Source organism: Oncorhynchus kisutch, linkage group LG20 (genome assembly GCF_002021735.2).
Source record: "Oncorhynchus kisutch isolate 150728-3 linkage group LG20, Okis_V2, whole genome shotgun sequence".
Taxonomy (NCBI): Eukaryota; Metazoa; Chordata; class Actinopteri; order Salmoniformes; family Salmonidae; genus Oncorhynchus; species Oncorhynchus kisutch.
The window spans coordinates 16,078,748-16,144,457 of NC_034193.2; the positions used below are offsets into that span (position 1 = coordinate 16,078,748).

At 43.7% G+C, this 65,710-nt stretch overlaps 2 protein-coding genes, 1 long non-coding RNA gene and 1 pseudogene across 15 annotated transcripts; 2 read left to right on the plus strand and 2 right to left on the minus strand.

Annotated features, from left to right (window-relative positions):
• Positions 1-446: 446 nt before the first annotated feature.
• On the minus strand, positions 447-14,978 carry LOC109865128 (HEAT repeat-containing protein 1-like; annotated as a pseudogene).
• A 602-nt stretch (positions 14,979-15,580) lies between these two features.
• Positions 15,581-16,486, minus strand: LOC116352855 (uncharacterized). The gene is made up of 3 exons (XR_004204541.1): positions 16,382-16,486; positions 15,820-16,008; positions 15,581-15,689 (listed from the first exon to the last, which is right to left on the minus strand). It is a non-coding gene; the product is annotated as an uncharacterized LOC116352855 (long non-coding RNA).
• Positions 16,487-18,061: 1,575 nt separating this feature from the next.
• LOC109865811 (SUN domain-containing protein 1) lies at positions 18,062-38,888 on the plus strand. Of its 12 annotated transcripts, none has more exons than XM_031799831.1 (21): positions 18,199-18,498; positions 29,868-30,076; positions 30,185-30,393; positions 30,531-30,788; positions 31,022-31,144; positions 31,917-31,997; positions 32,484-32,594; positions 32,711-32,809; positions 33,465-33,558; positions 33,731-33,789; positions 33,891-34,048; positions 34,189-34,458; positions 34,931-35,017; positions 35,232-35,290; positions 35,395-35,524; positions 35,739-36,038; positions 36,529-36,613; positions 36,817-36,932; positions 37,089-37,256; positions 37,452-37,544; positions 38,193-38,888. In XM_031799831.1, the coding sequence occupies exons 2-21, from the start codon at positions 29,943-29,945 to the stop codon at positions 38,307-38,309; spliced, it is 2,751 nt and encodes a 916-aa protein (XP_031655691.1). In that variant the 5' UTR covers positions 18,199-18,498; positions 29,868-29,942; the 3' UTR covers positions 38,310-38,888. The 12 variants fall into 12 exon arrangements, with proteins under 12 accessions (XP_031655698.1, XP_031655691.1, XP_031655694.1 ...); XM_031799834.1 differs by lacking the exon at positions 18,199-18,498 and adding an exon at positions 26,719-26,823; XM_031799830.1 differs by lacking the exon at positions 18,199-18,498 and adding an exon at positions 28,780-28,885.
• A 13,149-nt stretch (positions 38,889-52,037) lies between these two features.
• On the plus strand, positions 52,038-56,833 carry LOC109865382 (Golgi to ER traffic protein 4 homolog). Of its 2 annotated transcripts, none has more exons than XM_020453511.2 (9): positions 52,038-52,412; positions 53,362-53,440; positions 53,575-53,656; positions 53,765-53,914; positions 54,011-54,149; positions 54,258-54,398; positions 54,501-54,576; positions 54,696-54,768; positions 54,913-56,833. In XM_020453511.2, the coding sequence occupies exons 1-9, from the start codon at positions 52,270-52,272 to the stop codon at positions 55,005-55,007; spliced, it is 978 nt and encodes a 325-aa protein (XP_020309100.1). In that variant the 5' UTR covers positions 52,038-52,269; the 3' UTR covers positions 55,008-56,833. The 2 variants fall into 2 exon arrangements, with proteins under 2 accessions (XP_020309100.1, XP_031655482.1); XM_031799622.1 differs by lacking the exon at positions 52,038-52,412 and adding an exon at positions 52,604-52,709.
• The last annotated feature ends 8,877 nt before the right edge of the window (positions 56,834-65,710 follow it).

Below are 65,710 nucleotides of genomic sequence, written 5' to 3' on the forward strand. Positions count from 1 at the left end.
GGTGGTAAATAGACAGTTACGAAAAATATAGATAAACAGTGTGGTCTACAGCTTATAATGAGATACTCTACCTCAGGCGAGCAAAGCCTTGAGACTTCCTTAATATTTAATTTTGTGCACCAGCTGTTATTAGCAAATAGACACAGGAGGCAGCTGTTGTCTTGCCGATGCACAGAAAAACCAGCCAACTGTATATTATCCGTCAGCCAAGACTCGGTGAAACATAAGATATTACAGTTAATGTCCTGTTGGTAGGATCGTCTTGAATGGAGCTCATCCAGTTTATTATCCAATGATTGTACATTGGCCAATAGGACGGATGAGAGGCGGGTTACCTACTCGCCGACAAATTCTCACAAGGCACCTGGACCTACATCCCCTATATCGGCGTCTTTTCTTCATACTGTTAGGTTCTAATTCTCAGTGTAAAAAACTCAGACAGTATGAAAGCTTAACCAAGTTTATTCTTCCCGGAGGATCAATACAGCTGCATTAGACAAAAACATTTTTCACACAAGCAGTGATATTTAACCCTTCCTCATAGGCTGAATCTCCTCCTACCCATCTGTACAAACATCGTTCTTTACTGCTAGGCAGGACACTAGTGATACGGGCCATAAACTTTTATTTCTCCCTTAAGGTGACCTGACCTCAACCCCCCCTCCATCACTAATCCATGGCTCTCTCCCCTTATCAATGCCTGCCACATGTAATCACTTCCCTGCACTCAACACATTCCAAGCTTAATTGCACACTATATACCTTCCTCCTATAACCATTCACTTCTGGTGTAGGCTCTCTAAACCTCAGCACTCCATCAGTGACATGGATAAGTATATTTTCATATTCTCAGAACCCAACAATAGGAATGACGGGGATTTGGGCATGGTCGGGTATCTGGAGTAAATCCTTCACGTCCGACTTGTAAAAAAAAAAAAATCTTTGTCCAGTTTGAGGTGAGTTGTCGCTGTTCTGATATCCAGAAGCTCTTTTCGGGCATAAGAGATGGTGGCAGAAACATTATGTACAAAATAAGTTACAAACGTTAAAAATCAACAAATAGCACAATCGGTTAGGAGCCCTTAAAACAGAAGCCATCTCCTCCAGTGCCATTCTTTCACAAAATGGTGGCCATCGACTAACAAAGCTTTCACTAACTACCCTAAACACATCAATACGTAGCTTCCATTACCCAACCCTGCTATTACCCCCTTTCTTCACCCACCTTGGAGGCACATTAGAGGGAGGTTTGCATTCTGCCAAACCATACATTATGAGCAACGCTCCTTTTTAGCTATGCTACAAGCAAAATAAAAAAATGTGCCAGCAACCGTTTGCTATCACATTATAGCTACAGATCATAATACAATATGCCCATTTGAAGAGGTTTTCCACATCTGTTGAAGTGGAATGAAACAATGTTGCACAGAAAAAAAGATGGATAAACAGGCAGACAGGTATTAATATGCTAACATTACAAAACAGTACAACAGCAGAGATAGAAAACAGGTTGTGTACAAGTTATGACAGTCAACCTACCTATGAGTTCAGGAAGGGGGCAGTCCCTGGCAGGAGGACCATGTAGTCCTCCCTCGGATTAGTAAGGCAGCCCCAGCAGCATCAGCAGGGTGGAGAAACGCACCTGACGGGGGACGACGACGACAATACAGTCACTGGATGATCACTCCTGGTCCTGGAGAGCTGCAGGTGGGTTTTTATGCCGACCCAGCTCTAACACACCAGCTAATCATGGTCTTAAAGGTCCAATGCAGATGTTTGTATCTCAATATCAAATAATTTCTGGGTAACATAAGTACCTTACTGCAATTATTTTAAATTCAAATAATTATTATTAATTTTTTTAAAGCTTCTTAGCAAAGAGCAATTCTCAAAGCATTCTCATCTCCCAGATATCTCACCTTGGCCGAGCTGTGTTGTGACTTCAGCAGGATCTTGTAGTTGAGGGTCTACCACCGAGTGTCGTCTACTACGGCAAAGCAGAAGTGGCCCACGCACAGCGCCAGGTGCTTGGTGACTGGTATGGTAAACCTCTTCTCCACCTAGGGTGTTCAACTATACGGGGGGTAATAGGGGATCACAAGAACAGATTAGAGCATTGGGACATGTGTAAGGCATCCATATTAGGAAGTCTCTGTTGTTGTAATGGTGGCCATTTTTGTGGATGAGTTCTTTATTAAAAGTAATATGAGGGAGAAGTGAGGCTGACCTGATCGACCAGAAGGGTCATGAGGCAGATCTTATGGAGGCAGTCCAGTATGTACTCCAGCAGCGGGCAGCTCTTCTCAATGTTGTCCTCTGTGTCAAAGAAGGCTTCGTCTGAATGAGGGAAGGAATGCATGATGGAGGTAAACTCAGGCCCAGCGTGTCCCCAGACACCCTCATTTGTTGACTTCTGTGATCGAAAAAGCCTTGGTTTCATGCATGTTAACATCAGAAGCCTTCTCCCTAAGTTTGTTTTACTCACTGCTTTAGCACACTCCGCCAACCCTGATGTCCTTGCCGTGTCTGAATCCTGGCTTAGGAAGGCCACCAAAAATTCTGAGATTTCCATACCCAACATTTTCTGTCAAGGTAGAACTGCCAAAGGGGGAGGAGTTCAAATCTACTGCAGAGATTGCCTGCAGAGTTCTGTCATACTTTCCAGGTCTATACCCAAACTGTTCGAACTTCTAATTTTAAAAATGAATCTCTCCAGATCAGATCAACGCCCCTCCACTCGCAGCTGTGCCCTGGACACCATATGTGAATTGATCGCCCCCCATCTAGCTTCAGAGTTCGTTCTGTTAGGTGACCTAAACTGGGATATGTTTAACACCCCGACAGTCCTACAATCTAAGCTAGATGCCCACAATCTCACACAAATCATCAAGGAACCCACCAGGTACAACCCTAAATATGGGCACCCTCATTGATATTATCCTGACCAACTTGCCCTCCAAATACACCTCTGCTGTTTTCAATCAGGATCTCAGTGATCACTGCCTCATTGCCTGTATCCACGGTCAAATGACCACCCCTCACCACTGTCAAACGCACCCTAAAGCACTTCTGCGCGCAGGCTTTTTTTCAGGCCCGGGTATCCTGGAAGGATATTGACCTCATCCTGTCAGTAGAGGATGCTTGGTCGTTCTTTAAAAGTAATTTCCTCACCATCTTAAAAAAAATACAGAACTAATAACAGATATAGCCCTTGGTTCACTCCAGACCTGACTGCCCTTGACCAGCACAAAAACATCCTGTGGCGGACCGCAATAGCATCGAATAGTCCCCATGATATGCAACTGTTTAGGGAAGTCAGGAACCAATACACGCAGTCAGTCAGGAAAGCTAAGACTAGCTTTTTCAAGCAGAAATTTGCATCCTGTAGCTCTAACTCCAAAATGTTTTGGGACACTGTAAAGTCCATGGAGAACAAGAGCACCTCCTCCCAGCTGCCCACTGCACTGAGGCTAGGTAACACGGTCACCACCTATTATTCCATGATAATCGAACATTTCAATAAGCATTTCTCTACGGCTGGCCATGCTTTCCTCCTGGCTACTCCAACCCCGGCCAACAGCTCCGCCCCCCCGCAGCTACTCGCCCGAGCCGCCCCAGCTTCTCCTTCACCCAAATCCAGATAGCAGATGCTCTGAAAGAGCTGCAAAACCTGGACCCGTACAAATCAGCTGGGCTAGACAATCTGGACCCTCTCTTTCTAAAACTATCTGCCGCCATTGTTGCAACCCCTATTACCAGCCTGTTCAACCTCTCTTTCGAATTGTCCAAAATCCCTAAAGATTAGAAAGCTACCACGGTCATCCCCCTCTTCAAAGGGGGTGACACTCTAGACCCAAACTGCTATAGACCTATATCTATCCTGCCCTGCCTCTCTAAAGTCTTCAAATGCCAAGTTAATATACAGGTCACTGACCATTTCGAATCCCACCGTACCATCTCCGCTGTGCAATCCGGTTTCCGAGCCGGTCACGGGTGCACCTCAGCCACGCTCAAGGTACTGAACGATATCATAACCGCCATCGATAAAAGACAGTACTGTGCAGCAGTCTTCATCGACCTGGCCAAGGCTTTCGACTCTGTCAATCACTGTATTCTTATCGGCAGACTCAATAGCCTTGGTTTCTCTAATGACTGCCTCGCCTGGTTCACCAACTACTTTGCAGACAGAGTTCAGTGTGTCAAATCGGAGGGCCTGTTGTCCGGACCTCTGGCAGTCTTTGGGGGTATCACAGGGTTCAATTCTCGGGCTGACTCTTTTCTCTGTATATGTCAATGATGTTGCTCTTGCTGCGGGTGATTCCCTGATCCCCCTCTACGCAGACGACACCATTCTCTATACTTCTGGCCCTTCCTTGGACACTGTGCTAACTAACCTCCAAACGAGCTTCAATGCCATACAACACTCCTTCCGTGGCCTCCAACTGCTCTTAAGCGCTAGAAAAACCAAATGCATGCTTTTCAACCGTTCGCTGCCCGCACCTGCCCGCCCAACTAGCATCACCACCCTGGACGGTTCTGACCTAGAATATGTGGACAACTATAAATACCTGGCTTGACTGTAAACTCTCCTTCCAGACTCATATTAAACATCTCCAATCCAAAATCAAATCTAGAATCGGCTTTCTATTTCACAACAAAACCTCCTTCACTCACGCCGCCAAGCTTACCCTAGTAAAACTGACTATCCTACCGATCCTCAACTTCGGCGATGTCATCTACAAAATAGCTTCCAATACTCTGCTCAGCAAACTGGATGCAGTCTATCACAGTGCCATCCGTTTTGTTACCAAATCACCTTATACCACCCACCACTACAACCTGTATGCTCCAGTCGGCTGGCCCTCGCTACATATTCGTCGCCAGACCCACTGGCTCTAAGTCATCTATAAGTCTATGCTAGGTAAAGCTCCGCCTTATCTCAGTTCACTGGTCACGATAACCACACCCACCAGTAGCACACGTTCCAGCAGGTATATCTCACTGATCATCCCCAAAACCAACACCTCCTTTGGCCGCCTTTCCTTCCAGTTCTCTGCTGCCAGTGACTGGAACAAATTGCAAAAATCGCTGAAGTTGGAGACTTATATTTCCCTCACCAACTTTAAACATCAGCTAACCGATCGCTGCAGCTGTACATAGTCCATCTGTAAATAGCCCACCCAATCTACCTACCTCATTCCCATACTGTTTTTATTTACTTTTCTGCTCTTTGGCACACCAGTATCTCAACTTGCACATCATCATCTGCTCATTTATCATTCCAGTGTTATTCTGCTAAATTGTAATTATTCACTACTATGGCCTATTTATTTTCTACCTTCTCATGCCTTTTGCACACACTGTATATAGACTTTCTTTTTTTCTACTGTGTCATTGACCCGTTTATTGTGTTATTGGCTTGTTTATTGTTTACTCCATGCGTAACTCTGTGTTGTTGTCTGTGTCACACTGCTTTGCTTTATCTTGGCCAGGTCGCAGTTGTAAATGAGAACTTGTTCAACTAGCCTACCTGGTTAAATAAAAGGTGAAATTAAAAAAAGAAAATGATAAGACAAAATGAGCTAAAAACATTGCCTTGCGTTTATCCTTCACATTTGTTATTAAGAACCAGCAGTGAACCTGGAAAATCCCCATCAAGCATGACTTGTTTTACAGCGAAGCCAAACTAATCCAGACCCTTTTTAGAGCTCTTAGATTAACAGAGAGTGTGTAACCACACAGGAGAGAGAGCAGAGACCCACCTGTCTTAGTGATGTTGGTCTGGCGGAGCAAGTCGGAGAAGGGCTTGACCAGGTGACCAGCGAACAGGATGGAGAGCCCCTTGGCACTAGAGCCAGTCTGTGATGCTGTACGACAGGCAGTAGAGGGTCAGCAGGTGGTCCTTGGCTGCGCTCTCAGTCATGACCCAATCAAAGACCTGCATTAAAAGTTTAAAAAAAATGTCTCTAGCAAATGAAAGTTGCAGTTACACTGTGAGCTACGGCTGTTGGGAATCAGCTTACCGTCAAGGAAAACAAGACAGCATACATAACGTCTAAGGTAGTTGGGATCATAAGGACTCTTACTTTGAAGAACAGTGGCCTGAAGGAGACTTCAGACAGCTTTATGACAAAGGCCAGGAGACAGTCAATCAGATTGCGCTCCATCTCCCTAGTCTTCTCCAGATCACCCTGCAAAACAAACAGCAGTCAAAACAAAGCGATGTCTTTCGTACCAACGGTCATCAATTCATGGGACAGAACCAGACCTGGCAGTGTTGGGCCCGGAAGTCCAAAGAAATCAAGAAGTACGTGAGCTCTGATTGGTGGGAGGTCAGCTGATCCTTCGCCATGTGACCAATGTGCTCTTTCAAGATGCCCATCAGGGGATCAAGCTGGCTGTGTGAAAATGAAACACTCATAATTGTACCAAATCAATACCGTACATGACCACACAGTGTGAACATGTTATCCATTATGTACAGTGCCTTGCTAATGTATTCGGACCCCTTGAACTTTGCGACCTTTTGCCACATTTCAGGATTCAAACATAAAGATATAAGACTGTATTTTTTTGTGAGGAATCAACAACAAGTGGGACACAATCATGAAGTGGAACGACATTTAGTGAATATTTCAAACCTTTTTAACAAATCAAAAACTGAAAAATTGGGCGTGCAAAATTATTCAGCCCCTTTACTTTCAGTGCAGCAAACTCTCTCCAGAAGTTCAGTGAGGATCTCTGAATGATCCAATGTTGACCTAAATGACTAATGATGATAAATACAATCCACCTGTGTGTAATCAAGTCTCCGTATAAATGCACCTGCACTGTGATAGTCTCAGAGGTCCGTTAAAAGCGCAGAGAGCATCATGAAGAACAAGGAACACACCAGGCAGGTCCGAGATACTGTTGTGAAGAAGTTTAAAGCTGGATTTGGATACAAAAAGATTTCCCAAGCTTTAAACATCCCAAGGAGCACTGTGCAAGCGATAATATTGAAATGGAAGGAGCATCAGACCACTGCAAATCTACCAAGACCTGGCCGTCCCTCTAAGCTCTCAGCTCATACAAGGAGAAGACTGATCAGAGATGCAGCCAAGAGGCCCATGATCACTCTGGATGAACTGCAGAGATCTACAGCTGAGGTGGAAGACTCTGTCCATAGGACAACAATCAGTCGTATATTGCACAAATCTGGCCTTTATGGAGGAGTGGCAAGAAGAAAGCCATTTCTTAAAGATATCCATAAAAAGTGTCGTTTAAAGTTTGCCACAAGCCACCTGGTAGACACACCAAACATGTGGAAGAAGGTGCTCTGGTCAGATGAAACCAAAACTGAACTTTTTGGCAACAATGCAAAACGTTATGTTTGGCGTAAAAGCAACACAGCTCATCACCCTGAACACACCATCCCCACTGTCAAACATGGTGGTGGCAGCATCATGGTTTGGGCCTGCTTTTCTTCAGCAGGGACAGGGAAGATGGTTAAAATTGATGGGAAGATGGATGGAGCCAAATACAGGACCATTCTGGAAGAAAACCTGATGGAGTCTGCAAAAGACCTGAGACTGGGACAGAGATTTGTCTTCCAACAAGACAATGATCCAAAACATAAAGCAAAATCTACAATGGAATGGTTCAAAAATAAACATATCCAGGTGTTAGAATGGCCAAGTCAATGTCCAGACCTGAATCCAATCGAGAATCTGTGGAAAGATCTGAAAACTGCTGTTCACAAATGCTCTCCATCCAACCTCACTGAGCTCGAGCTGTTTTGCAAGGAGGAATGGGAAAAAATGTCAGTCTCCCGATGTGCAAAACTGATAGAGACATACCCCAAGCGACTTACAGCTGTAATCGCAGCAAAAGGTGGCGCTACAAAGTATTAACTTAAGGGGGCTGAATAATTTTGCACGCCCAATTTTTCAGTTTTTGATTTGTTAAAAAAGTTTGAAATATCCAATAAATGTCGTTCCACTTCATGATTGTGTCCCACTTGTTGTTGATTCTTCACAAAAAAATTTAGTTTTATATCTTTATGTTTGAAGCCTGAAATGTGGCAAAAGGTCGCAAAGTTCAAGGGGGCCGAATACTTTCGCAAGGCACTGTATTTACTCCATCCTTATATATATATCACACAGGCTACTGTAGGTTAGGCACCACATACCTGTTTGGAGTTCATCTTATTCTAGTACTTCTTCAAGGGTTGACAGCAGGATCCTAGGAGGAAACCTTGGTGGCCACGGTGGTCCTGAGGGAGGCCAGTCACACGGCCAGCTGTGGGGTGGTGGTGGCGGCCTTCTCTGCCAGCCGCCTCAGTCAAGTCACATTACTCTGTTACACCCGCACATAATTTCAGTATAACACGTTCCATTAGATGTATTATGTAAAAAAAAAAAAAACAGAAGGATGTTTGTGTTCTGGGATAGTAGACGTTACCTGTAGCGGTGTCCTATTGTCCTGGGTGATGAAGTGAGGCAGGGTCTCAGTGACGTGTTGCAGGGCTGTGACGGCACTCAGCATGTAGATCTCATTAGCAGAGAGGAAAGAGGTGATGTCTAGAGTCTGCAGCACTGCCAGCATCAGCCTGACAAAACAGGAGGAGTGGAAGGAGACTACGGTCACCAACAGTGACTAGTATACCTACTACGGTGTATTATGTGTCAATATTTTGGGGGCAACCTGACAAGTTCTATTCAAGTGTTTGTAGGAAAATAGGAAATATGAGTAATTGAGCTGCCAAATGCACTGGTCTGAACTGTGCTGCCTGTATCTACTGTAAACACAGAAATGTTGTCTGTGTACCTGGGTAGTTGTGGGATAGCGAGGGCCTTCAGAGTGCTTGGCCACCGCCTTCATATATACACACATACACGTTCAAAAGTTTGGGGTCACTTAGAAATGGCCTTGTTTTTTTTTAAAGCAATTTTTTTGGCCATTAAAATAACATCAAATTGATCAGAAATACAGTGTAGACATTGTTAATGTTGTAAATGACTACTGTAGCTGGAAAAGGCTGATTTTTAATTGAATATCTACATAGGCGTACAGAAGCCCATTATCAGCCACCATCACTCCTGTGTTCCAATGACACGTTGTGTTAGTTAATACAAGTTCATCATTTTAAAAAGGCTAATTGATCATTAGAAAACCCTTCTGCAATTATGTTAGCACAGCTGAAAACTTTTGTCCTGATTAAAGAAGCAATAAAACTGGCCTTCTTTAGACGAGTTGAGTATCTGGAGCATCCACATTTGTGGGTTCGATTACAGGCTCAAAATGGCCAGAAACAAACAACTTTCTTCTGAAACTCGTCAGTCTATTCTTATTCTGAGAAATTAAGGCTATTCCATGCGAGAAATTGCCAAGAAACTGAAGATCTCGTACAACGCGGTGTACTTCTCCCTTCACAGAACAGCGCAAACTGGCTCAAACCAGAATAGAAAGAGGATTGGAGGCCCCAGTGCACAACTGAGCAAGAGGACAAGTACACTAGAGTGTCTAGTTTGAGAAACAGACACCTCACAAGTCCTCAACTGGCAGCGTCATTAAAATAGTACCCGCAGAACACTAGTCTCAACGTCAACAGTGAAGAGGAGACTCCGGGATGCTGGCCTTCTAGGCAGAGTTCCTCTGTCCAGTGTCTGTTATTTTGCCCATCTTAATATTTAATTTTTATTGGCCAGTCTGAGATATATGATCTACGGAAAATTCCTTCGACCTCATGTCTTGGTTTTTGCTCTGACATGCACTGTCAACTGTGGGACCTTATATAGACAGGTGTGTGCCTTTCCAAATCAGAAGGACTCCAATCAAGTTGTAGAAACATTTTAAGGATGATCAATGGAAACAGGATGTACCTGAGCTCAAGTTCGATTCTCATAGCAAAGGGTCTGAATACTTTATTTTTTATAAATGAGAAAAAAAATCTAAAAACCTGTTTTCGCTTTGTCATTATGGGGTATTGTGTGTCGATTGATGAGAACATTTTATTTAAATACATCTTAGAATAAGGCTGTAATGTTAAAAAAATGCCGGAAAAAGTCAAGGGGTCGGAATATTTTCCGAATGCACTGTATCATGCTAACCAAAACTCCATATAATTAACATCCATAGCTTATTATATGATGAGTGGAAGTGAGACAATGGGACAGGTCGTAGCTATCCAACGTCACCAACCGCTAGTTGGTTGACCTAGTGGTGTTGTTGATGACCTGAAAGCTTTAGGCGTCGTCCAGACACGTGATGTTGGTGCCCATGAACGTGAAGATGGCCTTAAGTGCAGGACTTTCTCCTGGAAAAGGATGGGGCGAAGTCAAGAGGTCATTGGGAGCACACTTTCGACAGCTGAGAAATGGTTCCGTGACGGCTGAGAAATGCTCCACGTTGAACTCATCCAGCACGTGTGTGTGGAGGACAAACATAGTCAGTTACCCCCCCCCCCCCCCCCCCTAAAAGCCTCAGGGGTGCTCCTGGGCTAAAGCAGGGTCTCTCCGTCTCCTCATCTTTGCTGACGGGTCCTCCGTCGGGGGAGAGCTTCTGGTAGACGTTGAACAGACATGGCCTACATGCTTGGGCGTACTCTAGGTTGTCTTGCTCCACGGTTGACGTCTCCAGGCACCTGTGTGGCCAGAGAGGAACATCACTTGGTCTATGTCCCAAAATCCATTGTAGTATTCTAAATAGTATGCCAGTGTAGGTAACTGGACACATGGCTGGCCTAGCTAAGGCCAAGGCACTGAGAGACAGCGTTGCTGGTTGTACCTACGAGAGGAGGCTGGAGAGCGGGAACTAGCATCTGAGGCCTCTGCAACTTATTTTTGTGCTGCAGCAGCTCTAGGATGAGAGTCACCCTCTCCCAGGACACAGCGCCCTCTTCTGGCACTGCCTGAGAAGTGTCCTGGCCTTCCTATGTAAAAAGGCCCAGAAACACAGTGACTCAAGTCAAATTGCATTGCAACCATTGAGGTGATTGCATCTAGCTAAGTCTTATTGTAGGCCCAGTTAGAGTAGATGTTCCTCCCCTCTGCAGCATCTTGCGCCTGCGGGTCTAGCTCGTTAGCCACTAGCATGCCGTCCACAGCACTCTACAGTGAGAGGATAGCATTAGCATCTAGTGTGGTGCTAGTAGATGCAGTATGCAAAGGTTCCTCCTCACCCGCTTGAAGACACGGACAACGGTCTGGGCACAGACAGCACTCCTGCTGGGTCAAACCCCCAGGAGTCTCAGCTGGACCTTCTCCTCTCACAGGGCTGAGTAGAATGCCTTGGTGATGTGACAACAACAGGGTCATGTTCAGTATGAGCAAATGGGAGAAAACATTTTGAAACAGATTATTATTATTATTATTTTTAAAGAGGGTTGTCATTGGAGAATTTTCTGAATGTTTTATTACATTTTTCTGTTTTGTGCCTACAATATTGGAAATAAGTAGCATACAGCCATTGCATCACAGAGTATGCTGCTACAGTTGCGTACCTGTAATAAGGCGATGATCTGGAAGCAGGGGATATCAGGGTAGGGTTTAGACACCGTGCCCCGGGCCTCAATGAAGAGCTCCATGCAGGCCTGGTCTTAAATCAGGTGGGGGGGCTGCCTGTTCATTGTACTTCCCCAGGACCAGCTGCATGAGCAGGGCCTTTGTCCTTTAGAATGGTGGGTTTCCCCCGGCCCGCTCTGCACCAGCAGGCTCCGGCTGCGGCACAGAATGAGGAGAAAAGGAGACAGGAATATAAAATATATGGCTTTACAAAAACCTCCAACACCCAGATGAGAGCTCCCATATAAAGAGCCCTCAGAGTTATTTCAATCTTTCACATTCCAGCAAGGACTTCTTAAATGTCTGTTGTCACTCCCTGTCCACTCACCTCTCCCAGAGCCCTCAGTATGGTTTTGGAGGTGTAGGCAGGGCAGCTGGCCACCTGACCACTGAGCGGCAGCTCCTCCAACCCCACTAGCAGGTCTTGTCCCGGGTCTTGCCTGTCCCTGTTACAGCCTCCTCACAGAACTTCCTCATGGCCTACACATCGATTTGGAAAAGAGTGTTTATAATAACATTTAATGTGAATAGAAGACGAAATAGGTGTGTGTTTAGGATTTATTTTGATACTTTGTACCAACAATGCTTAATTGAGAATACAAATGAAGTCTTCACGTGTGTGTGTGTGTGTGTGTGTCTGAAAGGGAGAGCTGTCCACCTGGGCCAGGGTCTGTAGGGTGGCTGTGGCTGCCCTCCTCACCTCACAGACAGAGGAGCTCAGACAGGCCAGCAGGGAGAGCACCACTATGGAGGGAAGAAACATTTACAACTTTGTTACTGATACACCAGTAATACTACGGCCACATGTCTTCTACTGCAGTGATTGTGAGTTTTATTACACCGTCACAAACAGAGCAGGTAATAAGCTTAACGTACCACAATACTGTAGACAGTTCTCTCACCCCAGACCACTGATAAACCCCAGGTCATTTTCAGACTGTGCCAAACTCTATACATGAAATACAATAAAATGATCCATGTCTGGTTAAAATATAGATTACACCAATAAGGCTACCTGGTGATGAGCCCGATGCCACCAGTGTGAGGGTCTTCCCTGGCTGGGCGCTGAGGAGGGCTCTGCCCACAGAGGGCCTGGGTCTGCAGGATGGCATTGATCTTACAGTCCAGCTGGTCTCCTAGGTTACTGCCGTAGACTCACACCAGGCACAGGAACTTGAAGAGCTCAAGGGGATCACTCAGGTGGACCTGGGACTAATGGAGGGGGTTGAGGAATGGAATAATGTGGACAAAGTGAGACAGTTGATCGTAAAAGAAACGGGAGATTGCTTTGTTTCGCCTACTTCCTAACACACTTTACCTTACATGGATTATCATCATCGTTATATTGTAGCATACCTAGAGGAACGATGGACTATCCTTCGAGTGATGCTATGCGCCAATGAGTTGAGTGAAGCATCCGTCTTTGCACTGAAATCCATTGTGTAACATATCAAGTTTCAGTACCTAGAAAAGTAGCGTCATCAGGGCCCTGAAGCTGGCTGCAATGGGCCCCTGGCGTGCCCCAGCGACGATGACATCAAACACACGACACAGCAGTCGGCGGTAGCAGCACGTGTTGGTGTCCAGCTTCTCTGGGTTCCACCATGTCTCACTTGACAGGAAATCCAGACAGGAAGCAAGCCGTCTGTCAGCCTCCTTCCTTCTTACTCAGTGTGTGACCAAGTGGCTAAAGTAACTGGTGATATCCAGGCCTTTACTTGAACATGATGAAAAACAATATGCAGCCAATTGCTTTCGAAAAAGGAACATTTTTGAAGGAAGCGTCGTGGCACTTGAGACTGGATAAGAGTCCTCTAAGCAGTGACACCAGCAGCACCTCATACGCTGTCTCTCTGCCCTGCCCTCTACAGGTACTCTTCCATGAATATCCTCCTGCTGCAGGCAACACAAGAGGAAAAGACGGTAAAACATTTCAGACCAATTTCAACAGTACAGAAAAGCATACAATGGGTTAAGGAATTGGAGGATGAAAATCGTAGAAAGACATAACGTAAATATCCCAAAAGGAAACCTCGGATTTATCTAGTTGTACAAACTGCCACCCCCACTCACCTGAGGCATGTCTTTCTGGGTAAGTTCCAGCATTGAAGGCTCCGGCAGGGAGTAGACACAATGGGCGGTGTGGAGGTCCTGGGTCTCACTCACGTCCCCCAGGCCCTGCATTAGGGTCTGGCTCGGCACCATGAACACTGCCCTCTCCCACAGGCTGCCCCGCTGGACCGCTACCACACCAGCCAGCTTCAACCAGCTAGAAGACATGCAAATGAGGTCAAGGGTGAGTTGTGTTCCTTATGACAATTTCCTCTTGAAACCAGCATGTTAATCCAAATTTCGAGCTGCAAAAAGGGATATTACCTGAGCTAGGCCGCAGAGAGATCCAAAAATCATCATATCAGTTTCAGGAAAGCAAGGCAGGTTTGTTTCAAATGGTACTTTGGATACACCAACAAATGTTTACTAATCACTCATAGCAGTGCGTTTGGAGAAGGGGTCCATGTTAGACAGGTTCTTGGTCTGTGTTGAGATGCTGGTTGGCTGAGAAATCCTCTCCATCACGTCCTTGAGTGCTGAGAGCAGATATAGGATAAGTTAGTACACAGACAACCTTACTGTCTGGAAGTCAATAATCCTAACAAGCAGAACTTTATATTAGTGGCAGCGAGTTTCGAGTATACCTGATCCCTCTGTTTACAAAAGTATCCTACATAGCATTCTCAGTAAGCCATTTCCAAGTGTCATCAAAGACAAAAAAATGACCTTTATTGTAAAACTACATGGTCTTATGTGTTTAACGTGGGCCCAGCCCTGAGTGCGGTGGTGCTGGTATAAGAGGGTGGAGACTGGGCCACACAAGTAGCCATCTGGAGGTCTGGGGAGTCCGGCAGGGCCGAGATGACCACAAGGAAGGGCAATAGATCCTGACGACACGGGCCCTCAGGTCAGAGATCCCCTCAACCAGTCTGGGTTCCTCCAGAACCCTCACTGCCTCCGACTGTGGACACCTATGAGGAAGCACATAGAACCCATTCACTATCATACTATGGATACGGAGATACCTGGGGATTGATGTACATTTCAAAAGGTGAGAACAGTACTAACCAGTTCCCAGCCTTTGAGAGGTCTACGCATGGCAGCAGTGAGTAGACATGAAACAGTGTCCTCTCGATCAAGAAAGAGCTGAGGAGGATATATAGGATGAGTTAGGTTTAATCCTAGTAGATTCCAATATGAACGTACCTGAAAGTCTAATGTTCCAGCCACTCACCTCCAGAGCCTTCAAAGTTGCAGCCACCACCTCGGGGCCGTCCTCCTTCATGCGCTCCAACAGGGCCTCCTATAGGAAGGCCCGGTCAAAGCCCTCCTGTCCCGAGGTGACAATTCCCAATAGCTGTTCCACAGTCATGTGCCTCAGGGAGGGGAGTGGGTGCTTCAGGCTCAGCCGGAGGGGGGTGTCGAGTCCCTGAGGATCTGCAGAGGGTAAGAAAAAGGAAGAAACACATAATGGCTTTGAGGAGGGTGAACTGATCCTATAGTTAGTCAGATGCAGGTATAGCACTGCTCTTCACTAGGATTAGGCAATATAGAGTTTATACCGGGGTAGTTAGAAATACCAACGGAATTATTTTTTCATACCGTAAAAATAATTAAGTATTTTAAAATGTTTTGGGTTGGGGGCACCTCCGCCTAGCGAGGGCTACATGCTACGCCCCTGTTTATAACTATAAGTTAAGTATAACTATAAGAAATCTAAAACGTGTCAAATAAATTATATCCAGTGCAGGCTTCGGTTATGCATTTAGTTTGCTAACTTGCTAGCTAAGTGGTTAGATTTCAAGATCAATCTTCTTGGTTAGAGCAGAGACATTCAATCCCCTCTTGGATCAAGATCCCTGTCGCCTCAGTTTTTTTTATAGCTCCCCTTGTGTGCACATTTGGTAATACTGTATACCCCGGTATGGTACAAAAAAACAGTATGAAGGTATGAACGTCTGGATACCGGACAACCCTCTACTCACCAGTGCTGGAGGAGACAACAGGGTGAACCAGGCAGCAGAGTAAGGGCCTGATGCCGTGGCCTGGAGGGTGGAGACCAAAGAAGTCACAGCACACATCTGGCCAGAGGTTCTAAAGAGCACAAAGACAACAAACAACGCCAATGAAGCAACACAAAAATTCTGACAATATAGGGCCTAAGAAGACAAAGTGATGAAATAGTCTCAGAGTAAAATTCTTTCAATGCCTCTTCTTCACTCACTTTGGGCCAACAATGCCCTCATTTTGGTTCTGCAGGAGGACGATGAGGCAGCCCAGGCCCACTTTGGGCAGCAGGGGCTCCTTGCCGTGACTTGCTGATCTGCAGGGCCAGGGTGTCCACCAGCTGGGACTTCATCAACCACCTTCACAACCAGCTGGCACACTTTCTTGTAGGTGGAATCCTTGTAGTCTGTCAAGGACACAAAGGAAAGGGTCAGTACGAGTTGAACAGTTTTAACCTGTTAACAACCTCTTATGGTTACATTTTTTTACTTCAATAAGAAGTGTTAACGTTTCAAAACAGAATGGCTTCTTATGAGGCTAAAAGTCTGCATCTAACTTTCTGAACATAAGGCAGTAGCTTGGATATGATTGTCAGACTTTCTCCACAGCATCCAAAACTGGTACAAATGGTGGACGCATGGAAAGAGAAAATCACTCGAAGTTGGGCAGTTTCCAGAATTTTCTGAAGATGTCTGCAGAAATGACTAACAGGTCAAGAGGAGGCTCTGTGCTTGATACTTGAGGAAACATGGAGACGTAAGGCAGTGTATTGGGTTTACCTTGATTGACTTAGTGACCAGGGTGTAGATGAACCCCATGAAGCCCAAGTAACAGTCAGTGATTAGGGTTCCTCTGGCCAAAGGGAACTCCTGGTTTCTGTCAGGAAATCTAAATATATTGATCATTGATAATATATTATATGCCATTTAGCAGACGCCTTTATCCACAGGGACATAGTCATAAGTGTATACATTTTACGTTTGGGTGGTCCCGGGTATCGAGCCCATAATCCTGACGTTGCAAGCGTCATGCTCTATCAATGGAGCCATTGATGACATGCTGATCATGTAATGAAAAATAATACATCTGTCAACTTCCAATAGTTATGTTCATAAATCATATAACAATTACCTGAAGCCGCTCCAGCCAATTCCATAGATTAGTGGGGTCCTTTAACTGAATGACTTACATACACCTTAGTCTCGTAATAAGGGAAACACACAGGAAAGCAGGCTCTCCCCATTATACAGGTGGAAGTGGAATATGTGAGGGCTACAGGAAAGAAATACCAATAGACAAAATGTCAAGCAATTTTCAGGTTACATTAAGCTTTCATAGCAGTGAGACAACTTCGGTTCTCTGAAGTAGTAAAAACAACCCCTCTGACAAGTTATCTATGGAGGGGGCTGTGTATAAGCCACTCTATGCACTTCTGTGCAGGCTTGAGCAGGAAGTGTGGAGACGGCCTTGCGAGAAACAGTAAGATGCCTGTGTCCGGTTTCTCGTTGACCTCATTGGACTGGACACCGCGCTCCAGGCCCACCGAGGCTTGGCTGAAGAGGGTATCCTGGAACTCACTGAATGCAGGCTCGATGCTCAGGAGATCCTCAAGCCCACTCAAACTCTCAACCCTTATAACAGCTGCTGCAAATGAAAAACTCTGGACAGCCCTGACTTTGGCCACCTCATTCTTTCACCCTTGTGGGGAATTCCAAAGACGTGGCTTTATGGTTCCCACCGCAATTACAACATGTCACATTTTCAAAACACATGATATTATCTTTTCCACAACTTGGACATCTCGGCTTCTCCCTTCTGCAAACATGTCCAAAAGTTTTACAGTGGTCACACTGCATTAGTCTTGGAACCAATGCTCTGATTTTGTAGTTTATATATCCCAACTGCACTGGAGTAGGGAGAGACCATATCAAAAAACAAAAGAACAGATCACTTTTTCTTCATTCACCCCACGATTCATCCGACAAGCATCAATCACTCCAGGAATATTTTAAATCTCTGCAGCATCGACTTCCCACGAAACGCCAGAAATTACCACCTTGAGATCCTTCTGATCCAAAAGAACGAAATGTCAAAGCATGCCCGCCTCTCGTAAAACTCCTACAAACTCCTACTCCTACAAGATAAGAAGGGGCATTTCCATCACTGTATGCTACTTTTCTACGTTTCCTATATTCCAATTCTCCTTGATTCCCCGCCATTATATTTACGCACCACATCAACTTCCAGTTCCGCCATCTTTTCAGCCGGGTGCTAGCCTAGCCTATGCTAGCTAATAAACTTCCAGCTTTGACAACAGTAGTTATTCGCTACTACATTACTCGGGCCAATTCGAACGGTATTTTATTTCCGATTCATGAAATGTACTTCAAAATCAAAGTGGCCAAATCACAACCATTCTCTATTTCTTATTCAATGTAGTGAAAAATGCACAGCAGTCATTTTAGATTCTCTTCAAAGAACATAAAAAGCTGTTGTCCGTGTAGATAAGAAAACAAAAGTACCCTGTTTTACTCCAGTCCAGGGTGGCGATAAAGCACCAGTGAAGTTTATTTACCGCCTTCATAAAACATCAGAATATAATTTATGTGGTTCAGTCACCAACACCGTGATCCGCGAAATAGTAGAGATTAGAGAAATGTCGATAACCTTACTCTTGTGAGATATTTTTAATGGTTATATTGAGACTCACGTGTAAATGAAACGTTACTTTGGTTTGTAAGGATTCAGAGATTCGTTTTATTTTGAGAGCTTGTCAAGCATCTTTGTCAAACTAACGTTAGTTAGCTAATGTACACCTTCACGCTAGGTATAGGACGGAGAAATGCTACTGTTCTGATAAATCACTGCGCATCACCTGTCCCATCAGCCCAGCCAGGTAAGTGGAAACATCCAGACAGTCTTAAATATATATATATATATATGTGTATGTATATATGTGTTCTCAACTAGCCTACCTGGTTAATGAAGGTGAACACACATACATACATACACACATATATATATATATATGTATGTGTGTTCACCTTCATTAACCAGGTAGGCTAGTTGAGAACAAGTTCTCATTTACAACTGCGACCTGGCCAAGATAGAGCAAAGCAGTGCGACACAAACAACAACAGAGTTACACATGAGGTAGGATAAAGGAGGTAAGGCAATAAATAGGACATAGTGGCGAAATAATTACAATATAGCAATTAAACATTGGAGTGATAGATGTGCAGAAGATGAGTGTGCAAGTAGAGATACTGTTGTTTGACAGTTCATTTTTCGCGTAATCCCGCCCACCGCAAATGAGTATTGTGCGTGGGGCTCTCAGCCTCCCTTGAACATTGCGCTGATTGAGGGGATTCGATTATCTGTCCCGGGGTGTTACTGTGTAGGAGATTGTATCGGGTGAAAAGGGATTGCATTCGTTTTTTAACCGGGCTGCCTTCCGGGTGTAGGCCAGGGCGGCGTTGAGTAAGTTTTTCGTTCTGGATAGTTCAATTGAACGGAAACTGCTGTCCTAAATGACCGGTTGAAACACTGGGAGGGTTTGGTTAACCCTGGCAGTATGGCCACTTCCCTTTTATGGTCACGCATTGCTTCAAGCCACACCCACAAAACGAGAGCAAACGTAGTCACATCAAAAACGTACAATGACGTTTTGGTGAAACGTGTCGTTCAGTACTAACCATTCTGCAACATAGCAAACGTTTACGCGAACTGAACGCAACTGTGGTGTCCTACTCTGGTCGATGTTGAATTCGGCTCAAAACAAAAGTGATGTAGGCTAAGAATGTGGAATAATGAGTTTGTTTTCATATCAACGATTTGACTGTCTCCCTAAATGAAGACTAGTCTGAAATTCAAAAATATGTTATATTGTTATAAAGAGGTGTATGTTCCCGAATGATGCACCATTCAGCCTTGACAACATGGCCGACCTCGCAGATTACTGTTCATCAGTCACTGTTTTTAGTTATTCACTGTGTATTTATTCCTTGTCACTGTTTTCTTTCACTCTACATTTTTGGAAAATAACATGTTAGTGTTTGCCTACACCTGTTGTTTACGAAGCATGTGACAAGTCACATTTGTTTTCGATTTGAGAAGGGAGATTATACGCTTTTGCCCATAGACTGGTTCACCGCGGTTCAGCTTAATCGAACTCCCTCACTGATTGGTTCAAGTTTGAAAAGGCTACTGAAGTGACATTTGACATTCTTCCTTCACAATTTACCAAATATGTTGGTTGTGTGTTGTAAATTCTGGAGGAAAGAACAAGCAACACTAGTAGCTATTTCTCCCACTTTGTTGGGGGTTAGACATTTTGGAATTAAGATTTTGAATGACTGGAATTTTAACAGTTTATAACTGTTGTGGCCACTTCCAATCCTGAGGGATAGATACTATTTAGATTGGGTAGTTTTAGGCCAGTGGTCTCCAACCTTTTCTAGCATGAGAGCTACTTGGGGGAAAAATGAAACATGTCGGGAGCTACAAATTTTTTTTTTATATATATATATCTTTCAAATAGGCATTCTTCTCTTTTATCCCCTGCAACTATTCCCCCAGTCCTTGGTGTACAAGTGAAAATAGTGCACTGTTTTCTGTCAATATATCTGGTAAAATAATGGTTAAAAAACACCTCTAAGGGGGCCCAAAAAAAATGGTTTGTTTTTTTCTCTCGTAAATTGTTTTCTTTGTTTAATTTGAACTGGTTTTAGTTTTTTAAATCACTCTCAAATGTACAATTGTTCATAGAGAAACAATGCAATTGGATGTTTTGAGTCCAAGTCAATGGTTAATTCCCTTCTAATTGTGCATCTGGCCCTTTTAATTGTAAGTCTAGTGACTGCTGAATGTGCTGTCTTTGCCGGTCTAGCAATGGTTCTCTGTACAGCTGCTGCTCATTTTATGGCAAAGTTCGCAAATTACAAGTAATAGATACAAATGATATACTTACTCATGATATACTTCTGCCAGGTAAGCCTACTTTGCAGCAGTGGTGTAAAGTACTAAAGTAAAAATGATTTAAAAGTAGTTTTTTGGGGTATCTGTACTTTACATTACTATTTATATTTCTGACAATTTTTACTTTTACTTCACTACATTCCTAAAGAAAATAATGTACTTTTTACTCTACATTTTCCCTGACACCCAAAAGTACTCGTTTTATGCTTAGAAGGACAAGAAAATGTTCCAATTCACACACTTATCAAGAGAACATCCCTACCTCCTCTGATCTGGCAGACTCACTAAACGCATGCTTTGTCTGTAAATTATGTCTGAGTGTTGGAGTGTGACTCTGTAAATAAAACAAGAAAATTGTGCACATTTGCTTAATATAAGGAATTTGAAATGATTTACAGTGCATTCGGAAAGTATAGAGACACCTTCCCCTTTTCACATTTTGTTACGTTAAAGCCTTATTCTAAAATTGATGAAAATATTTGTTTTACTCAATCTACACACAATACCCAATAATAACAAAGTGAAAACAGGTTATACATTTTTGCAATGTTTTTATTTTATTTTTTATAAGTATTCAGACCCTTTGCTATGAGACTCGAAATTGAGCTCAGGTGTGTCATGTTTCCATTGATCATCCTTGAGATGTTTCTACAACTTAATTGGAGTCCACCTGTGGTAAATTCTATTGATTGAACATGATTTGGAAAGGCACACACCAGTCTATATAAGGTTCCACAGTTGACAGTGCATGGAACAGCAAAAACCAAGTCATGAGTTTGATGGAATTGTCCTTGGTATAGAGCTCGGAGACAGGATTGTGTTGAGGCACAGGCTTGGGGAAGGGTACCAAAACATTTCTGCAGCATGGAAGGTCCCCAAGAGCACAGTAGCCTCCATAATTCTTAAATGGAAGAAGTTTGGAACCACCAAGACTCTTCCTAGAGCTGGCTGCCTGGTCAAACTGAGCAATCGGGGGAGAAAGGCCTTGGTTAGGGAAGGTGACCAAGAACCCAATGGTCACTCTGACAGAGCTCCAGAGTTCTCTGTGGAGATGGGAGAACCTTCCAGAAGGAAAACCATCTCTGTGGAACTCCAACATTCAGGCCTTTATGGTAGAGTGGCCAGACGGAAGCCACTCCTCAGTAAAAGGTGCATGACAGCCCGCTTGGAGTTTTAACCTTTAATTAACTAGGCAAGTCAGTTAAGAACAAATTCATATTTTACAATGAAGGCCAAACCCTCCCCTAAACTGGACGACGCTGGGCCAATTGTGCGTTGCCCTATGGGACTCCCGATCACGGCCGGTTGTGATACAACCCAGGATCGAACCAGGGTCTGTAATGATGCCTCTAGCACTGAGAGGCAGTGCCTTAGACTGCTGCGTCACTCGGAAGCTCCACTTAAAGGACTCTCAGACCATGAGAAACAAGATTCTCTGGTCTGATGAAACCATTCCAAATAAAATTGGAGAGTAGGCCATTTATTTTCTTACAGAAGTTGGATGGAACTGGAACTGGTAAGGCTTGGAATAAATGCATCAACCATTGTAATATATTAATTTGGATTATGTTCACCCTACCTAACATAGAAATGGGAAGCGTTCTCCATCTCTGAACATCAGATTGAATCTTATCTAATAAAGGAGAGTAGTTGATTTTAAAGGCCTCCTCCAAATGGTTTGGTATCAAAACACCCATGTCATGTGCCTTTGTCCATTTCACTGAAATCTACTTTCCAAGTTTGAAAAGTCAACTGAAATAATTCCCACTTTCTAATTTTCTCCCAATATACTTTGAATCCTGACACAGTACCATACGTGTCCAACAGTTGCAAAATAAATTCTGACTTAATGTTCTGGTTCAGATAAATACAGTAAAATGTAATCTGCATACAATGATATCACATGTTGTTATCCACCAATCTCCATTCCCAGGATTGAGCAATGGGTTTGATTATTGATGCTAGGAGTTCCGTGGCTAAAGAAAATAAATAACTGGACAGAGGGCATCCTTGTGTTGTTCCTCTTATCTTAAATGGAGCTGAGATTAGTCCATTTGTACTTCTACCTGCTGTCGTGCCTTTACTATCATTAAATTGAAGACATAGTTTTATCAAAGATTCCCTGTAATTAGTATAACGCGATCAAAGTAATTAATCGTATAACTGTAATTAACTAGGAAATAGGGGGCACCAAAGAAAGTATTCAGATTACAAAGTTATAATTTCCGAATATAACCTTTCAGATATTTTCATATCTGATCAATAGTCTTCTGATTAATGATTTATTTATTTTACCTCACATTAGTCTCATTCCAAACGCCGTAAATTGTTGTCTATCTGCACGAACCCAGTCTTGACTATGAGTCATCCATACATAAATTGTCTTAAATCATTTATTTATTACTAACTAAGTAATTCACAGAAATGCATAAACAAACAGTAAATATGGTTACATGAAATGATAGAATGTGCCCTAGGTGGGCTGAACCGACATGGCAGCTTGTTAGACAGAGGGGCAATGGTGGGTCGACTAAGAAGTCCCTACAGAGTTAATTATAACAATTAAAATGCTAATCCCTTACACATGAACACTCACTCATTCGGGAACAATTGCAATCAATATATATTTACGCTCAGTGTGTTGTCTTGATCGCTAGTGAAAAGTTAATTTCTTTTGCAGAATTGTCCGTTTCTCTCCCTCTCTCGGTTGTGGTTAGAGGGGATTGTTCAGAGTCACATTCGTTATAGAATGGATGTTTCGGCGGTTGTCGTTCAATGATGCCGAATTCCTAGCTGCAGACTAGTAATTACTATCAAAGACTTATTCTTATTCTGTCGGTATCGATAGTCTAAGAGTTTTAACCACATGGTATGGTTAAAAGATTCAGCAATGGTCTACAACCTTCAGTCACTCTCCTACTGGAGAAAAACATGGTCTGCTGATAATTTCTCAAAGTGGGGTTTTATCCAGAATGGCAGAAGAGGGCTGTCCTAGGATGTCTGACCCTAACTGGCTCAGGGGCAGTCCTCTGATTTAGTTCAAATCAAAAGGGAATTGTATTTTTATTCATTAAACAGTCCACAATAATCTTACACCATTATTCAAACAGTATCATCCTCACTCATTCATCTTATACAACAATTAGATGTAAACCTCATATCTGAGGCTATCATATAAACAGCGTTATGGTAATGTGGCCGCACCGTCTCTCTTGAGCTTCCCAAGTTGTTCCAAATGCACCATTTCGTAGCTGGATTCTTCACCGATCTTTTACACTTTCTCTGGAACATGAAATTTGTTCATACCTCACGTTCTGTGAGGTGGTGGGATTTCCTTTGTCTCCATGAAAACTACTCTCAAAACTGTGTGTCCATGAGGCAGGGTCTTCCTTAGGAATTTACGACCTCACTCTGCCCACAGCAGTCTGGATGTAGAAGCAGAGAGCGGGGGATGGTGCTTGATGTACTCAAAGAGGACAACATCATGACACTGCTTTGGGGGATTTATACAATAGCTCAATCCAGGAAATAAATACCAGACCAAATGTGTGTTTTTTCAAATATGCCCATTTCACTCTATCGAATACTTTTTCAGCATCCAATGATACTGCCACTTTTGGAAAGTTCAAGTTCCTGGTATGACGAAAGTCCTATTCCTTATGAACCCTGTTTGATCTAAGTGAATCAAGTTTTTTTTGTTTTTTATTACACTGAACAAAAATAAATGCAACATGCTACAATTTCAATGATTTTACTGAGTTCATTTAAGGAAATCAGTCAAATGAAAAAAATTCATTGGGCCCTAATCTATGGATTTCATATGACTGGGAATACAGATATGCATCTGCTGGTCACATAAACCTTAAAGGTAGGGGTGTGGATCAGGAAACCAGTCAGAATCTGGTGTGACCACCATTTGCCTCATGCATCTCCTTCGCATAGAGTTGATCAGGCTGTTGATTGTGGCCTGTGGAATGTTGTCCCACTCCTCTTCAATGGCTGTACGAAGTTGCTGGATATTGACGGGAACTGGAACATGCTTTCGTACACGTCGATCCAGAGCATCCCAAATATGCTCAATGGGTGAGTATGCAGGCCATGAAAAAACGGGGACATTTTCAGCTTCCAGGAATTCTGTACAGATCCTTGCGACATGGGGCTGTGCATTATCATGCTAAAACATGAGGTGATGGCAGCGGATAAATGATACGACAATGGGCCTCAGGATCTCGTCACGGTATCTTTGTGCATTAAAATTGCCATCGATTAAATGCAATTGTGTTCGTGGTCAGTAGCTTATGCCTGCCCATACCATAACCCCACCATGGGGCACTCTGTTCACAACATTGAAATCAGCAAACCGCTCACCCACATGACTCCTTACATGCTTTCTGCCAGGTACAGTTGAAACTGGAATTAATCTGTGAAGAACCTACTTCTCCAGTGTGCCAATGGCCATTTGATGGTGACTATTTGCCCACTGAAGTCAGTTACGATGTCGAACTGCAGTCGGTTCAAGACGCTGGTGAGGATGACGAGCACGCAGGTGAGCTTCCCTGAGATTTTCTGACAGTTTGTGCAGAAATGATTTGGTTGCGCGAACCCAGTTTCATCAGCTGCCTGTGTGGCTGTTCTCAGATGAGACCCGCAGGTAAAGAAGCTGGTTGTGGAGGTCCTGGGCTGGCGTGGCTACACATGGTCTGTGGTTGTGAGGTGGCTTATGGTAGAGAAATGAACATTCAATTCTCTGGCAACAGCTCTGGTGGACATTCCTGCAGTCAGCATGCCAATTGCACGCTCCCTCAACTTGAGGCATCTGTGGCATTGTGTTGGGACAAAATTATACCTTTTAATGGCCTTTTATTGTCCCTAGCACAAGGTGCACCTGTGTAATGATCATGCTGTTTATTCAGCTTCTTGATATACCACACCTGTCAGATGGATGAATTATATTGGCAAAGGAGAAATGCTCACTAACAGGGATGTAAATCAATTTGAGCAAAATAAGCTTTGTGTAAAAATTTATTTTATTTCAGCTCATGAACCATGGGACCAACACCACATGTTGTTTTATTTTTGTTCAGTGTACTATTTCTATGCGAAATGCCAATGCCTTAGCAATTAATTTATAATCCACATTCAAAAATTATACTGGGCGGAAGGTTCGGCAATGACAATCCATCCTTTATCTATCTTTTTTTAAGTTAGGTGATTTGAAGCCAAACAGTGATTGGGTAAGTACATTTTTCTCTAGAGTTGCTGTTAGCATATGTAACAGGCTTTAGTGATTTGGGATGAAAGTGTCTGTAAAATTTCACTGGGAATCAATCATCACCAGGAGATTTCCCATTTTGTAGTCTATCGCCTCCACCAGCTCACTTAGGGAAACATTTCCCTGTCATACAATTTTTCTCTGATTCAGTTAATTTCAGAAATTCCATTGGGGTTTTTAATAATGCTGTAGATGGTACATTCCTGGTCCTCTTTCCTAATTTGCCAAGCAAGCATTTTCCCCACACTTTCACCTTGCTCAGCATTGTTTGCATTTCAGGACAGCTATCTCTGCAGACCAGGTGTTTTTTATTATGCTATAATTCAAGCTTCAGCGTGTTCAACTGTTGAAGGGTGTCGACATTTCTATTTAATCTGCGTTTTCTTTCTTAGTCGTGAATTCTGTAATTGTATTTCTCATTCTTTATTGGTCTTTTTCTTATGTGAAGAGTAAGACCTGATACAACCTCCTCATATGCTTTACGAGCTTCTCAGACAACAGTTGGGCATACTTCATTATAGACATGCTTTGGGAAATAAATGTAGACCTGTGGGGTGAGATGAGGTTAATTCTTCGGTCCTTTAAACAAACTGCCTTATGAAAAATATTGTGCACTATAGCTTGGAAAATAAATTTGACATGTTTCTTCCAATATGAAGGCTGCTTTCCAAAATAAGTGAAATCTGCTTCGTGTTTTGTTTCCTTGCCAGGATACTAACAAGTATCGCGATACTGGTATCGGCCCTAAAAGCTCTATTTAGCATTTTCGGGAGTTGGACCATCGATTAACCCTAAAATGTGTGATAGACCAAGAATGGTTGCCTGGTTACCCAGACTCATTGCTCCGACGGAACGCTCGTTTGTTTCTTCACCGCAATTTAACTCCGCCCCCCCGGACCCTTATAGAACGCATAGCCATTCGAACCGTCTGATTGGGTCCAGAAACTGATGGTTTGGGCCAGAACCGCGTGGGTAAAGCAACGTTTTGAAAATGTCATTGCCTTTTGATACTGGTTATAGATACTGGTCCAATCGCTGATTACTTTGTTTTGTACAATCCTGCTTGTACAAAACAAACCATTTTTAGATTATGGCAGACTGAAGTATGTAGCGAATGATAGAGCAACGGAAGAATTCAGTGCGTCAGGCAATGATAATGGCATTGAGTTATTCTGTCTACATAGCAGTTTCTGTTTTTCCGGAGGCCTGCGGTTGACTATTTGTATCACAGTGTACTGTTACATGCACACGATCAATATTGTGAATCATCAGAAATATAATAGTTTGGTGTTAAGGACATTTGCCAATCAAAATATACGTTCTACCACAGCCACCATGTTATTTTTGGAACCCTATATGTGAAAAGTATTTCTAAAATGCATTATTTCAGTTTTTTCGAACTCCCTTCACTCGCGGAGAAGAGGGGGGGCTGGCGGAGAAGAGGGGGGGCTGGCGGAGAAGAGGGGGGGCTGGCGGAGAAGAGGGAGGCTGGCGGAGAAGAGGGGGGCTGGCGCTGGAACTCCGATTTAAACAGCTTATTTCGAGTTTGACCTTAATAAGCAGAGTGAAGTTTACATGACTACTGCCATAATCAGTTTAATATCAAATTATTATTAGTGTGCATGTAAACATACTCACTATGTTTTGGAGTCGAGTAACCATTATATGTCATGATTGAATGTCTGTTTCAGAGGTGTTCAAGGGTCCAGGTCCAAAATGAAAACTTTTCCCTCAGGTTCGGGTCATGTTTGTTTGTGATTGGGTCTCTGTAACTACAGCCGAATGGACCTGACCACTGCTCTGCATAGCCTATGAATTGACTTATAGAAGGTCTAGCCAACATATATAAAGACCTATTCTTGAACAGGGAGCATTTATTATGATTATTTTTTGGCACTGGTCCATTAGGGTACGGATCGGGTCTAGGTCTTGTTGTCGTCGGGTCCGTCCGGGTCTGATTGTCCCGGGGTCTGTCCGCGTGCAACTTTTTGAGCCGAGAAGACCTCTAGTCTGAACTAAAACCAACTTGGTGTGTGTGCAGGAGCTGATGGGTGAGAACCGTGACAGACATGTCTTGTACGTTTTATCCCCTGAGTACGAAAGGAAGAGGGACTGCTGTACCCATCAGCCTGGTCTCACTGCAGCTGTCCTGGGCCTGGTTCCCCTGGCCCAGACTGGGGATTTGGGTGAGACTGCTGAGGACTCACTGCTGTCCCACGGAGGGGCATAGAGCGCCCCTAGCAGGGGGCAGGAGGGGCAACAGACGCAGCGGAAAGCACATAATTGGCTCTGCCAAGGCCCTCTGTAATCCTGTCGGCTTAATTTAGGACATGAATAGAAAGACCTGGAGGGAAAGAACCGGAGAGCAGGGTGAGTTGTTGGGTTTTTTACATGGGCAAGGGCCCTGGAGAGTTTCTCCTTTCGTTTATGAAATCATATTCGATATTAGCTCTGTGACACTGATATGGACACTGGGAATTGCCAGGGACCTCACAATACGATACTTAGGTGCCGATACGATGTGTGTTGCGATTCGACCATGTTCCAAACATGTTACTCACCATGTCTGCTGCAGAGCAACAAGAGGCAGCCATGAGAATGAGTTTTGATCAGTCATGGAAGTAAGTGTTAAACAAATTGGCTCTCTATTTTAGAAAAAGTTATGGAGGAAAAAATTATAGCGTTTTGGTGGAGGTAAGACTATTAGTGCAAAAATAATATTGCAATACAATATATCATCAAAAAGAACATCCCAATATGTAACTTTAAAAAACATTTTTTAACAAGTCTTTTTTTTTAACAAGTCCTTTTTGTTGTCAGTTGCACCTAAGGACTGACATCACTCATGTCAAAGTGCATAATTCATGGATTGGTGTCATTGTTTTGTAGAGACGGGAGGAGAGGATAAGGGAGGGGGAGTTGAATCTCTAATAGGCTTGTCTATCGCTGGCAACAGGAAGTAAACACGAAGCATTGGCTACACACATTAAGTAGTGTTAAGCTGCCTAATCTCCTGTCTCGCGTGAGTGTCTGGGTGAGTGTCTGTGATGTTTGTCTGCTTTTCCCTGGGATGAGCGATGGTGACGAGAGGTGGATTCTGGTGAGCTGGGTGACGTGGGGGGGATCTGTATGTATCATCCTCTTTCATTATGTTCTTTGTCTGTGCGCTTGCCTATTTTTAGACAGCAGGCAGGGTTACTCCTGTTTGCTCTGTGTGTGTGTGTGTGTTTTATTATAGAGATTAGGTTTCAGGCTGTAATAGCCTGTCATGCATTGTTATATGGAAAGTTACCGTTCCGTTGTACTACCGTTGTGCTATTCCCAACAGGGACTTCAGTCTGCCCAATGATCGTTTCTGGTATCAGTCGCGTGTACAGATTTAGAAACGGTTTCAAAGATGAACAATATGAATGCTGGGATTGTTCCTTGAGAGATGGCAGCAACAGTTATCTTTTTTTGCTTTTTCTTGGCATGGATATGTTGAGCATAACTCGTCTCTGTTGAAATCTGGGCCAACTCTGGGCAAGGAATATGGGAGAAGTGTGTCTATAGCAGCTGCCAGTAGATGTAGGTCCCCAACTCTTGCTGTAATATCACCATGTTTAGAGAAGGCCCCATCATGTGGCCTCATTTCTCTTCCTGTGTTCTTTACTGTGATGGGGGAGCATCAGTGCTCATTTCCTGTCAAACCAGCCCTGTGTGGTTACAGGGGAATAGAACAACCGCAGCCTCTCAACTTAAGCTTTGCACTACTAGCAGAGGGTGACCGTGCCATTACGGTAAAATGTTTGCTGCCATTGGGGAACAATTGCGCCTTCCATGCTTTGTCTGCATTCTAGAAGAAGAGGAAGTAAAATACTAGGATTTTTTTTGGTATTTTTGCGTGACGTATGATTTTAGAATTAGAATCATTGATGTTGCCATTCAAATTATTTACTGTTGCTTAGAAAATAAAATGTTTATTATATGAATGTTCATCTAAATGCATTCCTGTCTTTTCGTCCTTGTTTTCCCAGCTCCAGCTTCTTAACAACAGCCCTGGACTTTGAGAAGGAGCACATGATCACTCCAGTGTTTTCGAGTCTCCCAGGATGTCTCGGCGGAGCCTGCGTCTGCACACTATCACTGGTCTCTATGGCGACGACAGCCTAGACTCTAATCTGAACCACAATGTGTACCACGGTGCCTCCTTCAGCGCAGGAGGAGCCAGTCGCAGAGAGTCCAAGTAAGTGATGCTGCTGCTGCCCTGGGGTTCCTTCTATGGATTTGGGCCTGCGTGTTACAGCCAATGGTTTCCATGTCTAATCTGACTGTTCACTTCTCCCTCTCCCAGGGGGTTGAAGAGCAGGAGGTCTCAGCAGCACTCTGTCTCCTGCACCCAGTCTCTGCTCAGCACCACGCCCCGTAAGAGCCAGCATGGCTCCCGGCAGCACAACAGCAGCGTGACCGCCAGTGACGCCTCCATGCTGGACGAGTCGTGCATCCAGGAGCGCACGCTGGTCGGCAGCTTCTGGGGTTTGGATGAAGCTTCTGAAGATAAAGGTCTTCTTTTTTCTTTTTTTTTTACGACCTTATCGATCACAATTACTTGTCATGCCTGAGACATCAGTGTCTTGAATGGATTCCTTTTAAAAAGGCTAACTTTGTGTTTCATTATCAAATCTGTCTGTGCGTTACAGAGCGGACCATGGCGGTAGACCACAGTATGTGTAGGACCAACGGAGACATTAACTCTGTACAGACCCAGACCTCCATGGTGAATGGTAGCTTCTGTAAGGACTTCCCTATCCCCTCGGACAGACATGAGGCTCTAAGCACCTACTCCTCGTCCTCCACTGGTGCCTGCTCTGCCACCAGCTACCAGGCCCTGACAGCCCCCTGTACGTCCCCTCCCTCCACGGTCTACGCCAGGGACAAGAGCCGCAAGCACAAAACGGGTGAGAGCCAAGTATTATAATATGTATGCGCTCAGTACTGCATGTGTTGTATCTAGGAGTGTTTTCCCTTCCCATTCCATTTGAAGGCATATCATCCACAGTGTTTTGGTTGTTGTTGTTGTTGTTGTTGTTGTTGTCATTGCTGATTCATGACTGTCAATTTTCATTTTCTTACATTTGACATTCATTGTGATTTTGTGCATTTTCAATCAAGTTGAATTGGTTTGATTCAGGTTTGCTGGTGTCCGTCCCGGACACCTGTGTGCGTGTGAGCAGGAGGGCAGCAGCCTCTGTGGCATACGTCTTCTCACTGCTCTTAAAGAGTGTACTGATGAGGACACACAAGAATGGCGAAGGTATCAGCTTCTGCGCCGGCTCGGCTTCTTGCTGTCTTTACAGCGCCAGCGTTGCCTTTCACTCTGTCTCTCTCATATCTGCCTTGCAGCATCCCACTTTTGTGTCATAAATAATGTGGATAACGGATAATTCATCGTTTTAGGTGGGTCTCAACTTTTTCCTGCACTCATAACAGCGGTGTAGTGCTGAGATAGGCTACCACCACATGATTTGCATAGGCTGTCAGGAAATCTGACAATGCTTTGCTAAAGCTCAACATAATCATGCAATTATTTGGCCCCTTTTTCTCCCCAATTTCGTGATTACGATCTTGTCTCGTCGCTGTAACTCTCCAACGGGCAACGGTCGAGTCATGCATCCTCCGAAAACAACATGACCCACCAAACCGTGCTTCTTAACACCTGCTCGCCAGCCGCACCAACGTGTTGGAGGAAACACCGTTCAACTGACGACTGTGGTCAGCCTGCAGGCACCCGGCCCGCCACAAGGAGTCGCTAGAGTGCTAAAGAAAGCCCCCCCCCCGGCCAAACACTCCCCTAACCTGGACGACGCTGGGCCAACTCCACCTTCCTTTTCGGGTGTTTGTATGGCACTTTTACCCCACAGATTTCACCCTCTATCTCCCAAACAAATGGGCTACCTTCGCTTTGGCTATTGCCCTGGTGACATGCAAATTTGCTCTGCGCTCAGGTCAAGGAAGGGAAAGAGGGATGCTCCATCGATATGTAGTTGTGCTAGTTTTTATCTGATTTTCTTTCTTATTGGTTGCAGCTCTCTCCAGCTACTGCGGAAGCATGCATGTAAAGGAGTTGGGGACTGACGGGAAGCACATGAATCTGATTGGCTCTCTGTGTGAGTAACTGACCTCCACACCGATATAGTTGTTTGTGCATGAACCCTTGACTATGTACTACAAGACGATGTGTTTTTTGTGAATAACAGAATAATGTGACTTGGTATGATTTTTCACTCTTCTCATAACCTTTGTGACTACACACACCTGCCACGTACTTCTTGTTAGTGTACTCTTGGTAGAGGAAATGTCAGTCGCACACCTGAATGCATTCAATCAGAGAGGTGCTGCCTTAATCGACGTCTTCGGCGCCGGGGAATAGTTGTTGTTGTTGGGAGGTTAAATGTCTTGCTCAAGGGAAGAACGGCAGATTTTTCAACCTTGCTGGCTCGGGGATTCGTACCATCGACCTTTTGGTTACTGGCCAAGAGCTCTTAACTGCTAGGCTACCTGCCTTTTTAGCCTGCCTCTCTATCTCAAAACATTTTTATTTTCATGTTTTACTTTCTGCCTTTGCTGCTCACCCACCCTGCTGATGCTAATAGGTGATGACTGCAAACGGAAGCAGCACGCGGAGACACACGCAACCTACACCACATGGGCCTCCCGGTCACACCACGTGTTGGGAGCACTGTGGCTCGCCGCTGTTTACACAGGTTACCTATTAATCCAGCAAACTCTGGCCTATCCTGATATACTTGAAACGAGTTCTACATTTAGTCCTTATTTTACTGTTGTATGTAAGTAGATGAAGTTATGTTTTGGTCCCCAGGCTCAAGTGTGTTGTGGGTTGGGCAGGAGGCAGGCTCAGCTGTCTGGGCCGTGATGAGGAGGATGCTGTCGGTTCCCTGGTTGGCAGTTAGGTCCCCAGGTCATAATTTTCCCGTGTGTAACCAGCCTCCAAATACACCCCTGCATGATATCTCCTAGTCCTAGTCTCCCCATGGCTAGTTTGTGTGTCTGCCTACCTAACGTGAAACCCATTAGAATGGTGGCTTGGAGTAGATCTATCTCTCTAACCTTTTCCCATTTAAGATGACTAGCTGCCGTTTGTTTTGTGTCTCATCATTTCTAATTCACTGCTCTATGCGTTAGGTTAGGAAACTGCAGAGACTGTCTGCAGAACTGATCACCCCCCCCCCCCCCCCCCCTCTGCCTGCTGCTTCCGTCTCTCTGGGCATTTTAAAGTTGGCGCCAAGAATGGGAGCGATTTGTCACACTGTACAGGAGTTTGATGGAGTCGTGCGATTTGCTAAAACTGTGCTCTCCTTAAAAAAAAGGCTCCTCTCTGCTGTACTGTGCATCTATGCTGACAGAGAACACTTTTGCTCAGCCTTCTGTATCACCTCTGTCTGTAACTAACCCCGTAACCTGTTGCACTGCATTTATGTCCTTGTCTCTTACCTCATCTGGGGAATGTACTTGATTCTCTAATCCTTAGTGCTGTGTGGACGTGCCTCATCTACCCCTCCCGCCTCCTGAAGAACGCTCACTAATCTGCTCCCTGTCTGTCTTTGCGTGTACAGGCAAGGCAGCGACGGGGGTCTTCTGGTGGCTTGGGACTGGATGGTACCATCTGGTTACTCTTCTCTCTCTGCTCAACGTCTTCATCTTGACACGGTGAGTCTCTTGGGCCTGAGAGTAATACTCAAGGAACCGGTAACTGCTCAAATAAAGGAAACGCCAACATAAAATGTAGTGTTTCCATTATTTTTGCAGTCACCTGTATGTGGTAGTCGCTGGAGCTCCATAATATGTGATCACACTAACAAGTGTTTTTCTGTTGTCGTAGTTACCCTGCCAAGCTCCTCAAACTCCTGTTGATTTTGCTCCCATTCCTCATCCTCCTGAGTGAGTAGCACTGCTCTCATGCTGGTTATCCATAGTACTGAACAATCACCCACTGTGCCCTCTTCCGTCTCCTAAATCCTCCGTTCTCGATGTTCTCCCAGCTCTGTGGCACTGGGGTCCGTCCAGCCTGCTGTCTGTATTGCCTGCCGTTAACGTCACTGAGTGGAGGACGGCCTACTCCCTCAGTTTCACCTCTGCCCAAGCCCAGACCAAAGATGGGCAGTCCACCATGACTCCACCACCACCAGCTGTCTCACAGGTAGCAGGGGTGTTGATGCACGTATTCAATCAACCATTATATAATTGTCAGCTTCCTTAAGACCTTCCAATTCTATGGATAAGGCCTGATACTCTGTATAGCTGACCTGACCCCTATCCCCCTCCCCTGTATATGAACAGCCAGGCAGTGTGGCCGTGTCTGTGGACTCTGAGCGCCTGGCCCAGTTGGAGCAGAGGCTGGCCCAACTGTGGGAGAAGGTGGAGGGAGGGGGCCAGAGGCAGGAGCAGCAGCACGGAGAAGTGTTGGGTCTCTACCATTCTCTACGAGAGCAACTGGACACCCAGGCGGACAGGGACGGCATGGGGCTGTGGGTGTCTGGCCTGCTGGAGGAGAGACTCACCCTACTGAGGAGAGAGATGGAGAAGGATTCAGTACTGCAGAGGGAACAGGTGATTCTCCAGGTTAGATAGTCAGAGGTCCATTTCAGGGAGCGGATAGTAATTGTGCTTGTAATGAAAAGTAAATGAGTTTATAATTTGGTCCGCTTACTTGGGTAACTTAAAAAAATATCTATATATATATACTTTTTTTTCTCTTTTTTTTACCTCTGCTCATTAATCTCTTCATGTGTTGTGCAGGAGCAGGATGTGATGCTCATTAATCTCTTCCTGTGTTGTGCAGGAGCAGGATGTGATGCTCATTAATCTCTTCATGTGTTGTGCAGGAGCAGGATGTGATGCTCATTAATCTCTTCCTGTGTTGTGCAGGATGTGATGCTCATTAATCTCTTCATGTGTTGTGCAGGAGCAGGATGTGATGCTCATTAATCTCTTCCTGTGTTGTGCAGGATGTGATGCTCATTAATCTCTTCATGTGTTGAGCAGGATGTGATGCTCATTAATCTCTTCCTGTGTTGTGCAGGAGCAGGTTGTGGTGCAGCAGCAGGGCCAAGAGTCTCGTCTTGCTCAACTAGAGGTTCTACTGCAGACACTGGCTGCCAAGACAGAGGTACACATCCATAGATCCTATACTACGTTCTATGTATATCCCCCATCCCCACAGAAGGCCTTTTGCCCTCACTGTAATATAGAATTTGTTCTTAATCGACTTGCCTGGTTAAATAGAGGTAAAATATTTTATATAAATGTACAGACCTTACTGTAGAACCTGTATAACATGTATTTGTTGTCATACATCCATGTTATGTTGATGATGTCTTCAGGAGGTGCAGAGGAGGCAAGTTGAGACTGCCAGTGCCACGCCAGTTCCTGCGCCAGTCAGGTGAGTTCAGCACAAAAACCTTTGGATTGTAATAATTGAATGAAATCACAAGTGGTGTTGAATATTGCTCCCTGTGTGTGCCCTTCGATTGTGGGTATGGACAGTGAGTCCCATGATGCCTTGCTGGCGGAGGTGCAACGGCTGGAGGCGGCACTGGAGAGCATTAGGCAGGACCTGCAGGGGGTGATGGGATGCCAGGGCATGGGGGACCGCTTGGACCATCTCCATGACATGGTGAGTTGCTTGCGCTCTCTCTCTCTCTCTCTCTGTTCTCACATGCATTGCTCCAGTATGTGCCTTTCCAGATGGCCTCTTCCATTGCTTTGAATAGCTGGTCCTGTATAGACACTCAATATTATCTCTGACTGAATCTCAGCATAATATTTTTTTCTGAAGATCTTTTGTATAAATCTCCTCTGTCGACCCTTGACGTCTGTGGTTGTGACAGGTGTCTGAGCAGGTGTCTGCCCAGGTGAGGCGGGAACTGCGGATCCTGTTCTACGGCAGTGAGCAGGCCGGAGATTCCGAACCCGGGGAGAAGGAACTCCCTGAGTCGCTAATGCAGTGGCTCTCTGAGCGTTATGTGAGCGGGGCAGACCTGCAGGCCTCTCTGGCCTCCCTGGAGCTCAGCATCCTGCAGAACGTGAGCCTGCAGCTTGAGGAGAACAGGGCCAGGCAGGAGATGCTCAGCACTGAGACTGTCTCTCAGACCGTGATGCACACTGTTGGGGCCGGGATGTCTGAGGAGGTAGGTTGTTTGTTTGAGTGCGATGAGCCAAATAAAGCCTCCCCCGGGCCAAACCCTCCCCTAACCCTGACGATGCTGGGCCAAACCCTCCCCTAACCCTGACGATGCTGGGCCAAACCCTCCCCTAACCCGGACGATGCTGGGCCAAACCCTCCCCTAACCCGGACGATGCTGGGCCAAACCCTCCCCTAACCCGGACGATGCTGGGCCAAACCCTCCCCTAACCCGGACGCTGCTGGGCAGCGCCGCCCTATCAGACTCCCGGTCACAGCCGGTTGTCACACAGACTAGGTCACGGCCGGAAGTGATGGAGCAACACTGCCATGCAGTGCCTTAGACCGCTGCGCCACTCGGGAGGCCATATATACTTTTTGTTAATATCGTTTTAAATTAGATTCAGTGTTTTGGTGTTCTCAATTACTTATTTCTTGTCTGTCTGCATTATTCCAGTTCCTCACCTAACAACTCTGTTCCCCTCTTGCTCCTCCAGCATGTGCAGCTGATGGTGAAGAATGCTCTGAAACTCTACTCCCAGGATCGGACCGGCCTGGTGGACTACGCTCTGGAGTCTGGAGGTAAAGTTTCACAGCTGTTGTGGTGGCGGGGCGTGGAGACCTACGTTGACTGTTTTGTCTACTGCCTATTATTTAGAATGATCTGTTTTGGCTTTGCACAGTACACTGGTTCTGCTATGACTGGCTTCAGCTATGCCCTCGTTGTGAGGGTGGCTGACATTGTGCACGGCCGTGAAAGTGACATCATGGCTACGTGTGTGCAGGTGGCAACATCCTGGGCACTCGCTGCTCTGAGACGTTTGAGACAAAGACGGCACTGATGAGTCTGTTCGGCCTCCCACTCTGGTACTTCTCACAGTCTCCTCGTGTGGTCATACAGGTACGTCTCAAGTCACCACATGAGACTAGTCTTTTTTTTGATGGCTTTGTGATTACATTAATGGATTATATTGGGAGAGTTTTAGTTCCTGATATTGCCTAGCCAACACATTCAGCCACTGGTCTGATCAACGCTCTCTCTCTTTTTCCACTGCAGCCCGACGTCCATCCAGGGAACTGCTGGGCGTTTCAGGGTTCCCATGGTTACCTGGTGATGCGTCTCTCCATGAGGATCGTGCCCTCTGCCTTCTCATTGGAGCACATCCCCAAAGACCTGTCGCCAACAGGCAACATCGACAGCGCCCCGCGCCAGTTTAACGTCTATGTAAGCCACACTGCTTACCCAATTTAACATGCCACATGTTTGTTATGGCTGTCTTTACAAGTCATTCAGAAGAACACCTAGTAGATGCTCAAGTCAGTCACGTTAACTGTGAATGTGCTCTGGTGAAGCAGTACTGATTGACACACTTACTGCTGTGGCTCTCTGCTGTTTTCTAACTGTGTGGTCGGTTTCCAGGGTCTGGATGATGAATACCAGGAGGAGGGTAAGCTACTTGGCAGCTATACCTACCAGGAGGATGGGGACGCGCTACAGACTTATCCCGTCACCGTAAGTACACTTAACACTGCCTCAACGGGCTTGATTGGTCAGATGTAGATGTTATGTAAGTAGTCCACATGCAGTGTTGGGGAGTAGTGAACTACATGTTGTTTAACTACATTTTGCAGTAGCTTGGTGGTAGATGAACTTTATTCAAATCTTGGTGTTTTTTTCAGTAGTTATACTGCTACACGGCAAAAAAGTAACTAACTACTGGAACTACACACTGTTTTTGCAAAAAGAAAATGAAATAATGTCCTTTTTCGCTACCAGACCTTCCTATTTCTCACGTGAAAACACATTTTTGTGTTTAATAGGCTCAATTACACATTGTGTTAAAATCTGATTCCAGAGTGATCTGTTCTTGCAATTGTTTGTCTATGACATTTCAGATTTAGATGTGATCATTTATCACAAAGTAGCTTGGATGTAGTGAACTACTGTTTCAAAGTAGCTTTAGTTAAGTAAACTACAGTATGTTTAGCTTGCTTTAGCATCTTAAGTAATCGGTAGTTTGGTAAACTATGATTTCAGAGTAGCTTTCCTGACACTGTCCACATGACATTTATCTCTAGCACTACTAGAGATGGTGACTTGGCAAGTTATAGGTCTTGCTACTTGAGTGTAAACTGAGTGTCCTTTGCCATCTATCCACAGGAGGAGAACGATAAAGCCTATCAGACCATTGAGGTTCGGGTGCTGTCCAACTGGGGACACACGGAATACACCTGCCTCTACCGCATCAGAGTGCACGGTCAGCCCAGTATCCACTGATGGCACCGAGCAGACCACCCTGCCTACATTTGAATGTTCTGCGGATGACTGGAGGCATATTATGCAAAAAAATGATTGGATAACAATCAGTGCTTTACTATTGGTTAAAAAATGTTTCAAGTACATTTTTCTCAGTCTATTTAGACATGAGCTATACGTATTCTGAGACCAAACTGGATTCTTGAGTGTTGAGCCCCTTCTCGCACATGGTTAAACCAGGTTTTAGCATGTTCTCTTACGAATAATGTAAACGTGTACATTTTGTCAATAGTATGTCATTTTAAGTCTACTAATGTCAAATGCTTTGAAAGATGTATATGCTGCAGTTATTAAAATGTTTATTTTGTTTGTTTTTTAAAGGGAAGTAAGTAAGTTAGGGATATCTTGCACTGGTCCCTTCAGCCACAGAAATCAGGCTTTGACCATTAACCATTTATCGATAATCTACAAGTGCCCAGTTGTAAATCTCATTATTTATTTGTTTGTCCTGATTTAGCAATCTGTGTACTATATTTTTTGTAAAGGATTTTCAGACTATTTGTAAAATTGGCTTGGGACTATACAGGTGTTTTTTTTAAATATAATTTTATTTTTGTCTTTTGTAACTTGTAAGAAATGTTCAAATAAAGACTTTCATTTCCAGTTGTTGTAAAGTAACGGTCATTGATTTGAAAAAAGTATTTTTGCTTTTTTAAATAACTTTGAAAGGAAATGTTAGGCTGCGAAGTTTCAAAAAATGTGGATGTTTTGTTTTATCATGCCCACAGGCACAGCTTGGTTAAAGTCGGGTGGAGAATCAATCTTCCTGAAGTGTGCCCCCATTCACACTGATTCTGACCCATTATGTCCAGTAAATGACAATAATGCTCTATGGACAGTTTTTATATCCTAGACTGAACAGAGAAGAAAACACTCGGTGCAGAATTCTCAAATGCAGCAGTCACATGTCGTAGCTAGTCATCTGGTGTGGTAGTATCTCTCGCCCAGTAGGGGTCGCTATACTCAACAATAAGGGAAGGGCAGCAGTAGCAAAGAGTAGCTATATTCTCTCCAAGGAGCTGCTCAGTAAATACGACTCATGCTGCTATTTGACTGTAACAGCAGTGTTACACTAGTGTATACACCCTGATTTTCATACTAGGGAAGTGTTTCCATATCTAGGTTTGAGAGTGAGGACTTGTGAAGAGCAGGATCAATAACTGCATAATCAAGACCGTTGCTTTTTGAGAAGGTGTTAACCGTCGAAGATGTAAACCCATGTTCACAGGTAGCCATTGTTATGTAAAAGCGTGCTGAAAAGTCCCAGGGGCCTAACCTTGGCTCCAAGTCAGAGCAGGTCTGCTGGAGCCATGGCCTAGTGCAACCTGGACTCCTGGGTAGACATAACATAGTCAACGAAAATACTGAAATTAGTGTATGTTACGTTTGGAATGGTATTCATTTGTGATGCCCATACATTTTGCATGATATGTTACAAATTATAATTTCTATGTTATGTATTGCAATTCGTACAATATGTTACAAATTTGCAATGCGTGTGATATGTTGCGAATTACAATTTGTTGTTCCTGATGTTAGCTCGGTGGCTAATGCTAACATTAACTAGGTGGCTAATGTTAGCATTGTTAGGTTAAAGGGTTTAGGTTGTGGATGGGTTAGCTAAGTAGTTGCAAAATAGCTAAAAAGTAGTGAGTAGTTACTAAAATGCTAAAGTTGTCTGTTACGAGATTTTAACTCGGAACCATTGGGTTGCTAGACGTTCTTCATACACCCACCAACTCTACTTTCGTTTAAGTAACCTTCTGTCTTATGTAACCACACCAAAGGTAACATGATACTAATTTGAATTTGAGACATGTCCTGCATACATGGAAACAAAAGTCTGAGCCTTCTGGGTTAAACATTGGGGCAGAGAGGAAGAGGCGAAGCGAGAGGGATAACTGGGCCCAAAATCGGTGTTCTCCAGCAGGTGACGCTTTTTCCGCTCACCAAGCGAGGAGTTTTTGTATGGAGGTCAATGAGAGTGTTGAATTTAGTTAACAAACAAATGAATGGCTTAGTTGCTATGTGCGGCTTATTTGATCAAGTAGAAGTTGAGTAATGTTTAGGTTGTTACGAGTGTACTGATGTAAGTAGGATACGTGACATCCCGGCAACTTTGAGAAAAAACACATTATATCTGAGTTGTGCCCATTGTTCACAGCGTGTCTGCCCTCTCATTGACTAGAATGGTCCCACTTGGTCTTGCCGGCTCCAGACAGTCATCCATTTTTTAAGACGCTTATTTCATTGTTAGACTGACCACTTGAGTATCTAGTCAATATATACACTGTATATTATTTTATAATATTGACTCAGAGACAAACTAAGCCCCGCTCAGGTAATACCTCCCATCCTTTGTAAGCGTCATGGCCGTATTGTTGCCTATACTGCCAGGGGTGTTGTCTATACTGTCAGGGGTGTTGTCTATACTGTCTATACTGCCAGGGGTGTTGTCTATACTGTCTATACTGCCAGGGGTGTTGTCTATATTGTCTATACTGCCAGGGGTGTTGTCTATATTGTTGATACTGCCAGGGGTGTTGTCTATATTGTTGATACTGCCAGGGGTGTTGTCTATACTGTCTATACTGCCAGGGGTGTTGTCTATATTGTCTATACTGCCAGGGGTGTTGTCTATATTGTCTATACTGCCAGGGGTGTTGTCTATACTGTCTATACTGCCAGGGGTGTTGTCTATATTGTCTATACTGCCAGGGGTGTTGTCTATACTGTCTATACTGCCAGGGGTGTTGTCTATACTGTCTATACTGCCAGGGGTGTTGTCTATACTGTCTATACTGCCAGGGGTGTTGTCAGTTGTAATCTTGTACCCATTCCTTTGAATTCCACTCTTAGATCTGTAGTCTTCTCACCCAGTGCAATGTGAATTCCATAAACTTGAGTACCCCCTCGGATTTCAAATCACGTAGAGGGCTTGGGCTATTGCACGATAGCAACCAAAACCCATGTAGTTCAGTTTATAACATTCCATCATTGGTTACTCTGAGAGTTCCTCATATTGACATTGGCTGCGGCCTCAGGGCCCTATGGTTCTAACCTTGGAAAAGTCATTCCCATTTCTACTCCTTCCTCTATTGCTACTAGGGATAGACCAAATGGTGCAGTTCTATACACTCTTATAGCCATACCAACTATATCAACATCAACCATCAGACAGGGCCTGCAACCGCCTACTGAAAGTTGGACATTTCTTGTGACTTTAAAAATCATAAAGGACTTGGGTTGATGCATCTGAACATTAGGACTGTACTTCCTAAACTAGATTACATCAAGATCTGGGCTATGCAGATGAACCCAGACACTCTGGTATTGACTGAAACTTGGAACTCTTGGGATATTCTGGACTCTGATATTAAAGATGCACTATGCAGAAATAGCTCTGCCATTTCCTGGTTGCTAAATTCTAATAGTTCACCTAATATAAGTTTATGTGACAAAACAAGCAAGTATAATATAGAGAATAATTGTACTATCTAAACCCGTGTGAAATATATTTTACAAAACCCAAAATATTGTATTTTCAGCTGTTTTGAAGCTGGTGTACAAAACCCAAAGTAAAAGACTCAAAAAACAAAACATGGAACAGATCTACCGCTTCTTAGACTTGCTTTCAATGAGCATTACAGAACTATAATAAACATGTGAAGTTGGTCGGGTTGCCCAGAAAGTGCCATATTGCAGCTTTAACATTGAGGGTTATAATGTGTTCAGCACTGACAGAGAGGGTAGAGGTGGTGGAGTGGCCATTCGTATAAAACATATTTCCTGTTTCTTATTAACTGAAATTCATTTACCTCTGCCAACTTTTTTTGCTCCTATCTTCAAGCCTTTGTCTGGGGAAAAATTTATCCATAACTGTTATACGGGTCTATCGTCCTCCCTCGGCTAACCTTTGTGCACTTGAGGAGTTAACTAGTTTCTTGTCTTCTTTTACTAAGTCAGAAGTTATCATCCTGGGTGACCTAAATTATGATTTGTAAATGCAGGCTTCAGACAATCTAAAAGACGTATAATGATGAAAAACCTGACTAAACCTAACCCAGCTGGTAACTAAGCCTACACGGCCCAACCCTAAAGATCCTTCAAAGTCAACTCTGATTGATCTTATTTGAAAAAATACCCCAGAGAAATATACATAGTATACAAAACATTAAGGACTTTTCATGACACAGACTGACCAGGTGAAAGCTATGATCCCTCATTGATGTCACATGTTAAATCCACTTCAATCAGTGGAGATGAAGGAGAGGAGAGAGGTTAAAGAATGATTTTTAAGCCTTGAAACAATTGAGACATGGATTGTGTATGTGTGGGCAAGACAAAAATATTTAAGTGAATTTGAACAAGGTATGGTAGTAGGTGCCAGGCGCACCTGTTTGTTTCAACTACTGCAACGCTGCTTGGTTTATCACGCTCAACAGTTTCTCATGTGTATCAAGAATTTGTAGAGTCCGTGTTCTGGCGAATTGAGGCTGTTCTGTGGTAAAAAGGGAGGTGCAACTCAATATTAAGAAGCTGTTGCTAATGTTTGGTATACTCAGTGTGTTTCTACTGGTGTCTTCACGCAAGACACTAGAGACCATTACCCAGTTGTTTGTGTTAGAGATGTGAGAATACACAAATCTGAGCCTTGTGTCATCACAAAGAGGCTATTTAAAAACTACAGTGAACAGGGTTTTTTACATGTGATCTTGATTATATTTCCGCTATCCCTGAACCTGATTTATCTTTCAGCCTTTTTGCAGATGTCTTCAATACTATTGTGGATAATCATGCTCCCTTGAGATGGTTTGGGATGAGTTGGACCACAGAGTGAAGGAAAAGCAGCCAACAAGTGCTCAGCATATTTGGGAACTCCTTCAAGACTGTTGGAAAAGCATTCCAGGTGAAGCTGGTTCAGAGAATGCCAAGAGTGTGCAAAGCTGTCATCAAGGCAAAGGGTGGCTACTTTGAAGATTATAAAATATATTTTTTATAAAACACTTTTTTGGTTATTACATGATTCCATTTGTGTTATTTCATAGTGTAGATGTCTTCACTATTATTCTACAATGTGGAACATTGTATAAATAAACAAAAACCCTTGAATGAGTAGGTGTGTCCAAACTTTTGACTGGTACTGTATGTATTCATGTTTGCTGACATTTCAATCAATCAAATGTATTTATAAAGCCCTTTTTGCATGAGCAGATGTCACAAAGTGCATCTACAGAAACCCAACCTAAAACCCCAAACAGCAAGCAATGCAGATGTAGAAGTACAGTGGCTAGGAAAAACTCAGTTTAAAAGACATGAACCTAGGAAGAAACCTTGGCTCTGAGGGGTGGCCAGTCCTCTTTTGGTTGTGCCGGGTGGAAATTACAAGAGTACATGGCCATTAAAAGGCCAGATCAATCTTCAAGATGTTTAAACGTTCATAGATGACCAGCAGGGTCAAATAATAAACACAGTAGTTGTAGAGGGTGTAACAGGTCAGTACCTCAGTAGTACATTTCAGTTGGCTTTCCATTGCCGAAAACTCAGAGGTGGAGACAGCCTGTGCGGTAGAGAGGGAGAGAGAAAGGGCGAGAGAGGGTCGAAAACAGCAGGTCGGGGACAACGTATCACGTCCAGTGAACAGGTCAGTATTCCATAGCCGCAAGCAGAACAGTTGAAACTGGAGCAGCAGCACGACAAGGTAGCACATCTGGTGAACAGGGCCAACCAGGCAGGATATAATCCCACCAAGTTTGCTAAAGCACAGCCCCCACACCACTGAAGGGATATCAACAGATCACCAATTTACTACACTGAGACAAGGCTGAGTATAGCCCACAAAACTCTTGTCCACCACAAGAGCCAGAGGGGGTGCAAAACCGGACAGAACTATACTCAATCATAAGACCTACTGAAGAGATTAGTAAAAACTTAAAGGTAGAGACCTAGTCTGCATCTCTCACATGGATAAGCAGACCATTCCATAAAAATGGATCTCTATAGGAGAAAGCCCTGCCTCCAACTGTTTGCTTAGAAATTCTAGGGACAATTAGGAGGCCTGCGTATGGTGACCATAGCGTACGTGTAGGTATGTACGGCAGGACCAAATCGGAGAGATAGGTAGGAACAAGTCCTTGTAATGTTTTGTAGGTCAGCAGTAAAACCTTGAAATCAGCCATTGCCTTAACAGGAAACCAGTGTAGAGAGACTAGCACTGGAGTAATATGATATAATGTTTTTGTTCTAGTCAAGATTCTAGCTGCCGTATTTAGTACTAAGTAAAGTTAATTTAGTGCTTTATCCAGATAGACGGAGAGTAGAGCATTGCAGTAGTCTGAAACACAGGTTTCCAGGGTAGGCAATTGTGTCGTCCGCATAGCAATGAAAGTTGACATTGTGTTTCCGAATGACATCACCAAGAGGTAGAATATATGGTGAAAACAATAGTTGTCCTAAAACCTTGAGGAACACCAAAACTGACCATTGATTTGTCAGAGGACAAACCACCCACAGAGACAAACTGATAACTTTCCGACAGATAAGATCTAAACAAGGACAGAACTTGTCTGTGTAGACCAATTAGGGTTTCCAATCTCTCCAAAAGAATGTGGTGATCGATGGTGTCAAAAGTGGCACTAAGGTCTAGGAGCACGAGGATAGATGCAGAGCCTTGGTCTGACACCATTAAAATGTCATTTAATTTACCACCTTCATGAGTGCATTCTCAGTACTATGATGGGGTCGAAAACCTAACAGGAGCATTTTGTATACATAAAGTTTGGCTTTTGCAGGAGAGGCTTTATATTTTATTTTATGGTGAGTTTGGTATACATCGAAAAGAATAGGGAGATGTTTATTATGTTCAACATAGGAGGGTCAAGCACAGGAAGTAGCTCTTTCAGTAGTTTAGTTGGAATAGGGTCCAGTAGGCAGCTGGAAGGTTTAGAGGCCATTACTATTTTTGTGAATGTGTCGAAAGATACAGGATTAAAGAAATCCTATGTCCTGGCAGTTCTGGGTATTACGAAAAGGTTCAATTTAGATCCTTGGTTAGGTGGTTAACTGATTTTTGTACTGAATACTTTGGGTAGGTGGAGGGAGTCTGGAAGGGCATTTAGGAATCTTTGGGTTGTCAGAGAATTTATATCATAGTTTTTAATAATCTTTGGTTGGGGTTTGAGCAGATTATTTGTTGCTATTTAAAACGTGATAACATGGTGGTCCAATAGTCCAAGATTATGAGGAAAAACATTTAGATCCACAATATTTATTCCATGGGACAAAACTAGATCCAGGGTATGACTATGGCGATGTGTAGGTTTGGAGACATGTTGGAAGTGATTGAGTAGGCGGCATAGTTTTCATGACTAGAAGCTTAAAAGACGAAAACGCAGTCATGTTTATTCCGTAAATTCAAATTTGAGGTCATAAATTTTAGCAATACCTCCGCCTTAATGGGATGCGGAGGGGGAATAGGTCACTAGTGTAACCAGGAAGAGAGTCCTCATTTAACACAATAAATTCAAATCAAATCAAATGTTAATTGTCACATGCGCTGAATACAACAGGTGTAGTAGATCTTAGGGTGAAATGCTTACTTACAAGCCCTTAACCAACAATGCAGTTTAAGAAAATACCCCCCCAAAAAGTACAAGATAAGAATAGCAAAAAATTAAAGAGCAGATGTAAATAACAATAGCGGGGCTATATACAGCGGGTACCGGAACAGAGTCAATGTGCGGGGGCACCGGTGTCGAGATAATTGAGGTGATATGTACATGTAGGTAGAGTTATTAAAGTGACTATGCATAGATAATAACAGAGAGTAGCAGCAGAGTAGAAAGGGAGGTAGCCATAGAGTAGAAGGGGTGGCAGTCATTTGATTAGCTGTTCAGGAGCCTTATGGCTTGGGGGTAGAAGCAGTTTAGAAGCCTCTTGGACCTAGACTTGGTGCTCCAGTACCGCTTGCCGTGCAGTAGCAGAGAGAACAGTCTATGTCTAGGGTGGCTGGAGTGTTTGCCAATTCTTAGGGCCTTCCTCTGACACCGCCTGGTATAGAGTTCATGGATGGCAGGAAGCTTGGCCCGGTGATGTGCCTTGCGGTCGGAGGCCGAGCAGTTTCCATACCAGGCAGTGATGCAAGCAGTCAGGATGCTCTCGATGGTGCAGCTGTAAAACCTTTTGAGGATCTGAGGACCCATGCCAAATCTTTTCAGTCTCCTGAGAGGGAATAGGTTTTGTTGTGCCCTCTTCAGAACATCTTGGTGTGCTTGGGCCATGTTAGCTTGTTGGTGATGTGGACGCCAAGGAACTTGAAGCTCTCAACCTGCTCCACTACAGCCCCGTCAATGAGAATGGGGTTGTGTTCGGTAATCCTCTTCTTGTAGTCCACAATCATCTCCTTTATCTTGACCACGTTGAGGGAGAGGCTGCTGTCCTTGCACCACACAGTCAGGTCATTGACCTCTCTCCCTATAGGCTGTCTCATTGTTGTCTGTGTTCAGGTCTACCACTGTTGAGTCATCAGCAAACTTGATGATGGTGTTGGAGTCGTGCCTGGCCATGCAGTCATGAGTGAATAGGGAGTACAGGAGGGGACTGAGCACGCACCCCTGAGGGGCCCCTGTGTTGAGGATCAGCGTGGCAGACCCTTACCACCTGGGGGTGGCCCATCAGGAAGTCCAGGATCCAGTTGCAGAGGGAGGTGTTTAGTCCCAGGGGCCTTAGCTTAGCGATTAGCGATGAGCTTTGAGGGCACTATGGTGCTGCGCTGTAGCTGTAGTAAATGAATAGCATTCTCACATAGGTGTTCCTTTTTCCAGGTGTGAAAGCGCAGTGTGAAGTGCAATAGAGATTGCATCATCTGTCTATCTGTTGGTGCGGTATACAAATTGGAGTGAGTCTAGGGTTTCTGGGATAATGGTGTTGATGTGAGCTTTGATCAGCCTTTCAAAGCATTTCATGGCTACAGACGTAAGTGCTATGGGTCGGTAGTCATTTAGGCAGGTTACCTTAGTGTTTTGGGCACAGGGACTATGGTGGTCTGCTTGAAACATGTTGGTATTACAGACTCAGACAGGGAGAGGTTGAAAATGTCAGTGAAGACACTTGCCAATTGGTCAGCGCATGCTCAGAGTACACATCCTGGTAATCCGTCTGGCTCTGTGGCCTTGTGAATGTTGACCTGTTTAAAAGTCTTACTAACATCGGATGCAGATGGCGTGATCACACAGTCGTCCGGAACAGCTGATGCTCTCATGCATGTTTCAGTGTAACTTGCCTCAAAGCGAGCATAGAAGTTATTTCGCTCATCTGGTTGGCTTGTGTCACTGGGCAGCTCTCGGCTGTGCTTCCCTTTGTAGTCTGTAATAGTTTGCAAACCCTGTCACATCCGACAAGCGTCTTAGCCGGTGTAGTATGATTCAATCTTAGTCCTGTATTGACGCTTTGCCTGTTTGATGGTTCGTCAGAGGGTATAGCGGGATATCTTCTAAGCTTCCAGGTTAGAGTCCCACTCCTTGAAAGCGGCAGCTCTACCCTTTATCTCAGTGCGAATGTTGCCTGTAATCCATGAGGACTGACGTCCTCGATGCACTTATTGATAAAGCCAGTGACTGATGTGGTGTACACCTCAATGCCATCGGAAGAGTCCCTAAACATATTCCAGTCTGTGCTAGCAAAACAGTCCTGTAGTTTAGCATCTGCTTCATCTGACCACTTTTTTATAGACTGAATCACTGGTGCTTCCTGCTTTAATTTTTGCTTGTAAGCAGGAATCAGGAGGATGGAATTATGGTCAGATTTGCCAAATGGAGGGCGAGGAAGAGCTTTGTACGTGTCTCTGTGTGTGGAGTAAAGTCGCTCTATCATTTTTTTTCCCTCTGGTTGCACATTTATCATGCTGATAGAAACGAGGTAAAACTGATTTAAGTTTCCCTGCATTAAAGTCCCCGGCCACTAGGAGCGCCTCCTCTGGATGAGCGTTTTCCTGTTTGCTTATGGCGGTATACAGCTCATTGAGTGTGATCTTAGTGCCAGCATCGGTCTGTGGTGGTATGTAGACAGCTACGAAAAATACAGATGAAAACTCTCTAGGTAGATAGTGTGGCCTACAGCTTATCATGAGACACTTAACCTCGAGACTTCCTTAGATATCGTGTACCAGCTGTTGTTTACGTATATGCATAGGCCCCCGCCCCATGTCTTACTAGAGGCTGCTGTTCTATCCTGCCGATATAGTTAATAACCCGCCAGCTGTATGTTCTTAATGTCGTCGTTCAGCCACGACTCGGTTAAACACAAGATATTACAGTTTTTAATGTCCCGTTTGTAGGATATATGTGCTTACAGTTCGTCCCATTTATTTTCCAGTGATTGAACGGGACAGAAGGCAAAGGCTGATTAGTTACTCATCGCCTGATCCTCACAAGGCACCCTGATCTTGTTCTGCAAAATCTCTGTTTCCTTCTTCAGCGAATGACAGGGATCTGGGCCTGGTCGGATATCTGTAGGTTATCCCTCCCGTTCGACTCATTGAAGAAAAACTCTTCATCTAATCTGAGGTGAGTAATCGCAGACTTGAGCCATGTTTCAGTCAGGCCAATCACATTAAGGTCACATCAAGGTAATGATCAGTGATTAGTTCATTGACTATGACTGCTTTGGAAGTAAGGGATCTAACATTACATAGTCCTATTTTGAGATGTGAGATATTATCACAATACGTGGCAACCCGTCATTCAGGGCAAGCCCCACCTGTTTAGCATAAAAACAAATAAATAGAGATATTTTATTGCCTGTTTAGCATGTTATTTTGTCATTGATATGTGTCCCATATCAGTTTGCAAACAATTTTAAAAATCTTCATACAAACATGGTCTCTTTTATGCTTTCTTGAGTAAGGTAGCTCCAAAATGCAGGTGTTTCATCCTAGCTCAGTGCATTCTGTGGTGGTGGGGTAGCCAGCGGAATATACGGAGCGAAGTGGTTGGTAATGTTCTCTAGTTGCATAGTGATTAGCTCAGTGTTTTCCCACTCATGGGGACACTACGTCACTGCGAAATCTATGGGGAGAGCTCGAAAATTGAAGCCCCTTGAGTGCTGCCATAGAGTTACATTATAAGTGCCTATCCAAGAAGGCTCAATGTCAATGGCCACAGATAAAATGATGTCAAATCACATTATATCTACGGTAGCTTTGTTGGACTGAGGCCTCCCGAGTGGGGCAGTGGTCTATGGCACTGCATCGCAGTGCTAGCTGTGCCACTAGAGATTCTGGGTTCGAGTCCAGGCTCTGTTGCAGCCAGACGCGACTGGGAGACCCATGGGGTGGCGCACAATTTGCCCAGCATCGTCCGGGTTAGCGGAGGGTTTGGCCGGCAGGCATTTCCTTGTCCCATCACGTACTAGTGACTCCCTCCATTGGTGCGGCTGGCTTCCGGTTTAAGTGGACATTGTGTCAATAAGCAGTGCGGCTTGGTTGGGTTGTGTTTCGGGGGACGCACGGCTCTCGACCTTCGCCTTTCCAGAGTACGTACGGGAGTTGCAGCAATGAGACAAGACTGTAACTACCAATTGGATACCATGAAAAAGGGGTATAAAAAAGCTTTAATGGAATGATCTGGTCAACATCATACTTTCAAAATCTTATCTAGCAAGCTAGACAAGCAGTCATCATCATGAATCACGTCGGAAAATCATTTTCAATCCTTGTCACATGAAGAGAAATTATAGATAAAACGTATCAATGCTCATCGGCCATTGGACAAGTTCAACAATGAGTGGTTTGGAAGGAATCAGTGGCGGTTAACTGCAAGCGTTATGAAAGCCAATCACTAGTGTGCTATTCAGTGGAGTGGGATGTGGTCCAAGTCTGGGTTTAAGGGTTTCTTTTCCAAGCTTAAAAGGATAAACATTCATGCTGTCAATCCAGCATGATTTCTGTCGGGTGCAGAACAACTGGGAATTCGGAACTGGGAAATCTCAGACTTCAGTGAGTTCAAGACACCTGGGAACTCAGAAAAAAATGAGCTCAGACTGGGAAAATACATTTTGAAAGGTCATCCAACTCAGAATTCCAAGTCGGGAACTCAGGCCTCTTTCTAGACCCCCGACCTGAAGATCACTGACGTCATGATTCAACCTTGTTTTCCCCCCCAGTTGTCTTGAAAGCACCATACATCCAGAGAATGCCAGTCCTTGATGACAAATTGTGTTGACAAAATTTGCTCACAAGGACAGCCGCGCCACCTTCTTGTTCAAGTGAGCAAGGCACAACAAGGTGAGTCCAAAAATGTATTGTATGCTGCTGCATAAATGATGTAATATGCCAGGGAGATATGTATACTGTAGCTAAGAAAGTAATAGTAAGTGTATGTTGTGTAGTAAGCTGTTAGCAGCCTATGTGCCTCACCCTAATAATGTGGTCCCTTTCTCCCTATAGCCTGTTTTAGAGAAATGTAATCATTGAATATTGTAAGAGTTTTCATTGTCTGCTTATATGACCCCTTTATTTATCCTACGGTTCTGACTTGGTGTACAGGGAGAATACTGTAAGAACAGCCCATGTTCTGAATTATGTTGCTGTACATTTCAAAAGTGCTGAACAAATAGTTACATTGACTATGTCCGTCCTAGCTCGCTCATTATGTCTTAATCGAAATTACGGACTGCCTCTAATCTGCTCGTTGTCCCCTTATGTACATCCTAATTGTCAATAGAAACCACATTTGTTTAAGCAAGTCAGCCATATCAGCTGTGTTTTTTTTAAGGCCGTAAATGAGGCTGAATGAACTGTTTTTGTGCCAGACAAGGCTCCGCTGATAGCCAGGTGTAGCAGTGGTAAGGATTCACTCCATGGTGCTGAAAAGAAAGCTCTGCTGTTGGGACAGCTTTATGTAGGCCCTAACAGTTTGTGGGCACCGTTTGAAACCGTTACAGTGCAATTAATGTATTATTTAGTGTTGTGCTGTGTCATGGCTTTGCTGGCATCTAAAACATGTTTTTATTTGTTTGCCCCACCAAGATTTAAATGCTAAAATCTCCACTGATCACAATCTCTTTCAATAACGACAGGAACGGAGGAGGTATTTTATCCAGTGAGACTGCTAATGCCAACACTGCCATGTTAAGTTTTGTCGGACCTAGACCGAGGCACTGTCTCTATAAAAAGCTGAGCTGACTGCACCGACTGTGCTAGTGGCAGACTCAACTAAACTGGCCTGCACCCTATCTCATTGTGACTGTAGATAAAAAAAAAAAATATGATCACATAAAAAAGGTAACTGTAATAAAACGGTGAAAATGTGTTAAAACCCCAAATTAGTGAAATTAATGTGGTCTAACTTTAGCAGGGAATCTGGTCACTAACGCCCCAGACTCTATTTGATAGTACCTGACTTGGATGTAAACAACACAAGGTCATTGCCAAAGATACAGTATTTATAGATTAACTTCAGGGAACGCCTCCTCTGTGAAGTGCGCATGTGCACAAACCTTGCACTCCTTCTAAACAACGCTATTTTTTAAGACTTTGGCAAAGAGTAAAGTCTATCAAACTTAATGCATTGTGTTCGTAACAGATTTTAGTTTTGGGAACAGAAAATGTATTGAGATCAGATGTTTCATCGATGAGAACATTTGCAGAATGTCGACACAGTTTCACCCAGTTCCATCCTCTCCCACTACTTGCCACTGGACTTCCTCTCTCTACCATATTTGGTGGTGAGAAAACGTTCTGAACGGATGCTTCAGCTTTATAACCCCTGTGGCGTGTCTGTGTTGCCCATTCTGTCTGTGCCATAACCATAACTAACTACGGCAAGTAAAATGGGTCAATGCTAGGTATATTTTGTGTATCCGCTTTCTGCACTGTCAGTGTCAACGTTTGGTTGTTGGGCCGAGTTGCTGGGAACAAACAATAATGATGTCGGAGCAGGAGGCTCTGAAGTGCTCCAATGCAAGAAACCGTGGAGGAACGCAGCGGGTTGAAGGGAAACTGCGAGCCAGTGTGGAAAAGGGAGATTACTATGAAGCTCACCAGATGTACAGAACCTTATTTTTTAGGTAAGAAATTTCAATTTTCGTTAGCCCGGTGAGATTATTAGTTCGCTTTTGGGCCTCCCCTTTCCAGATCGTTATGCTTGTTAACCTTGCTGCCTACATTTTAGTGTATGATTGGTATATTCAAGGTACTGCCCCACCCACTCGGGTCAGTCCTTCTTTTTGTTTGGACAGTTTTTTGCGTCAATCACTCCAAGTCACAAAATGGGACACAGCATGCGAGCTAGCCTAGCTAATGTCGCAATATACGCTAACTAGCTAGCCAGTCCATCTCGTTTTTCTAACTAGTTACCCATAAGTGTACGTTTTTGTTTAGTAAAGATACAGTTCACTGACCTGACACACTGATAATCAGACTGTCATCTCCAGCCCAGTAACAATCATGTCAGATACAAGTAGTAGCTAACGCTAGCTGGCTATCTCGCTAGCTAGAGTGTGTGTAGTTCGCCAACGTGAGCAGGCTAGTTTGTTTTAGCTAACTTACATGTCCTAACCAGCTAACGTTTGCTAGCTAGTCGTCTTTGCTACACAGTCACAATCAATTTAACAATGGGTGTTGGTATTGCCCATGGTTCCTAACCTTCCATCACTATTTTAATAGCGATGGTGTCATCAGTCATTGGGTGTAATTCATTCACTTACTGTTTTACTTCAATGTTTTTGACTGTCATGACAGGTAGCCTAACTTCACATGAGAACTGTGTGCCTAGTAACTGACAGTTAACTGCGATTCACTGTCGTGTATTGAGAAATGTTGGCCCAGTGACTGAGTATTACTTTTCAGCCCTCATTATTTCATAGGCTGGGGGACCACCAGACTAACATCCATACTCTCAGTCGGCTGATGTAAAAAGGGCTTTATAAATACATTTGTTTGATACTGTCACTTGCTTAGCCTGGTTTCAATTCAGTTTGTCAGTGACATGACATTTGCCATCTCTGTTTGACACAGGTATATTTCACAAGCAAAGCACACCGATGCCAGGGAGTTGATGTACAATGGCGCCCAGCTCTTCTTCAGCTACAACCAGGTATAAGAAGTCATGACGCTGGGGCATTCATTGCATTTCGGCTGTTTTTGTGGCATTGGCTACAGCAATTTTAATTATCCACAGCTAAAGAGTTGTGAGTTCTGTAGCAAATTACAGGTTTTTGTCATCCACAGCTTAACAGTGCTGCAGACCTGTCAATGTTGGTGCTAGAGTCTTTGGAGAAATCTGAGGCGAAGGTGGAGGACGAAGACTTAGGTGAGCTAACGTGTGTGTATATAATGAATTGTAGTTGAACAGTATGAACACAGTTAGTGTCAGTGTGCTGTAGTCGCTGTGTTAAGCTCCTCTGGGTTGTAATTTCAGAGCACCTGGCTAAGCTGTTCAGTTTGATGGACCCCAACTCCCCAGAGAGAGTAGCATTTGTGTCCCGCGCACTCAAGTGGTCCACAGGTGGCTCAGGGAAGCTGGGCGCCCCCAAACTGCATCAGCTCCTAGCAGTCACCTTGTGGAAAGGTATTCAGTAGAAAACTCTGAACATTAAACTGCAAGGTTATCATTTTCATGTTTCCTTGAACAGAGGTTGCATATGAGATAATTCTATCTGTTTAGAGCAAAACTACAGTGAGTCTCGCTACCACTTCTTGCACTCCTCTGATGGAGAGGGATGTGCCCAGATGCTGGTGGAGTACTCAGCGCAGCGGGGCTTTCGCAGTGAGGTGGACATGTTTGTGGCACAGGCCGTCCTGCAGTAAGTCTGTCTCCCTGCACCCTCATCTGTTTTCAATCTGTCAACAAAAGCTGCTTGTTCTGCTGTTTAATCGCTTGTTCACCTCTGCTCCTCCCTCTTCCTGCTCAGGTTCCTCTGTTTAAAGAACAAAAACAGTGCGTCTGTAGTGTTCAGCACATATACACAGAAACACCCCTCAATAGAGAAGGATCCTCCCTTTGTGCAGCCCTTGCTCAACTTTATCTGGTTTCTCTTGCTGGCAGTGGATGGGTAAGGCCTTATTTATTCAACCACCAAAACCTTCAGGGAATAAAACAGTGTTTTTCCAGGTTCTCATAAATGTGCCTCAACTTTTTCTGTTTTCCTCTGCAGAGGCAAATTAACAGTGTTCACGGTGCTATGTGAGCAGTATCAGCCTTCCCTGAAGAGGGACCCTATGTATAATGAGGTGAGCTTGACCCTTTAATGAGTGTTCCTCATGTAGCAATGTAACTCTGCATGGTGTCTAATGATTCCCCCCCTCTTCTCCTCTACCCCTCCTGTTACATTGACTGCCTGCTGCATCAGTATCTCGACAGGATAGGACAGCTTTTCTTCGGGGTGCCACCCAAACAGTCTTCATCATATGGTGGATTGTTAGGTAAGTGCTTGTGACTGTCATCTCTTAAATACCAGGCATGAACTAAGCAGTATTTTTACAAACTCATTCTGATCACCATTGAAAGCTACTTTGGTGAAACGGTATGTTTATGTGTTTCATTCAAGTGTGTTCTGTATCTGTCAGGAAACCTGTTGAACAGCCTGATGGGCTCAGGTGAGGGTGAGGATGAGGAGGGAGAGGAAGCACAGGAGCACGGCAGCCCCATTGAGCTGGACTGAGAGCACAGGGTAGTGCAAGGCTGACCCCCCCCACATCCAACAAGAACCCGAACAAAGAGCAGGCCAAACTATCCCCCTCAGTACTGCCTGGACTGCGCCAAAATGCAAACTCCTTCTGTTTGAGTTATGTTTGCTTTTTATATCGTTTTTGTTTCTTCGTTTTGGACAATTTTCTGTGTAGGTTTGTTTCTTTAAAAAGGATAAGAGAGCAACTGCAATCCTTCCTTTCCTGGACTTATTTTCTCTCATCCACAGGGACAGAAAAGATTCAACAATGGCTGTGTATTCATTTCAGTCATAATTCAACTCGTAAAATAACACATCAGCCTGGGATACTACAACAACAGAAACCCTTTTCATTCTAGGGAGTGCTGCTTTTTCTCCTCATATACCATGCATCTTCCACAGGTGCAGGTAGTAATTTGTATTCAAGAATTACTATAAACAACTTGTAATGTGGTAGTTGCATGGTGTAGAGAGACATACCTGTCAGGCATCGTACACCTGGCTGCAAGCTAAAGCCGGACTACTCATAATCCATATGAAAGATTCGGTGTGTTTACATCGACAGGAGTAGACGGGTAGATGACACAGGAGGTTGGTGGCACCTTAATTGGGGAGGACAAGCTCATGGTAAATGGCTCGAGTGGAATGGTATAAAACACATGGTTTCTATGTGTTTGCCATTCCATTAGCGCTGTTCCAGCCATCATTAGGAGTCATCCTCCCCTCAGCAACCTCCACTGGTAGATGGGTATGCTCAGGTCATATACCTGTGTGTTAAATGTGTTTGGCATGCTCATGTGAATGCGAATCAGTTACGTTGAAGTCTTCTAATACATCGCCCCCCCCCCCCCCCCCAATACATTGTCAGATTGAGTTGGTGACTGCGCCATTTTGTCAGTCCAGATGTTTGAGACCAGAAAAAAAAAAGACATTTAAAAATACTAAGATGAAAACAAAAAAAAATCCCAGCCTACTGTGGAATTATATTGTCTATATCCAGAAGCTTAATTATTAATCTCACATGGTTTGGTTTAAATATACCCCAGTATCAAACATGAAGATTCCTTTTACGTGTATAGAGAGTATACAGTGGTTGTTTAAGCCAGTTCTTTGACATTTTCCACTGTTAACTTACTTTATGTGTTTTGGGAATTTCTTGAATTCATGTTTAAGAAGAGTGGTGAAAGGTTCTTATCTATTTTGGAATTATAACTGCTATTAAAATTCTCACGTGACTCTTCCAAGCGAACAGACACATCCTTCAGATATTGTTATTATAATGTTACATCTTTGATAATCGCCATGATTTCCATAAGTGTTACTACTATAACATATGCCATTTAGCAGACGTTTTTATCCAAAGCTACTCCGTGCGTCTATTTTACGTATGGATGGTCCCAGCAGTAGAACACACTACACTGGCTTTTCTAGCGTGTTGCTCTATCAACTGAACCACAAAGGATCACTACAAATATCTCAGCTTAAAATAAGTTCATGCCATTGGTTACATCATTATTCGATGCACTAACTCAACAAGATAAGTTGCCTGGATAGCATTAAAGGCCTGACTATATATTATTCCTTCCGGTGTGTGAGTCGTATGTACGGTAATGCGCAGAATATTTAGGGAACACTACCGGAGTTGAGGGATATGTGTGATCAAAGGCCTTTTTAGACAGACCGGGGCTCTGGCAAGCAAGCCAGCATGGTGAACATAACATTTGGTTTTTGATAATTTCATTTGAATGAAAATGGGGGTTGTTTTGCCTTTTTTAAATGATTCACTAATTGAGTAAATAAACACATGGTGATAGCTTCTCTGTCCTCAGTCTTTTTAAAGAGTGCTGGGCTTGAATGAGTTGGTTGCTTTCGGAGGAGCCAAAACAAATACCCAATATCACAATTTAGTTTTGTTTTTTTCAATCATGTATGGTCAGACATTACAATAATATACAAAATGTTAGCGCAGAATGGAGCAATGTAATTTCAGTAGAAATACACAAGTATACAATCATTTGAAATGGAGTAAAGTCTAACGTCACTGTATGAATCAGTTATCTATAATGTTTGTTCATGGCATAGTAAGGAGCTCTTCCTATCTAGGATCAGTCTAGACTTGGAAGAGGGAGTGTCATATCAATCTGGCAATTAATTGATCTAACTTATTGGCTGGAGGCAACAAACCTAGTTTACTAGGTCCAAATGAAATACTGAAATACTAATGAAATACTGTAAAATCTGCAAGTGTACAGTCCTCCAGGGGCCTAGTTGACACCTAGTGGGCACTAAACAGATGCAGTTTTAAGGTGAGACAATCCCTACAGGGGATGTACAGTGTCTTCAGAAAGTATTCATACCCATTGACTTATTCAGCCTGAATTCAAAATGGATTAAAAATAAATAATAATAATTGTCTCACCCATCTACACACAACACCTCAGAATGACAAAGTGAAAACATGTTTCTAGAAATGTTTGCTAATTTATTGAAAATGAAATACAGGTATCTAATTTACATAATTATTCACACCCCTGAGTTGATACTTTGTAGAAGCACCTTTGGCAGCTGTTAGTCTCTTAATAGCTTTCCACACGTGGATTGTGCAACATTTGCCCATTATTTTCAAAATTCTTAAAGCTCTGTCAAATTGGTTGTTGATCATTGCTAAACAACCATTTTCAGGTCTTGTAGATTTAAGTCAAAACTGTAACTAGGCCACTCAGGAACATTCACTGTCTTCTTGGTAAGCAACTCCAGTGTAGATTTGGCCTTCTGTTTTAGGTTATTGTCCTGCTGAAAGGGGAATTAATCTCCCAGTGTCTGGTGGAAAGCAGACAACTAGGTTTTCCTCTAGAATTTTGCCTGTGCTTAGCTCCATTCCGTTTCTTTTTTATTCTGAAAAACTCCCCAGTCCTCAACGATTACAAGCATGCCCATAACATGATGCAGCCATCACTATACCTGAAAATATGGAGAGTGGTACTCAGTAATGTGTTTTATTGGATTTGCCCCAAACATAACACTTTGTATTCAGGACAAAAAGTTAACTTGCTTTACCACATTTTTTGCAGCATTACTTCAGTGCCTTGATGCAAACAGGATGCATGTTTTGGAATATTTTTATTCTGTTCAGGCTTCCTTCTTTTCACTCAGTCAATTAAGTTAGTATTGTGGAGTAACTTCAATGTTGTTGATCCATTCTCAGTTTTCTCCTATCACAGCCATTAAACTCTGTAACTGTTTTAAATTCACCATTGGCCTCATGGTGAAATACCTGAGGGGTTTCCTTCCTCCCCAGTAACTGTGTTAGGAAAGACGCCTGTATCTTTGTAGTGACTGGGTGTATTGATACACCAAAGTGTAATTAATAACTTCACTATGCTCAAACAGATATTCAATGTCTGCTTTTTTATTTTTACTCATCTACCAATAGGTGCCCTTCTTTGTGAGGCATTGGAAAACCTCGCTGGTCTTTGTGGTTGACTCTGTGTTTGAAATTCACTGCTCGACTGAGGGACCTTACAGATGATTGTATGTGTGGGGTACGGAGATGAGTCATTCAAAAAATCACTTATTACACACAGAGGGAGTCAATACAACTTATGCGAGTTGTTAAGCAAATCTTTACTCCTGAACTGATTTATTTTTAAACAAAACAAAGGGGTTGAATGCTTATTGACTCAAGACTTTTCAGCTTTATATTTTTTATACATTTGTAAACATTTTGAATAACAATTCCACTTTGACATTATGGGCTATTGTGTGTAGGCCAGTGACAAAATAATCCAAATGTAATCATTTTAAAATTCAGGCTGTATCACAAAATGCTAAAGTCAAGGGGTGTGAAAACATTCTGAAGGCCCTGTAGATGTATGGGACAGGGGATGTAGTTGATGGCCTCAGGTCCTAGACTGCAGGGTGAGGTGTTGAATCATGTCTGGCTGCTGGGCCTGGCGCTTGATGAATTCTAGTGTCCTCACCTGTCAAGAAAAAGAGGGCGACTAAGAAATAAACCATATTCTGTGTTGTGTATATAGAGATGGTGAATATCTCTCCATGTTTTGTTCTTGCACCTAAAACTTCCTGTTTTACACTCACAGAGGTGCGTGTGTGGCTCAGATTCCACAGGTTGAGTTTGTTGTTACGTAGCTCCCCATGAGTCAAGAGGCAGCCAAACAGAGAGAAGGCTAGACTACCCTGTCTACGAAGAGGAAGAACATGAAGGGATAAGAGAGGACAGTTAAGTAAAACATGTTCTATGGAAAAATACAAAGAACATGTATAAGCAGCGACTTTGACTCCAATGATTCTTTCATTTCACTTTCTTCTATATTTCTGAAGTCTACTCTGAGAAATCAATATTATATGGTCCTCTGTAGCTCAGTTGGTAGAGCATGGGCTTGCAACATCAGGATAGTGGGTTGGATTCCCAGGACCACTCGTACTTAAAATGTATGCAAGCATGAGGCGGCAGGTGGTTAGACTAGTGGTTAGAGCGTTGGGCCAGTAACTGAAAGGTTGCTGGATCGAATCCCCAAGCTGACAAGGTAAAAATATGTTGTTCTGCCCCTGAGCTAGGCAGTTAACCCACTGTTCCCCGGGCGTCTTTGGATGTCGATTATGGCAGCCCCCCGCACCTCTCTGATTCAGAGGGGTTGGGTTAAATGCGGAGGACACATTTCAGTTGAATGCATTCTGTTGTAGAACTGACGAGGCATCCCCCCTTCCCATGACTAAGTTGCTTTGGATAAAAGGGTCTGCAAAATGTTGTTGTTGGTATAAAGTACCAGTCAAAAGTTTGGACACACCTAATGATTCAAAGTTTTTTTGAAGAGATAAACAAATCAATATATACTTTATATTTGAGATTGTTCAAAGTAGCCACTCTTTTCCTTGATGACAGCTTTGCACACTCTTGGCATTCTCTCAACCAGCTTCATGAGGTTGTCACCTAGAATGCATTTCAATTAACAGGTGTGCCTTGTTAAAAGTTAATTTGTGGAATTTCTTTCCTTAATGCATTTGAGCCAATCAGTTGTTGTGACAAGGTAGCGGTGGTATACAGCAACAACAAGGTAGGGATGGTATACAGCAACAACAGGGTAGGGGTGGTATACAGCAACAACAAGGGAGGGGTGGTATACAGCAACAACAAGGTAGGGGTGGTATACAGCAACAACAAGGTAGGGGTGGTATACAGCAACACAGGGTAGGGGTGGTATACAGCAACAACAGGGTAGCGGTGGTATACAGCAACAACAAGGTAGCGGTGGTATACAGCAACAACAGGGTAGGGGTGGTATACAGCAACAACAGGGTAGGGGTGGTATACAGCAACAACAGGGTAGCGGTGGTATACAGCAACAACAGGGTAGGGGTGGTATACAGAAACAACAGGGTAGGGGTGGTATACAGCAACAACAGGGTAGGGTTGGTAAACAGCAACAACAGGGTAGGGGTAGTATACAGCAACAACAAGGTAGGGGTGGTATACAGCAACAACAGGGTAGGGGGGTATACAGCAACAACAAGGTAGGGGTGGTATACAGCAACAACAGGGTAGGGGTGGTATACAGCAACAACAGGGAAGGGGTGGTATACAGACGAAACGACAGTCCATCATTACTTTACGACACGGAGGTCAGTCAATCCGGAACATTTCAAGAACTTTTAACGTTTATTCAAGTGCAGTCGCAAAACCAAGAGTCACGTCTGGAGGAGACCTGGCACCATCCCTACGGTGAAGCATGGTGGTGGCAGCATCATGCTGTGGGGATGTTTTTCAGCAGCAGGGACTGGGGGACTAGTCAGGATCGAGGCAAAGATGAAAGGAGCAAAGTACAGAGAGATCCTTGATTAAAAAAAACATGCTCCTGAGTGCTCAGGACCTCACTCACAAATGCTTCACAATGTATTTCTTTGTAGGCTATATCCTTAAAATAATAGGCCATACCATCTGGTTTGCACTTAGGACAATGACCCAACAGGACAATGACCCAACAGGACAATGACAACAACAGGACAATGACCCAATACACCTCCAGGCTGTGTAAGGGCTATTTGACCAAGAAGGAGCGTGATGGAGTGCTGCATCAGATGACCTGACCTCCACAATCACCCGACCTCAACCCAATTGAGATGGTTTGGGATGAGTTGGACCGCATTGTGAAGGAAAAGCAGCCAACAAGTGCTCAGCATATGTGGGAACTCCTTCAAGACTGTTGGAAAAGCATTCCAGGTGAAGCTGGTTGAGAGAATGCCAAGAGTGTGCAAAGCTGTCATCAAGGCAGAAGGTGGCTCCTTTGAAGAATCTAAACTCTAAAATATCGTTTAACATTTTTTGGTTACTACATGATTTCATAATTGTTTTTCATAGTTTTGATGTCTTCACTATAATTCTACAATGTAGAAAATAGTTTTACAAAATAAAGAAAAACCCTTGAATGTGGTGTGTCCAAACTTTGTCTGGTACTGTAGATAGTGCTGTGGTGTGACAAACCCTGACAAAAGCAGCAGTCTTATTGGAGTGGCTCCCCCTCATCACACGGCTTGTCTCCACGGCCAGCTGGTTCACAGCCTGAAAAGAAGACAATAAGTTGAGTGCATATACAGTATGTGCTCTATGTGTAACCTGTGGAAAATTATTACAACGTTTAACTAGATCGATATCAACTGTCAAAAGAAGCTGGTTTGTATTGCAATTACAGAACTGCATACAAGTTAATAAAGGTCAACCATGTCTAGGTGTGGTCTTGGTGTCGGGTGTATGTATGTGCACACACAGATAAGCGATGTAGATAAGGGCTTATGAGGGGGTATGGTTGGCCCCTTGGCTGTTCTCACATGGAGGGGGGCAGGGGGATCACTGTTTGTCAGCCTTGGAAATGCAGGAGGAGAAGTAGTGCATGAGTACCCAGAGGAGGGGTAGTCAGTCAGACACTCACCATGCGTATGAAGCCATTGATCAGTAAGGCCAGAGGCCAGATCTCTTCTCATCCTCCAGAGTCAGTGCGCTAAAGGACACAGAGAGAGTAGGGTCACTTTATAACACACCCATCCACAGTTGACTACTTACTTTACAGAGTCGTGCATGGTCTTGCAGACGTGCAGTAGAGCATTGAGGATAACAGTGCTCCTGTTGGTGTCTGAGGGGACAGACACAAACAGACATTCGGGATAGACACATGGATACATGCACAGAAGCAAACTGAGTTCACATAGAAAAGAGTTGAAGAGATATTTAGCTTGGGTGTCATTAGCCACGTAGCATGACATCAATGAAGGTGTTGCCTAAAAGAGACGTACTAAATGAAGATGTCCATGACGGAGAGACACACCTCCACCCTGACGCTGTCCTTCTGGGACATGTCCACGAAGGGAAGGAAACGCTCCTAAGGGAGAATCATAGAGAAACGAATTAGATCGATCCACTGACAAACATGAGTGATTGTGTGAGATTGGAGAATATCAAACCATGTCTTACCATGGAGAAGAGGATAGAGAAGTCATGAAAGTAGGTGAGGATCTTCCTTATCACGGACTGGAGCTGAGCATAGGCATCCTCAAAGGCACGATCCGGCATAATGTGCTTGATGATGTCAGAGAGCACAGTGTTGACCTCACGTTTCTGAGAGAAAGAGGAAATAAGGATTATACTAGCATGAATCATTTGGAGACCCTGATGCTTACAACTCTTTCATTGGTAGTCTGTTTTGGAATGGGTGGCCAGTAATAAACTGGTCCTGAACATCTCTAAAACTAAGAGCATTGTATTTGGTACAAATCATTCCCTAAGGTCTAGACCTCAGCTGAATCTGGTAATGAATGGAATGGCTGTTGAACAAGTTGTGGAGACAAAATTACTTGGTGTTACCTTAGATTGTAAACTGTCATGGTCAAAACATAGATTCAATGGTTGTAAAGATGGGGAGAGGTCTGTCCGTGATAAAGAGATGGTCTGCTTTTTTGACACCACACTCCAAAAAGCAAGTCCAGCAGGCTCTAGTTTAGTCTTATCTTGATTATTGTCCAGTCATGTGGTGCAGTGCTGCAAGGAAAGACCTAGTTAAGCTGCAGCTGGCCCAGAACAGAGCGTCATGTCTTGCGCTTCATTATAATCAGAGGGCTGATATAAATATTATGTATGCCAGACTCTCTTGGTTAGGAGTTGAGGAGAGACCGACTGCATCACTTCATCTTTTTAGAAGAAACATTGTTTTGAAAATCCCAAATTGTTTGCATAGTCAATTTACACACAGCTCTGACACACACACTTAACCCACCAGACATGCCACCAGGGGTCTTTTCACAGTCCCCAAATTCAGAACAAATTCAAGCGTACATAATTATATGGAGCCATTGCATGGAACTCCGTTGCACCTCATATTGCTCAAGTGAACAGGAAATCTGGTCTCAAAAACAGATAAAGCAGCACCTCACGGCACAACGCCTCTCCCCTATTTGACCTAGATAGTTTGTGTGCGTGCATTGATATGTAGGCGACTTATGCTTTTTTGTAAAAACATTTTTTTTTTATGTAGTTCTGTGCTTGTCTATTGATGTTCTGTATTATGTCATGTTTCATGTTTTGTGTGGATCCCAGGAAGAGTAGCTGCTGCTTTTGCAACAGCTAATGGGGATCCTATTAAAATACCCACAGTGAAATGACGACAGGTTAACTCCACCCTGATCTCAGCACAGTTGATGTAATCCTGGAATAAGAGAAGGTAACATTTACAACCTGACCATTTGTCCATGTGCACCACCAAGCATGTCTTCATTGTCTAATAGGGTTATTATTTGTTGTGCACCTGTGTACTGCACACTTTGGCGATGACCTTATTATATAGAGCCAATCCTAAATGTATTATTGATACTGTCGCATAGCTAACTAAAAGTCAGCGTTCCCCAAGAGAGGATGGCTTTCACTTCAGCAGTGATAAATTCAACTTCTTTGATCAAAAGATCATGATCATCAGAAAGCAAATTACGGACTCCTCTTTAAATCTGCGTATTTCTCCAAAGCTCAGTTGTCCTGAGTCTGCACAACACTGCCGTGACCTAGGATCAAGAGAGACACTCAAGTTTTTTAATACTATATCTCTTGACACATTGATGAAAATAGTATTGGCCTCTAAACCTTCAAGCTGCATACTGGACCCTATTCCAACTAAACTACTGAAAGAGCTGCTTCCTGTGCTTTCCCTCCTATGTTGAACATAATAAACGGCTCTCTATCCACCAGATGTGTACCAAACTCACTAAAAGTTGCAGTAACAAAGCCTCTGTTGAAAAATCCAAACTTTGACCCAGAAAATATAAAAAACTATAAGGCTCTGCATCTGTCCTCTCGCTCCTAGATCTTAGTGCTGCTTTTGATACCGTCGATCACCACATTCTTTTGGAGAGATTGGAAACCCAAATTGGTCTACACAGACAAGTTCTGTCCTTGTTTAGATCTTATCTGTCTCTGTGGATGGTTTGTCATCTGACAAATCAACTGTAAATGTAGTTGTTCCCCAAAGTTCTGTTTTTGCACCACTACTGTTTTCACTATATATTTACCTCTTGGTGATGTCATTCGGAAACATAATGTTAACTTTCACTGCTATGCGGACGACACACAGCTGTACATTTCGATGAAACATGGTGAAGCCCCAAAATTGTCCTCGCTAGAAGCCTGTGTTTCAGACATAAAGAAGTGGATGGCGTCAAATGTTTTACTTTCAAACTCGGACAAAACAGAGATACCTAGTTCTAGGTCCCAAGAAACAATGAGATCTTCTGTTGGATTGGACAATTCATCTTGATGGGTGTACAGTCGTCTCAAATAAAACTGTGAAGGACTGCGTTACTTTGGACCCTAATCTCTCTTTTGACGAACATATCAAGAATATTTCAAGGACAGCTTTTTTCCATCTTCGTAACATTGCAAAAATCTCAAACTTTCTGTCCAAAAATGATTCAGAAAAATGAATCCATGCTTTTGTTACTTCTAGCTTAGACTACTGCAATGCTCTACTTTCTGGCTACCTGGATAAAGCACTAAATACACTTCAATTAGTGCTAAACACGGCTGCTAGAATCTTGACAAGAACCACAAAATTTTGATCATGCCTCAGGACTACCTGGCCTGATGACTACTTGCTGTCCACAGTCCACATGGTCGTGCTGCTGCTCCAGTTTCAACTGTTCTGCCTGTGGCTATGAAACCCTGACCTTTCACTGGATGTGCTACCTGTCCCTGACCTGCTGTTTGGACTCGCTCTCTCTACCTCTGAATGATCGGCTATGAAAAGCCAACTGACATTTACTCTTGAGGTGCTGACCCGTTGCACCCTCTATAACCACTGTGATTATTATTTGACCCTGCTGGTCATCTATGAACGTTTGAAAATCTTGGCAGTGTGCTTGTATTAATGCAGGTCAATCAATCAATCAAATGTATTTATAAAGTCCTTTTTACATCAGCCGATGTCACAAAGTGCTATACAGAATCCCAGCCTAAAACCCCAAACAGCAAGCATTGCAGATGTTGAAGCACGGTGGCTAGGAAAAACTCCCTAGAATGGCAGGAACCTAGGAAGAAACCCAGAGAGGAACCAGGCTCTGAGGGGTGGCCAGTCCTCTTCTGGCTGTGCCGGGTGGAGACTATACGTTGATGCTGAATGTTGTTTGTTAGAAAGCTGACTTCGAGA

Excerpts from the sequence above, each read along its gene's own strand:
- LOC109865382 (XM_020453511.2), top strand. The coding sequence starts at position 52,270 with ATGATGTCGGAGCAGGAGGCTCTGAAGTGCTCCAATGCAAGAAACCGT. Across the intron at positions 53,915-54,010 it reads AGCAGTCACCTTGTGGAAAG|AGCAAAACTACAGTGAGTCT; the intron begins GTATTCAGTAGA and ends CTATCTGTTTAG. Across the intron at positions 54,150-54,257 it reads GTGGCACAGGCCGTCCTGCA|GTTCCTCTGTTTAAAGAACA; the intron begins GTAAGTCTGTCT and ends CTTCCTGCTCAG.
- LOC109865811 (XM_031799831.1), top strand. The coding sequence starts at position 29,943 with ATGTCTCGGCGGAGCCTGCGTCTGCACACTATCACTGGTCTCTATGGC. Across the intron at positions 30,394-30,530 it reads TGAAGCTTCTGAAGATAAAG|AGCGGACCATGGCGGTAGAC; the intron begins GTCTTCTTTTTT and ends TGTGCGTTACAG. Across the intron at positions 35,018-35,231 it reads CACTGGCTGCCAAGACAGAG|GAGGTGCAGAGGAGGCAAGT; the intron begins GTACACATCCAT and ends TGATGTCTTCAG.